Raw genomic sequence first — 72,089 nt, forward strand, 5'->3', positions numbered from 1 at the left:
TTTCCGACATTCTAGTTGTCCGACCGACACGATCCTTTGGAACAGTAGGATGTACTGAGTGGTTCTGGGAGGGTGTTACAACTCTTCCTCTAATTTAAATTGCGTCCTCGAAATTTACCTGATGCAAACAGTTGAGGGAACTGTTGCCTCATCATCTCTTCACTTTCCCAAGTTGCCTCCTCGGTGTTGTGGTGCCTCCAAAGCACTTTCACCAATGGAATTTGCTTGTTCCTCAATTCTTTTACTTCAGAGCAGGATCCTAGAGGTTCTTCTTCATATGTAAAATCCATTGTATTTCAATTTCTTCTCTGGAGATGACATGTGAAGGGTGCAGCGGTATCTTCGAGCATGGACACGTGGAACACATTGTGGATCTTGTCCATTTCGGTGGTAAAGCTCGCCTATAGGCCACTGGACCCACACGGTCAATGACTTCATATGGGCCAATGAACCTAGGGCTCAACTTACCTTTTCTTCCAAACCTCAACACTTTCTTCCATGGTGACACCTTAAGGAACACTTTGTCGCCAACCACATATTCTATTTCTTTTCTCTTCAGGTCGGCATAAGATTTACATGCATGCGAGGCAACCTTCAAGTTGGCTTTGATTATTTTCACTTTTTCCTCGGCTGTTTCACAGTGCAGCCCTACCGATTTGTCTTCTCCCAATTCAGTCCAAAGACTGCTGAGTTCTACATTTTCTCCCATACAGTGCTTCATATGGGGCCATTTGGATACTAGCTTGGTAGCTATTGTTGTATGCAAATTCTGCCAGTGGGAGGTATCTGTCCCAACTTCCCTCAAATTCAATGACACAACTCCTCAGCATATCCTCAAGGACCTGACAAGTATTTCACGTTATTGTTATCATTTCAATTCAATATTTATATCAATTTCATGGGTTTCAATTGTTTACCTGGATTACTCTTTCTGATTGCCCATCCGTCTGAGGATGGAAAGCTGTGCTGAAATGGAGTTGTGTACCCAAGGATTCATGCAACTTTTTCCAAAATCTCGATGTAAACCTTGGGTCTCGGTCAGATATGATGGAAAGTGGAATTCCATGCAGTCTAACTATCTCACTGATATACAGTACGCTAACTTCTCCGGTGAGTAGTCGGTCCTAATCGGCGAAAAGTGTCTTGACTTTGTCAATCTATCAACTATCACCCATCTTTGCATCATGTTTCTTCCGGGTGAGAGGTAGACCACTTACAAAATCCATGGTGACCCGATCCCATTTCCATTCGGTATGCGTATAGGTCAGAGCAAACCTGATGGAACTTGATGTTCTGCCTTGACTTGCTGACATGTCAAGCATTTAGTCACATAGTCAGCTATGTCTTTCTTCATACCATGCCACCAATACTGAAGCTTCAAGTCATGATACATCTTTGTACTTCCTGGGTGCATAGCATATACACTGGTGTGTGCCTCTTTTAGAATACTGGCCTTCAATTCCCCATCATCTGGTACACACAGTCTTCCTTTGTAATACAGACACCCATCTGCTTTCACCCCATAGTCAGTTGCTTTTCCCTCTGGGATCTTGCTCATAATAGCCATTAACTTTTCATCTGCCTTTTGCCCATCTAAAATCTGCTGTAGCAGGTTTGGCCTCACTTGCAACTCAGCCAAAATAGCTCCATCTCGAACCAAGGATAGACGGGCATTCAATGATCTCAAAGCTGTCATGGATTTTCTGCTCAAAGCATCAGCAACTACATTTGCCTTCCCAGGATGGTAATCAATTACACAGTCATAATCCTTCAGGAACTCAATCCATCGCCTCTGTCTAAGGTTGAGCTCCTTCTGGGTTGGCAAATATTTCAGGCTTTTGTGGTCTGTGTAAATGTAGCACTTTTCCCCATACAAGTAGTGCCTCCATATCTTCAGTGCAAAGATAATTGCTGCAAGCTCTAGATCATGGGTAGGGTAGTTCTGTTCATGTGGCCTTAACTGCCTGGAAGCATAGGCGACCACCTTCCCCTCTTGCATCAATACACACCCCAGCCCATTATGTGAGGCATCACTGTAGACCACAAAGTCCTTCCCTGACACTGGCTGTGTTAACACTGGTGCCTCTGTTAACATAGCCTTCAACTTCTCAAAACTGGTCTGACATTTATCATTCCAGTCAAATCTGACATTCTTGTGTAACAACTTGGTCATTGGAGCAGCTATTAGGGAAAATCCCTTCACAAATCTCCTGTAATACCCAGCTAGCCCCAAGAAGCTTCTGACCTCAGTTGTGTTTAGGAGGCTTCCATTCCATCATCGCTTCTATTTTCTTGGGATCCACCTAATCCCATCAGTGACACTATGTGTCCAAGGAATGCAATCTCATCCACCAAAAGTCACACTTGGACAACTTAGCATCTGACTTCTTTTCTTTCAGGGTTTGCAGAACAATCCTCAAATGCTCATCATGTTCTTCCCTAGTCTTGGAATACACCAAAATGTCATCAATAAAAACCACTACGAACCGATCTAGGTATGGATGGAAGATACGATTCATAAGGTCCATGAACGCCGCTGGTGCATTTGTTAGGCCAAAGGGCATCACCAGAAACTCATAATGCCCATACCGGGTCCTGAATGCAGTTTTGGGCACATCTACATCTTTCACCCTCAGCTGATGATACCCTGATCTGAGATCAATCTTAGAAAATACTCCTGCTCCCTTCAGCTGATCAAACAGGTCATCAATTCTAGGTAACGGATACTTGTTCTTCACAGTCACTTTATTCAACTGCCGGTAATCAATGCATAGCCTCAAAGTCCCATCCTTCTTTTTCACAAACAACCGAGCTCCCCATGGTGACACATCAGGCGTATAAACCCTTATCCAGAACTCTTGCAATTGAGTTTTCAACTCCTCAATTCAAGGTGCCATCCTATAAGGAGCAATAGAAATGGGTGTCAGATCTGCAGTTGTCTCAATAGCAAACTCGACTTCCCTTTTGGTGGCAAACTGTGCAACTCTTCAGAAATACTTAGGAAGTCTCTCTCTGTGGGTATGTCTCTCAAGTTTGGCTTAGCCTGACTAGTATCCACCTCATGTGCTAGGTAGGCTTTACAAAGATTTTCTCATCATTCTTCTTGCAACATGATGGTCGAGATGACATTGGACAGAAATCATCCTTTCCCCTACAACTATGATCTCATTACCCTCAGGGGTTTTCAAAGAAATTCTCTTCAATTTGCAATCAACTATTGCCTGATGACGTGACAACCAGTCCATTCCCAAAATCACGTCAAACTCATGGAAGGGTAACTCAATCAAGTCTGCCAAGAATTCATACCCTGAATCCTTAAAGGGCAACCCTTGTATACCTTGTTCACTACCACACTATGACCCAATGGATTAGTGACCAGAATGTCTTGGTCACTCTCCCTACCAAGATCCCCTTTCTACGGGTAGATTGATGCAGATGTATGAATGAGTGGATCCTAGATCCACCAATGCATGCACAGGTGTAGTGTAGAGGGAGAACGTACCCCTGATGACGTCCGGGGCATCTTGCTCCTCCTGAGCTCTCAGGGCATAATTTCTGGCAGGTGGTCTGTTATCTGGCCTCTCTGCTGGCTCAGATGTAGGCCTCTGAGATGGTCCCACAGCTTCGGATTTACCCGACCTTCTACCCCTTGGTGGTGCAGGAGCAGGTCTGTCTACTTGTGTCGGAGCAGCTGTAGTAGTTCTGCTCGGGCGCCTTAAGTTGATGTTCGTCGACCCACATCTCAAGCAAGCACCAGTCACTCTCCAACATTCCCCCTTGTGCCATTTCTGACAGTGTGGACACGCAGAAGATGCTGGGGCTGGTCCCCTGAACCCCATCCCTGGAGAGCTGCCCACTGATGGTGTGGACTGACCTCTCCTAGGGGTGAACTGTGGCCTGGGCCCCTGAGACTGACCCTGACCCTGTGGCTGACCCGAACTCTGTGCAGGAGGACCCTTAAACTTCTTCCCAAATCCAGGCGTAACTAGACCGACTGGTCCCCTCTTCTCGCTCTCCCTTCTGGTCTGCTCATTGATTCTCACTTTTTCAACCCTTATTGCAGCTTCCACTAGCTTGCTAAATTCTGTGATTCCCAAGGCAGTGAGCTGTATCTTGATATTGTCATTCAGTCCCTCTTCAAATCTCTTGCACCTTTCAGCTTCGTTAGGGACTATTTCCCTTCCATAGCGGCTTAACCGAACAAACTCCTTCTCATACTCGGCTACTGACAACTGTCTCTGCCTCAGGTTAATGAATTCCCTTCTTCTCTCTTCCAGGTATACAGTACCCACATATTTCTTCTTGAACTCAGAGAGGAAGAAGTCCCAAGTTGACTTCTGGGCTGCACTTCATCGACACAGTGTCCCACCATCCGTAGGCATCGCCTTGTAACAAGGATATAGCAGCTTCTAAGTTCTCGCCTGGGTGCAGTGGAGTTGTTTTAAGACTCTGCCTGCCTGTTCAACCAATTCTCGGCTGCAACAGAGTCATCTTCTCTCTTGCCATAGAAATCCACTGCCCCAAATTTTCTTAGTCTCTCCAAGTGTGATTTCTGCTGTGGAGCTGGTGGTGGTGGTGGTGCTGGTGCTGGCATTACCCCAGCCATCTGTCTAAAGAAGTCGGCCATTTGTTGAAACATGGCCTGTGGAGGCTGAGCAGGCTCTGCTTGAGCTGGCGGAGCAGATTCTCTCATGCCCCGCCTCACCGCCGCAGTGGAGCATGACTCTCCACTTCCTCCTCAACGGCTCTCTGAGATGAAGGGTCCATATCCTATTCAAAATAAGAAAGATAGACAGATCTGCGTTAGTGTCACCTCGACTCTTACAAATGCAATGCATGGTATGGACTCAATCTAGGCCCAAAAACGCCTAAACCGTGCTCTGATACCACTAATTGTGACACCCTTACCCGTACAAGATACCCGAGTAAGTAATGCCACCGTGTACCGCACACTCTAATATTCCTCAATTAATTTAGACAATGCTTTTGCATATAATTTATGAAATACATTTTATTTAAACCATTTATAAAAATTTTTATTAATTTTAGTTTCCGAAAGTTTTAAAGAAAATCCTTATGATTTCCGTCTTAAAATGGAGAAATCCTTTCTTCTGAACCTGTTTAAACACTTCCAATATTCAATTTCATTCATTCTCAACTCCAATATCATCACAAAACTCAATATCAAGATATCAATAATTTTTCGCTTGTGTTTCAACACCCTTTTCATTTCTCAACATCCATTTCTCATATACAAGCAATAGATACATGCTCAAATCTTGCATTCATAGTCATAACTTTCATTATTTACATAAATATCAAAATATATTACATGAGTTCAAATACATATGAGAAAATACAAATCGCTACAAAATATCAAAATGACGAAATGACACCTAGTGCCCTACCGATGCAATCGCAGTAGTGAGGTGACACGGACATCGAGCGTAAACCGCCGATAGACTCACCCACTGCGTGGTCTACCGGGCTCACGATCGGGATCTCAGTACCTACGCTGCGTGGCAAGCAACGCGCTAAGCAATAATGCTTAGTGGTGCAATAATATAATAGAAGAAAATAGCAAGAAAATAAATGTATAGTGAATGTGTATGATTCATTTGTTTCGTATGGTTATATATACATTAATTCAGTAACTTGGTTCATTTCATTCATTTGGTTGCCCAAGTAACCTACACTAGACGCATCGGATCGATAACGGTAAACCGCACTGGGTACCTAGTACTCGCCGCCACACCATCGGTCACATATGTATCTCCGGTAGGCAAATGTAACAACAAGTCAGAATAATATCGTGCACAAGGCCAAGTCTCAATACAAAGTCGAATGGCTAAAAGCCATGAAATCACAAAATGGCATTTTTGCCATGTGCAGTACTGCTAACTGAACCCTATTGGCATGCCAAACTATCCAAACCAATCTTGTTAGGTATACTAGGGCATTTGAAACTTTTAAATTCTTCAATTTGTGAATTTCAATTTTTTGGTGTCACTATTCCTCATTGGTCAACAAAATGTTGACTTTTAGCACAAAAATGTGTACATCAACTTTGGCACTCCCAACATACCACATTTGGTGTTTAAAACTTGTTGGCATTAAGTGTTAAAACCATTCCAAAGTGAAACTCAAAACCAGCAGAATTTTCAGTTTTGGGAAGTCAAGTTCACTGTTCCATTTGACACTGTTAATGTTGGAATTTGAAGAAATGTAAAACATGAAAGTTGTTCCTTATTTTGTCTAGTTGAATTTCCTTTTTTGAATCACTCCATTTGGAGTTTTGTAGCTCAGATATGGCTCAAAACCCAGGCTGTCCGGATATGCAGTCTGCAGAAATTTACCATATCTACAGTGCATGAACAGTGACTTGAGTCACTTTGTTGAATGGGTTCTGGCCATAATTTGGGGTAGGTTCCTTCATGAAAGTTGTTTGTCTATGTCTTAACTTGTTGCTGTAAAAATTTCAGACCAATTGACCAAATCTACAGTGACTTATGGCCAAATGAACAGTTACTGTTCATTTGGTCAAATTCTGCAGAGGCAGTTTCAGGGTTCCGGATTGTGGCTGAGTTTTGACCCTTTGGCTTTGGTCTTTTGGGCATGGTTTCTTCAGCAAAAATGTGCCATTATAAGCCTAGTTTCATGTCCAATTGGCCAAACATCAATTGGACAAGCACAGACCAAGTTATGGCAGTGCAAAGGGACTGAAATTTCAGTCCCTATGCTGCTGTCCATAGGGCAGTTTATACTTCCACTTTACCATTTCATTTTTCAGTTCTAATTAGGTTCAACCTACCTAAAATGGTCACTAATTGACCATTAAAAAGTTCCCTAACCATTTCCTAAGCTAAGTCACAATTTCACCTACACAACCCTAATGTCCAAACTCATTACTCATACACTTTGATTAACATACTTACTTAAGTCTCCATGCATATTAATACTTTAACCATGATTTCCAACCATTCTAAGCTTATCAAACAATCAACCTCAATCTCCCATAGGGCTGCCTAAATTCTTTGGTAGAGATACACATGGATTTGTTTCATTATTTCACAATTTTTCATTCATTACAAGCATAGATCATGGAACTAATGAGTTTTAAACTTCATATATGCACTAACCTTGTTTGGGCAGAATTTCCAAAGCCCTAAACACCAATTTCTTCCTTCTTCTAGGCTGCCAAGAGACCATGCAAGGTACTAGAACAAACTTTAGTGAAGCTAGGTTATGATTTTAGGGTGAAACAAGGTAGGAATTTGAGCTTGCTTATTTGAACTTCAATGGAGGTTTCTAGGTGTGTTTCGGCTGGGTAGGGAATGAGGAGGGGCTGCTGCAAATTTTGGTAAATTTAGTATTCATTTAGTCTTTTATTTAGTTAGTCTAAGGGTGGTTAAATGGTGATTGGTCCAAATAACCTTAATGACATCACCATGATGCCATAATTAAGCTTTTTTCCTCATTTTCTTTCCTTTTCTCCACTACTCATTTTCAATTTGATTTCTAGTAATGTTTATTCATATTTTATGTTATATTAATTATTTACTCAACTGGGCAAGTCGGCCAAAAATCACCTCGGAAGGCGAAATGACCAAAATGCCCTCCGTTTGGCTTAACGGGTCAAAATTGTCTGTACCGATTGAAAAATTTTTCTAGGTATTTTCTTGGCATTCTAATGCCATGGGAACCTCAATTACCCTTCTTTGGAGTCCCAAAAATTATTTTATAATTTTTCCTGTCTAGGGCTCCTCGTTCAGAACCGCAACTTCCCTCCGGTTACCCATCGCTAGGGCACCGGCTCGTTTAACTTGATTGTATTTTATTTCTAAAATTTTTACTAAATTTTTCTTGTTAATATTTGAGTTAATTATGGTTCCTGACTTTAGTTTGAATATTTTTCCGGACATTCTAGCTGTCCGGATCGACACCGATCACTGGAACAGTAGGATGTACGGAGTGGTTACCGGGAGGGTGTTACACTTTAATTAATTAATTAAATCATATTTAAATAGGTGATAACTTGTGCATGTGTGTGACTTACTAGGCTCATCACTAATTGGCAATGAGACATGATATCAACTCTTAATATCATCAGAACTCGTTCTTACCATAAATGATTTCTCTAAATCATTTTATGAACCTCATAGACCATGGTTAACACCTAGCATAGCATGCCATGGCCACCTAATTAGTAATAAGGTTTACCTTAAATGAACCTATAATCATATGTTACCATGCACTAGAATCTCTCTGTTACAAAATCCCAGCTCAAGCTGGAGTCATGGTTTATGTCAAACTCCATTTGCTATGAATATTATGTTTTCTTTTAATTCCAGTTCTTGATTAAAAAGATTTTCTAATCAGGAACTCTTTTCTGAATAAATCTATCTGTCCTGGCTAGGAACTTGAAACATCAAGAACAATAAAATGAACATAGGATTTTATCTCTATTTACTTAGAGGAACAGATTCCATCTTGATCTACACCTACCTCCATATATAACTAGTAGGAGCCAACACATGCCCATATGCCCATATATAGTACAAGTATGAAAGCAGTATCAAACTCAAACCACCTATATACAAGATCACTGTGCTATCTGAGGTCTAAAGATTATATGCACTGATATGATTTATGACAAAACATTAACAAGAGTAAACTCTATGTGCTTATCATAAGTGTCACTTGTTCGGCCTACTTATCATGTATAAGTGCCTATCATGTTTGTTATATGGCATGAGACTCACCATTCCATCTTATTTATATCTCATATAAATAACTTGGGAACAAACATGAATACAATCTTTCTGGATAAGTCATGTCCTTATTATGAAGTGTCCTCGATTGTGAACCTATTTATGATACTTTGTCCTAGAAATACTATCACTCATATTCTTAACAACTTAAGAATAATATTTCTAACAAAATATCAATGGACCTTTTCTATTATACATAAATATCTTATGTAAACGAAAAAGTGGAAATGCCTTTTATTAATAAAACATGTACAAGATACACACTAAATGATATGCTCTAGGACATACTACTAACAATCTCCCACTAGCACTAGGACATACTTCTCAAGATGTCGGTCTAACTGAGTCTGTGACACAGGCTTGGTGAATGGATCAGCTGGATTTTCAGCTAATGCTTTTTTCTGCATGGCTACATCGCCTAGCCCAACTATTTCTCTGATAATGTGGTAGCGCCTTTCTATGTGTTTGGATTTCTGGTGAGACCTTGGTTCCTTAGCCTGTATGACTGCTCCATTATTGTCACAGTGTAGTGGAACTGCTAACTCAATGGAAGGAACTACTGTAAGTTCTGTCACGAACTTCTTTATCCAAATAGCTTCCTTTGCAGCATCTGATGCAGCAATATACTTAACCTTTGTAATGGAATCTGCAGTCGTGTTCTGTTTGGAACTCTTCCAACTGACTGCACCTCCATTACAAAAGAACACATATCCAGAGGTAGACTTTCTATCATCGATATCTGAATGGAAATCAGAATTAGTATAACCTGTAACACCCCTATATTCGGTAGTGCGTACTACTGTTCTGGTGACCAGTGTTGTCCGGAAAGCTAGGATGCCTAGAACTACACTTCGATATGAGTGAGGAGACATAAAATAATGAAATACAAGAAAAGAAAATACAAGAAAAACAAAGAAAAAATAATAGTAAAGAAATGCAACCAAGTTAAGCGAGCCGAGAACCCTAGCGATGGGTGACCGCACCGGGAAGTCACGGCGTGGACCGTTGACTAGCCCTGGACTGCGGAGAACCCTGGAAAATATTTTTAGGACTTAAATAGACCCCTATTGAAGTATAAATATCATTAGAAATATCAAAAAAAAATTAAATAATTAGTACAAAGAAAAGTGAGAAATCGAAAAATGGACAAAACCCGGTGTTACCGAAAAATCGGGAATGCAACCCGAACAGGGGCATTGTGGTCATTTGACATCCCGAATTGTCTTTTGACCTAAATGTCCATTAAAAATAAATAATATTACACTTGAAAAATATAATGAAAAATTAATTTAGGGGTACCTAATATAAATAGCAAAAGTGGGGTTCAATTTAGGTAATTAACACATTTAAAACATAAAATATAATTGATTTTGTGTAAGTGGACCACTAAGGATTATAATATACCTTAAGTGGGCAGATTACTCCACTAAAACATCATCTTCAACTTTAGAAATCACCATTGCCGTAGATGAAGAGCTCCCAAAACCTCCATTGCCGCATGTAATTCAAGCTTTATCCTCTCCTTCATTTCACCTCCAAACATCTAGGTTTCTTCATCAAAGTTTATCTCCACTTCACAAGGAAGAAGTAGATACCAATATTAAGAAGTTTTAGTGAAGATTTAGCAAGTCCCAACAATAGGTAAGTTTGAGTTTTTGATTATTGCTTTGTTAAAGTTTGTAAGGATATTATGGGTGTTTGATTTATGGATAAATTTTTGAATTTTGATGTTGAATGGGAATGTGCACTTTTGGAAGCCATGGAAGCACCTTGAAGGCAGTTTAATTGTGCTTGTAAATGGTGAATTAAATGATTGATTAAATGTATATTGTGTAGGAAATTGTTTGGGTAATGTATGCTTAGTATATGTAAGTGTAAAATGAGATTTAAAGCTTGGAAAGTAATGGAATGTAAGTGTACGATTGTGGTAGTTTGCTAACTCTTGAGGAATGCTGGAATTCATGCTTGGTTTATGGAATAATGATGTTAAAATGTGTTGGTTGTTATGGCAGTTTGAGTGCATGTATGATGGTGTGAAGTTGGATATGTAAATGAGCATGAATTGGTGATTGAATTGTTGTAAATTGAGTTGGACAAATTCTGCACTTATTGGTGCACATTGAATGTAATTGTAAGCTGCCAAAATGACCTATAAAATGTTCTAAATTATGTTTAGGTTGTGATACAACCAGAATTGGTTTGAATGTTGAGTTTGGTAAGTGTTAAAAGTGATCCTTGATGTGTATGCAAGAAATACAATAAGGCAGTTTGAGTTTTAGGCCTATAACTTAAGTGTGTGGCTCCAATTGCTATGAGACCAATTGGAGGTGAAACTAGGCACAAAATGTGCCAACTTTCATGAAGGAGGCATAACAAAATTGTGCTTGCAAGGTAGCTTGAAAAATGACCAAATCCGGATTAAGTGCAAATAAAACCTGAAAATTGACCATTTGGGCAGCAGTTAATGTTTAGGCCATAACTCACTCAAAACAGGTCCAATTGACCTGAAATTTTAACCATGAATATTTAAGACCCATATCTATAAGTCTTATGAAGACACCAAAGCCCAGAAATGACCATAATCAAGTCAAACAGCTTGCACAAGTTCGGGTCTAAAAACTGGCCGAACCTAAATTGACCTAAAATGACCTAAAGTGACCAATTTTGGTGCAATTTGACCAGCAATAGTAAAATGACCATAACTTGGTCTACATAACTCAGAATGACCTGAAATTTTGCCCCGCGTTCTGTAAGACATAGATCTACAAGTTTGTAGTTTTGACTAAAACCCGAAAACTGAGGCAACTAGGTCTTCCGGCTAGGTCAAACTAGTATCCCGGAATCCAGCAAATTGCAAGAAAATGCAGTATATACGGAAATGAACTTGGTAACATGTACCAACCCTAAAAGACTATCCAATGTGACATGTTAGTAACATTAAAACCTAATTTACCTAGAATGCATCGAGGGTCGATATATTAGGTTGATTAAGCAAATAATAGCATTCAGTGAATTATTTATCAAACATTATCGTTAGGGACAGTTTAATTTAGTACTGAAACACTTCAAATTATGTTTCTCAGTTAGCAAAGACTCAGGAAAAGGGAAGGAAACACTGGGTCAAGACCAGGAGATAGTTATCAGAGGTTTGTACACAACAACTATTTCTTTTGAATTTTTCAATTGAAATGAATTATGACTATTTGTACATTATTGTTTAAAATTGTGGAAATGTGTTTGAATGGATACTTATCGCTTGAAAAGCATTGTAAATGGTTTGAAACTATGAAAAATTGTTTGAATGATATTGATGGATACTTATTGATTGAAAAGCATTGGAAATGATTTGAAACCACAACTATCATGTATATTGATTGTATTCCTCACTAGCTTGTCTAGTGGGACGAATTGAATTCCCTCTCTGGCTGAAGTGTTGAGGTGTGTGCCTGTTGAGGACGAATTGAATGAGGACTCATATTTTTGCTAGCTAGCTATGTTATTCCTCATTAGTCATTGACTTTTGGGACGAATTGAACTTTGGAACATGATTAAGCTGTGTGATTTATTGATTTGTATTATGAGATTGTGAAATGGAGTTAAATCCTTATTGACATTCACTGTCTTTTGAAGTTAACTATGTTTTGATCTCTGAGATTTATTGTGATATTGTGTTAAATTCCTTCTGACATTCATTGTTTTGAATTTAACTATGATTTTACGTATCCATCATTTAAATGATTTATGAATTGTGATTTAAGTTGTATTTGGTTAATGTTGTGCACCACTGAGACATTGTCTCAGCGATAGCTTTTTATTGCTGTCGTAGGTAGACAGACGGACAGGGCAGCAGACTAGGCTGCTAGTATATCCAGCGAGAGATTATCTGGTATATTGAGTATACCACATTTTGCATTTTGTACTGTAATGCATGTACACTGTATGTATATTTTGTTCTTGGTTTGAGCAGTTGTAAATTCAAATTGTACATTGAAGTTGTAAAAAAATTCTGAGTATTTTGACTTGTAATAATTGTATTATCTTTCTTTTATCTCAGTCTTTGAAAAATTATTGTGGATTTGAGTTGAAAAAGAAATTGTGTTGTTTAACTGTTGAAGTGGAGATTGAGAATTATATTGAAGTGCTTTTATAGGTTTTTTGAAGAACTGTTTTATCCAAAATACAGATGGCACTCTGCCAAAATTTTTACAGAAATTACTAATAGTCTAAATGTGTTAACTGTTTCAAGTCAGTTCACAAAAAGTTTTTAACACCATTAAATAGTGCTCACCACTGTAAAATGAAGTAAGAAAAGTTTTAAAATCCCTTGTAGTGTATTTAATGGGTTATCAGTATACGAAGTTGGTAATTCATTAGGTATACTACGGGATCATGTTATGCCTTACAGAGGGGTAGGGTGTGACATGTTTTAGTGGTATCAGAGCTAGTTTTTAAATTCCGTTTTCACCTATTACTTGAATATTCTTTCTTCATAGTACAACTGCTCAATATCATTGTTTGATACATATAGTACATTACAATATAAATATGCACTAACGGGAGGAAATCTCCTTGTGTTATTTGTTCAGGAGATCTAAATCCTCGCATTGACTATGGAAGAGGGTGATCGTTCAGTCGATCAATCTATTAAGGCTGAGGTGCAAGGGGATGCCCCAGCCCTACACTATGTCAGTGGTTCAGCAGCACCAGCCCCTACAGTACCACAGTTTCCTACTCAGTTCACTCAGCAGATGGCTGCAATGTTCCAACAAATGGCTGGTAATGTGCCTACTCAACTCTCAATACAGACACCAGTGGTACAACCACAGTCTCCTACTAGGCAGTATGACAAATTGATGAAGTATGGGGCTACAGAGTCCAAGGGAACAGTAGATCCTCTAGAAGCTGAACAGTGGCTAGAGAGGATGGATAGGGTATTCAAGAAATTGCATTGCACGGAGGAGCTCAGATTTGAATACTCAGTATCTTTGCTACAGGGGGATGCTTATGACTGGTGGAAAACCATTCCCCACACCGTAGAACTCAGAGTGCTAACATGGAATGACTTTCTCAGGGAATTCAGACAGAAATATGTCCCCGATGCTTATGTAGACCAGAAGCTACAAGAGTTCCTAAGTCTGAAACAGGGGAGCAAATCAGTGGCTGAGTATGAAAGAGAATTTTCCCGCCTGAGCCATTATGCAGTAAGTTTACTTACTACCAGCAGGGAGAGATGCAAGAGGTTTGAAACTGGCTTGAAGCCTAGTATCAGATTACAAGTGGTCGAATTCAAACACACTAACTTCTCTGAACTTGTTTCTCAAGCCCTAGAGTTGGAAAGAATTGAGTCTGAAGCTGCTCCTGAGAAAAAGAAATCAGAGAAGACAGAGAAAGAGGGAAAATCAGTAGAACAGAGTTCCAGTGGTCCTACTGGAAAGAGGAAGAACTATGGGGGACACAGCAGAGGTGGCAAGAAGTCTGGTAGGGGAAGATATTCAGGACAGAAACCTCCCCTATCTGGTCAGTAGAGTACCAGAGGGTCCTACCCTCCCCGCTAATGTGAAACTTGTGGAAGAAATCATGGTGGGATATGCTACAAGGCTATTGGAGCCTATTATAACTGTGGAGGCACAGGACACTTTGCCAAGGACTGCACCAGTAGTCACAGAGTTGGACCACCTCCTACTACTGCAGAAGGGTCAGTTCAGAGCCCTGTCACCAGAAGTTCACAACCACCCAACAGAGGTAGATGCCGGGGTAGAGGTAGCCCAGCAGGCAGCCAAGGCACAGTGAAACATTCAGAGCAAGACAGTGCTCTGATCAGAGTCTATGCAATGAGACAGAGGGAAGAGGCCGAGACATCTGATGTTGTGGCTGGTACCTTCTTAACTTTTAATCAAGATGTGTTTGTGTTATTTGATCCGGGTTCTACCCATTCTTATGTGAGTGCTAGCATCATTGATTGCATTGCTGTTCCATGTACAAAAATGGACTTTGAGGTGCTAGTAACAAGTCCACTAGGACAGGAGGTCAGGGTTAATAGAATGTATAGGAATTGTCCTTTGGTGATCCAAGGACACACTTTTCTATCTGATTTCATTGAAATGCCCTTCAGAGATTATGATATCATCTTGGGCATGGATTGGTTAGCTAGGCATCATGCCATGATTGGATCAGAGGTCAAGATACCACTTTTGGTCTCCCTCAGTACAATGATGTGGTAATACATGGGGAGAGGCAGTTATTGCCATCAAACATCATTTCGGCTACACTAGCCAGAAAAATGATCAGAAAGGGGTGTGAAGCATACCTGGCACATGTGGTAGACACCCAAGTGGGGAGTCCAGCATTGAAAGACATCCCTACAGTATGTGACTTTCCAGATGTATTTCCTAATGAATTGCCAGGATTACCTTCGGAAAGAGAAGTGCAGTTTGAAATTAATGTTATGCCTGGTGTGCATCCAATCTCCATAACACCATACAGAATGGCACCAGCAGAGTTGAAGGAGTTGAAGATACAGTTGCAAGAATTACTTGAAAAGGGCTTCATCCGCCCTAGTGTGTCACCTTGGGGAGCACCAGTGTTGTTTATTAAGAAGAAGGATGGTACTCTCTGCTTATGTATAGATTACAGGCAATTGAATAAGGTGACAATAAAGAACAGATATCCATTGCCTCGCATTGATGATATGTTTGATCAGTTGAAAGGTGCAGCTGTATTCTCCAAAATTGATTTGCTATCTGGTTATTATCAGTTGAAGGTGCAAGAGCAGAGTATTCCAAAAACTACTTTCAGAACTCGGTATGGCTACTATGAGTTTCTAGTAATGCCATTCGGGTTAACAAATGCTCCAGCTGCCTTTATGGATCTGATGAACACTATCTTAAGACCATATCTCGACCAATTTGTGGTGGTGTTTATTGATGACATTTTGATATACTCGAGGAATGCAGAGGAGCATGATAGACATCTGCGGATTTTACTATAGACTTTAAGGGAGAAATAGCTATACGCCAAATTGTAGAAGTGTGAATTTTGGCTAAAAGAAATCTCCTTTTTGGGACATGTTGTGTCAGCTGAAGGGATCAAGGTAAATTCCAGCAAGGTAAAAGCTATCCTTAATTGGTTCGCCGCCCAGGAACATCACAGAAATTCGCAGTTTTCTGGGTTTAGCTGGATATTACCATCGGTTTGTGAAGGGGTTTTCTATGTTATCTTCTCCACTGACCAAACTGCTTTGGAAAGATGTAAAATTTCAGTGGACTGATAAATGCCAGCAGAGTTTTGATGAGTTGAAGAGGTGTTTGACTGAAGCTCCAGTCCTCACTTTACCTATTCCGGGTAAAGAATACACAGTTTATAGTGATGCTTCTCACAATGGGTTAGGCTGTGTACTGATGAAAGATCGGAATGTCATTGCTTATGCATCACGTCAGCTGAAACCGCATGAGAGGAACTACCCAACACATGATCTGGAGCTAGCAGCTATTGTTTTTGCTCTGAAGATCTGGAGACACTATTTGTATGGGGAGAAATGCTACATTTACACAGATCACAAGAGCTTGAAGTATTTGGGCACCCAGAAGGAATTGAATTTGAGGCAGAGGAGATGGTTAGAACTCATTAAAGATTATGATTGCTTAATAGACTATCAGCCAGGGAAAGCAAATGTGGTGGCTGACGCCTTAAGTCGCAAGATTATGGCAAGTCTCAGAGTTCTCCTTTGTCCATGGTATATGAGTTGAAAGCATAGCATGCCAGTTTAGAGATTGAGGATGAGGGACAGACAGTAGTTGCATGGCATGTATAGCCAGTGTTGATTGATCATATCAGAATGGCTGCTCAGAGTGATGATAAACATCAGAAGCTACAGAAATAAGTCCAGCAAGGCAAGAAACCTAAATTCTCTATGAGAGATAATGGTTTATTACTACATCAGGGTAGAATGTGCGTTCCTAGTGATGTGGAATTGAGACAGATCATTATGAAGGAAGCACATGAGTCTCCTTTTGCTATGCACCCTGGTGGAACTAAAATGTTCAGAGGGCTGAAAGAGCATTACTGGTGGACAGGTATGAAGAGAGATATAGCTGAATATGTTTCCAAATGCCTAACTTGTCAGCAAGTGAAGGCAGAACATCATGTTCCAGCTGGTTTGTTACATCCTTTGTCAGTACCAGAGTGGAAATGGGAACGAATAACTATGGATTTTGTTACAGGATTTCCAAGGACACAGAGCAGTCATGATGCAGTATGGGTTATAGTTGACAGATTGACCAAGTCTGCTCACTTTTTGCCAGCGCAGATGGACTATAGCCTGGAAAGATTGGCCAGATTGTATATATATGAGATTGTAAAACTCCATGGAGTGCCAGTATCAATTGTGTCTGACAGAGATCCTAGGTTCACTTCTAGATTCTGGGGTAGTCTTCAGAGAGCCCTAGGAACTAGATTGAACATCAGCACAACATTCCACCCACAGACAGATGGCCAGTCTGAGAGGGTTATTCAGATATTGATATGCTACGGGCTTGTGTGATTGAATTGAAGGTAGTTGGGATACACACTTGCCTTTGATTGAGTTTGCTTATAACAACAACTACCAATCAAGCATAGGGATGCCTCCATATGAAGCTTTGTATGGCAGAAAGTGCAGAACTCCCTTATGTTGGGATGAAGTAGGTGAAAGGAAGATGATTGGGCCAGAAATTGTTCAGCAGACAGAGGAAAAGATCAGATTGATCAGAGATAGACTCAAGGCTGCATCAGACCGTTAGAAGTCTTATGTTGATCTGAAGAGAAGAGATATTGAATATGCAGTGGGTGATAAGGTATTCCTCAAAGTTTCTCCTTGGAAGAGGATTATGAGATGTGGCAGAAAGGGGAAACTGAGTCCTCGTTTCATCGGACCATATGAGGTTCTGGAAAGAGTGGGTCCTTTGGCATATCGGTTGGCATTACCTCCAGAGCTAGCAAGGATACACAGTGTCTTCCATGTGTCCATGTTAAGGAGGTACAGATCTAACCCATCTCATGTACTATCGGTTGAGGAGATTAAGGTAAATCTAGACCTCTCATATGAGGAAGAACCCATAAAAATTCTGGCATATGAGGTGAAGCAGCTGAAGAATAAACAGATACACCTGGTTAAAGTACTGTGGAACCATCATTCAGGCCAGGAAGCTACTTGGGAACGAGAAGAGGATATGAGGAGACAGAACCCACAACTATTCAGAGACCAATGCCAAGTAAAATTTCGAGATGAAATTATTTAAGGGGGGGAGAATTGTAACACCCCTATATTTGGTAGTGCGTACTACTGTTCCGGTGACCAGTGTTGTCCAGACAGCTAGGATGCCTAGAACTACACTTTGATATGAGTGAGGAAACATAAAATAATGAAATACAAGAAAAGAAAATACAAGATAAAAAAAGGAAAAATAATAGTAAAGAAATGCAACCAAGTTAAGCGAGCCGAGAACCCTAGCGATGGGTGACCGCACCGGGAAGTCACGGCATGGATCGTTGACTAGCCCTGGACTGCGGGGAACCCTGGAAATTATTTTTAGGACTTAAATAGACCCCTATTGAAGTATAAATATCATTATAAATATCAAAGAAAAATTAAATAATTAGTACAAAGAAAAGTGAGAAATCAAAAAACGGGCAAAACTCGATGTTACTTAAAAATCGGGAATGCAACCCGAACAGGGGCATTGTGGTCATTTGACATCCTGAATTGTCTTTTGACCTAAATGTCCATTAAAAATAAATAATATTACACTTGAAAAATATAATGAAAAATTAATTTAGGGGTACCTAATATAAATAGCAAAAGTGGTGTTCAATTTAGGTAATTAACACATTTAAAACATAAAATATAATTGATTTTGTGTAAGTGGACCACTAAGTATTATAATATACCTTAAGTGGGCAGATTACTCCACTAAAACATCATCTTTAACTTTATAAATCACCATTGCCATAGATGAAGAGCTCCCAAAACCTCCATTGCCGCATGTAATTCAAGCTTCACCCTCTCCTTCATTTCACCTCCAAACATCTAGGTTTCTTCATCAAAGTTTATCCCCACTTCACAAGGAAGAAGTAGATACCAATATTAAGAAGTTTTAGTGAAGATTTAGCAAGTCCCAACAATAGGTAAGTTTGAGTTTTTTATTATTGCTTTGTTAAAATTTGTAAGGATATTATGGGTGTTTGATTTATGGAGAAATTTTTGAATTTTGATGTTGAATGGGAATGTGCACTTTTGGCAGCCATGGAAGCACCTTGAAGGCAGTTTAATTATGCTTGTAAATGGTGAATTAAATGATTGATTAAATGTATATTGTGTAGGAAATTGTTTGGGTAATGTATGCTTAGTATATGTAAGTGTAAAATGAGATTTAAAGCTTGGAAAGTAATGGAATGTAAGTGTACCATTGTGGCAGTTTGCTAACTCTTGAGGAATACTGGAATTCATGCTTGGTTTATGGAATAGTGATGTTAAAATGTGTTGGTTATTATGGCAGTTTGAGTGCATGTATGATGGTGCGAAGTTGGATATGTAAATGAGCATGAATTGGTAATTGAATTATTGTAAATTGAGTTGGACAAATTCTCACTTATTGGTGTGCATTGAATGTAATTGTAAGCTACCAAAATGACCTATAAAATGTTGTAAATTATGTTTAGGTTGTGATACAACCAGAATTGGTTTGAATGTTGAGTTTGGTAAGTGTTAAAAGTGATCCTTGATGTGTATGCAAGAAATACAATAAGGCAGTTTGAGTTTTAGGCCTAGAACTTTAAGTGTGTTGCTCCAATTGGTATGAGACCAATTGGAGATGAAACTAGGCACCAAATGTGCCAACTTTCATGAAGGAAGCATACCAAAATTCTGCTTGCAAGGTAGCTTGAAAAATGACCAAATCCGGATTAAGTGCAAATAAGGCCTGAAAATTGACCACTTGGGTAGCAGTTAATATTTAGGCCATAACTCACTCAAAACAGGTCCAATTGACCTGAAATTTTAACCATGAATAGTTAAGACCCATATCTACAAGTCTTATGAAGACACCAAAGCCCGGAAATGACCATAAGCAAGTCGGAAAGCTTGCACAAGTTCGGGTCCAAAAACTGGCCGAACCTAAAATGACCTAAAATGACCTAAAGTGACCAATTTTGGTGCAATTTGACCAGCAATAGTAAAATGACCATAACTTGGTCTACATAACTCAGAATGACCTGAAATTTTGCCCCGCATTCCATAAGACATAGATCTACAAGTTTTTAGTTTTGACCAAAACCCGAAAACTGAGGGAACTAGGTCGTCTAGCTAGGTCAAACTAGTATCCTGGAATCCAGCAAATTGCAAGAAAATGCAGTATATACGGAAATGAACTTGGTAACATGTATCAACCCTAAAAGACTATCGAATGTGACATGTTAGTAACATTAAAACCTAATTTACCTAGAATGCATCGAGGGTCGATATATTAGGTTGATTAAGAAAATAATAGCATTCAGTGAATTATTTATCATACATTATCGTTAGAGACAGTTTAATTTAGTGCTAAAACACTTCAAATTGTGTTTCTCAGTTAGAAAGACTCAAGAAAAGGGAAGAAAACACTGAGTCAAGACCAGGAGACAGTTATCAGAGATTTGTGCACAACAACTATTTCTTTTGAATTTTTCAATTGAAATGAATTATGACTATTTGTACATTATTTTTTAAATTGTGGAAATGTGTTTGAATGGATATTTATCGCTTGAAAAGCATTGTAAATGGTTTGAAACTATGAAAAATTGTTTGAATGATATTAATGGATACTTATTGATTGAAAAGCATCGGAAATGATTTGAAACCACAGCTATTATGTATATTGATTGTATTCCTCACTAGCTTGTCTAGTGGGACGAATTGAATTCCCTCTCTGGTTGAAGTGTTGAGGTGTGTGCCTGTTGAGGACGAATTGAATGAGTACTCATATTTTTGCTAGCTAGCTATGTTATTCCTCATTAGTCATCGACTTTTGGGATGAATTCAACTTTGGAACATGATTAAGCTGTGTGTGATTTATTGATTTGTATTATGAGATTGTGAAATGGAGTTAAATCCTTATTGACATTCACTGTCTTTTGAAGTTAACTATGTTTTGATCTTTGAGATTTATTGTGATATTGTGTTAAATTCCTTCTGATATTCATTGTCTTGAATTTAACTATGATTTTATGTATCCATCATTTAAATGATTTATGAATTGTGATTTAAAGTTGTATTTGGTTAATGTTGTGCACCACTGAGACATTGTCTCAGCGATAGCTTTTTATTGCTGTCGCAGGTAGACAGACGGACAGGGCAGCAGACTAGGCTGCTAGTATATCCAGCGAGAGATTATCGGGTATATTGAGTATACCACATTTTGCATTTTGTACTGTAATGTATGTACACTGTATGTATATTTTGTACTTGATTTGAGCAGTTGTAAATTCATATTGTACATTGAAGTTGTAAAAAAATTATGAGTATTTTGACTTGTAAAAATTGTATTATCTTTCTTTTATCTCAGTCTTTGAAAAATTATTGTGGATTTGAGTTGAAAAAGAAATTGTGTTGTTTAACTGTTGAAGTGGAGATTGAGAATTATATTGAAGTGCTTTTACAGGTTTTTTGAAGAACTGTTTTATCCAAAATACAGATGGCACTTTGCCAAAATTTTTACAGAAATTACTAATAGTCTAAATGTGTTAACTGTTTCAAGTCAGTTCACAAAAAGTTTTTAACACCTGTAAATAGTGCTCACCACTATAAAATGAAGTAAGAAAAGTTTTAAAATCCCTTGTAGTGTATTTAATGGGCTATCAGTAGACGAAGTTGGTAATTCATTAGGTATACTATGGGATCATGTTATGCCTTACAGAGGGGTAGGGTGTGACATAACCATCCAATTGCAAGTCTGCACCTCCATAAATCAAGAATAAATCCTTAGTTCTTCTCAAGTACTTAAGGATATTCTTAACAGCTATCCAGTGTTCCAAACCTGGATTAGATTGATACCTGCTAGTCAAACTAACAGCATATGCGATATCCGGCCTAGTACACAACATTGCATACATTAAACTTCCAATAGTCGAAGCATATGGAATCCTGGCCATCTTATCTCTTTCTTCAGGTGTCTTTGGAGACATCTCTTTAGAAAGGTGGATACCATGTCTCACTGGTAACAATTCTCTCTTGGAATCAAGCATGTTAAACCTCTTTAACACCTTTTCCAAGTATAGGCTTTGGGATAAACCAATTATTCTTTTTGCTCTATCTCTATATATGCGAATCCCAAGAATATAGGTTGCCTCCCTTAAGTCTTTCATGGAGAATGTATTTGACAACCATACCTTTATAGTTGTCAACATACCTGTGTCATTACCCATCAATAGTATGTCATCCACATATAAGACAAGGAAAGTGATAGCACTGTTACTAACCTTCTTATATACATATGGCTCATCCTCATTTTTGATAAAAGCAAAGGATTTAATGGCTTCATCAAAACGGATGTTCCAACTCCTCGAAACTTGTTTCAACCCATAAATGGATCGCTTTAGCTTGCATACCTTGGAACCATCTTGGGATTCAAAACCCCTAGGTTGTTCCATGAAAATGTTTTCTTCAATGTATCCATTGAGAAAAGCTATTTTGATATCCATCTGCCAAATCTCATAATCATAGTATGCAGCTATTGCTAATAAAATCCTAATTGATTTAAGCCTGGCAACAGGCAAGAAAGTCTCCTCATAGTCGACTCCTTGCCTTTGGTGAAACCCTTTCGCTACTAGCCTTGCCTTATAGGTCTCTACCTTTCCATCAGAACCAATTTTCTTCTTGAAAACCCATTTGTTCCCTATAGGTACAATACCTTCAGGTGGGTCAACAAGATCCCAAACTTGATTCTTATGCATGGAATCAATCTCGGATTTCATAGCATCAATCCATTTTGAAGAGTCTATATCTGATATAGCTTCTTCATAGGTAATTGGATTATCTCCATGATCTACTTCTTCATGAGTAGACAACTCTTGTTCTTCTTCATGAAGGAAACCATATCTCACTGGTGGGTGAGATACCCTGGTTGTTCTATGAGGAACAACTGTAGATGTTTCATCAACGGGTATAGGTTGACTAGATGGATCTATATCCATATGATCTGTTGGTTGGTCAAAATTCTCCAATTCTAACTCTATTTGCCTTCCTTTGCCTCCTTCTTCTTGAACAAACTGTTGTTCAAGAAATGTGGCATCTCTACTTATCACAAACTTTTGTGAAGTAGGCAAATAAAAATAATATCCAAAACTATCTTTTGGATATCCAATAAATCGACCTTTTTCTGATCTAGTCTCCAATTTATCAGTGTTCAGTTTTTTGATATATGCTGGACAACCGCAAATCTTAACATGCTTAAGACTTGGTTTTCTTCCATGCCATATCTCATAAGGTGTGGAAGAAACTGATTTTGATGGAATCCTATTCAGAATAGACAAAGCTGATTCTAATGCAAATCCCTAAAAGAAGATTGGCATATCAGTATAGCTCATCATACTATGTACCATATCCAATAGGATACAATTTCTCCTTTCAGATACACCATTCAGCTGTGGCGTTCCTGGAGGAGTCAGCTGAGAAACAATGCCATGCTCTCTTAAGTATTCATCAAATTTAGTACTCAAATATTCACCTCTACGATCTGATCGAAGAGCTTTAATACTCTTTCCTATTTGATTTTCTACTTCAGATTTAAATTCTTTGAACTTTTCAAGGGATTCATGTTTGTATTTCATTAAAAACAAATACCCAAATCTTGATTTATCATCAGTAAAGGTAATAAAATAATGAAAACCGCCTCTAGCCATTTCCTTAAATGGACCACATACATCACTATGTATTAGCTCCAAAATATTTTCAGCTCTTAGCCCTTGTCCAACAAAGGGTGATCTAGTCATTTTGCCCTGAAGGCAAGATTCACAAGTTGGAGTAGGCTCAGAGCCCAATGAGGATAGAATCTCTATTTTCTCCAATTTTGTAATCCTATCTTCTGCAACATGACATAACCTTAAGTGCCAAATATATTTTGAACTTGAGTTGGTTTTCACCATGGCATTGCATTCATTTTGAATGCTATACTCTGGCCAGTGGAAACACTTTCTTACTGGCAATGGAAACACTTTCCTATTAGCTATGGAAACACTTTCCTGTTGGTAATGGAAACACTTTCCTTTGCCTTTGTCAGCTTTGGTCTTTCTTTTCTGTTTAGCTATTTTCTCGGAAGGACCAAGAATTTGAAGTTTCTTTTTCTTATTGCCCTTCTTCTTATTGGACTTTCCAGCAAAACAAGATGTTTCCAGCAAAACAAGCTACCTCTTTTTCTTTATTGCCCGGAATATTCTTTTGAGCAATAACCAACATGTTGAGTAAACCAGCTAAGGTGCATTCCTGTTGAGTCATATGGAAATTTGTCACAAAATTCCCAAAAGACTCAGGAAGGGACTGAAGGATCAAATCCGTCTGTAGTTGGAAATCCATGTTGAAGTCAAGATGTTCCAACTGCTCAATCAGTCGAATCATCTTGTGGACATGATCCCCAACATTCTGTCCCTCAGACATCCTCATGCGGAACAGCTGCCTAGATATCTCATACCTAGCATTCCTACTGTGCTCATCATACAACTCTTATAGGTGAAGGAGGATCTCACTTGCACTCTGCATGTTTTCATGCTACTTCTGTAACTCATTACTCATGGAAGCAAGCATTTAACACTTAGCTCTCATATCATGCTCCTTCCACTTGTCCAAAGTTTCATGTTCCTCTTGAGTGGCCTCTAGAGGTAAGGGACCAGGAACATTTGAATCTAGAACATATCCTATATGTTCAAGGTTCAGGACAAGTTTCAAATTTCTTAGCCAATCAGACATATTAGGTCCTGTCAACCTATTGCGATCAAGTATGCTTGCAAGGATATTGGATGGTGGTGGTTATTCTGTGCTCATTTTTATCAGAAAATTAACTGCAGAAAATAACCAGATTAATTAGTAAATGTATCATGTAATTAACTAAAATGATTATGGTCTTTTAATCAAATTGGTCCTCCCACTAAGTTAGCGAATCCTACACTTCCAAAGTAGAAAATGGAAATCCTAGTTGGATGGATTTCTAGTGGGTGATTGAATTCTTATAATTCTATTGATCATCCTTAGGTACATCCATTATTGGAATTACAATAAACTATAAGTGAGAAACTCCTTGCCATCACATCTCATGTGAGGTTCAATCCTTTACCTAGCCCCTAATGCTCAAAATCTCAAGTACATCCATTATTGATTTATCTTGCATTAGTTAAGTTGATCCCATTGAGCCAGTAATTATGCACATAATTTTAATGTCCTCAGGTACATCCAATATTGGCCACCGAACTATTTACATATTTACAACATCTTATGCTTAACAATTATTCTTAACAAAATATCTTAAATTAATTGCATCTTATGCAACTATTTAAAATTTCTTAAAATAATTGCCCCAATGGAGAGCCTATGTTATAATTACTTTAATTATAGCATTTCCAACTTAATCATTTGTTTGGAAGATTTTATGGTCATTCTAATTACTATTAAGGTCTCACTTTGCACATTATCCAATTAGCATGCATATATCATATAATAGCATGCATTCTCATACATCTCATGCATTCATGGATAAGCAATAAATATGGTATGATCATGGACTTTCTAAGGGATTCAGTTCTGAGCCACCAAGAATTGAATCAGGGCATTCCTAGGTGCATTTCATTCATTCATTTTACAAGAGTTGTTGAAGGAGTACATAATCAACACTTGATCTTGAATTCCTCTCACTGGTCCCACCAATGCTCTTGACCTCCTTGAACTTCTTGCAATCCAATATTACATAGTAATCCTTGGCATACCAAGGCGAATTTACAAGAACTTAAATAAATGAAATTACAACTCAAAAATTATTACAAACTTAATAATATATGCCCAAAATAAATTAAAATAAATTAATTAATTTACAATCCCAAAGAAACATAAAAGAAATAAATCCAATCACATTGGTCTTTTATAGTCCATGATCATCCATCATGCATATCACTATTTAACAATTAAATAAAACATACTTAAATTAAATTGAATATCTCATATTTAACTTAAAAATCCAGATTTGAATATGATTCAAATAAATTTAAAAATTCAGATTTGAATCTCATTTAAACAAATTTAAAAATTAAGATTTGAATCACATTCAAACATTTTTTAAAAAATTAGATTTGAATCACATTCAAACATTTTTTTAAAAATCAGATCTGAATTTTATTCAATCAATTTTAAAAAATCAGATTTAAATATGATTCAAACAACTTTAAAAATTCAGATTTGAATCACATTCAAACAACTTTTAAAATTCAGATTTGAATCACATTCAAACAATTTTTAAAATTTTGATTTGAATCATAATTTAATTGTGTGATAAAAATTCTAATTAAACAATTTAATTAGACATAAAATGGATCTTAGATCATACAACAATTGCACATTCACCATCCATTTACCTTTGCACAACATTGTGGTGCATCAACCATGAGCACCATGGTGTTCATCATTTGTGCCGCTACCTTGGCTTTGCAACTAGCAATGAACTTTTGATCTCATGATCAAACACACAATTAAATCATATAAACATCAATCTAAATGGCAAATGTAGTGGCTCTGATAGCAATTGAAGGAATAGAAGCGTGAAAAACATAAGTTTATACCATTGAATTCAAAAATTTTCACCTAAGGTTACATGCATCATGCAAGATTTATTTTTATCTATTTGATTTTAATGATAAACAAAATATTAAAACTCTTTTAAATGTTTTTGGATCTATATTTGTCATTTAAGATTTTTAAATTAATCAGATTAATTTTAGAACCCTAGATTAAATCAAGAACGATTATACTAACCTCTTGATGCACTGCAGCATTTCTGTGCCTTTGAGATTCGTCTTCAGGACACCAGATGTTGTCCCTCTAGCTTGTCCATACCAACAACACCTATGGCAGCCCTTGAATAGCTTCTAAAGTTTTTTCTATTAATTAGAAATTCAAGTTCTGCCTTTCAAGAGATTAAAGATGTAAACAGGATACTAGAAACAATTTCTAGTGTTCTTAATTCAAGAGATTGATGGCTAATCTCTTTGAATTGGTGAGAGATGAAGAAGAATAGATGGAGAACCTCAAAATGGCATGACAAAGGAGAGGAGTGGCTCCTGGTTGTTTTTCTTTTTTATAACAACACTTATATAGCTAGGTTAATACATTAAACCCTTGCCACATGTCACCTTTTGATTAGCTCTAGGTTTAAGTAACCCAATCACATTGTGCCAAGTGTTAAACCTATATTTAATCTTAATATTAATCATCTTACATGATTAAAAACATTTGGCAAGCTTATGTGTAATCCCAGGTATCACCATCTCATGGTGCCACGTGTCACACTGTGAAATAACCAAAATGCCCCTGTGTCTTAATTTTGAATTCTTAACCCAAAATAATTATTTTTCTTCTTCTAATCAATTTATATCAAATATAAATTAATTAATTAATCTCTATTAATTAATTTATCACTAATTAAATTCATATTTAAACACTTTAAATATAAATTTAACTTATACTATACATCCAATAATCTAGATTTGGTTTCAAGTCATGCTAGGGACTTTACAAATTAATTGCAAACCAAACCTATTTAATTAATCAATTAAACTCTTTAATTAATTAATTAAATCATATTTAAATAGGTGATAACTTGTGTATGTGTGTGACTTACTAGGCTCATCACTAATTGGCAATGAGACATGATATCAACTCTTAATATCATCAGAACTCTTTTTACCATAAATGATTTCTCTAAATCATTTTATGAACCTCATAGACCATGGTTAACACCTAGCATAGCATGCCATGGCCACCCAATTAGTAATAAGGTTTACCTTAAATGAACCTATAATCATATGTTACCATGCACTAGAATCTTTCTGTTACAAAATCCCAACTCAAGCTGGAGTCATGGTTTATGTCAAACTCCATTTGCTATGAATATTATGTTCTCTTTTAATTCTAGTTCTTGATTAAAAAGATTCTCTCATCAGAAACTCTTTTCTGAATAAATCTATCTGTCCTGGCTAGGAACTTGAAACATCAAGAACAATAAAATGAACATAGGATTTTATCTCTATTTACTTAGAGGAACAGATTCCATCTTGATCTACACCCACCTCCATATATAACTAGTAGGAGCCAACACATGCCCATATTCCCATACATAGTACAAGTATGAAAGTAGTATAAACTCAAACCACCTATATATAAGATAACTGTGCTATCTCAGGTCTAAAGATTATATGCACTGATATGATTTATGACAAAACATTGACAATAGTAAACTCCATGTGCTTGTCATAAGTGTCACTAGTTCGGCCTACTTATCATGTATAAGTGCCTATCATGTTTGTTATATGGCATGAGACTCACCATTCCATCTTATTTATATCTCATATAAATAACTTGGGAACAAACATGAATACAATCTTTCTGGATAAGTCATGTCCTTATTATGAAGTATCCTCGATTGTGAACCTATTTATGATACTTTGTCCTAGAAATACTATCACTCATATTCTTAAGTAATAATATTTCTAACAAAATATCAATGGACCTTTTCTATTACACATAAATATCTTATGTAAACGGAAAAGTGGAAATGCCTTTTATTAATAAAACATGTACAAGATACATACTAAATGATATGCTCTAGGGCATACTACTAACACTAGTACAATATATACATACAGTGAACATACATTACAACAACAACTAAACAATACGTTATACTCGATATACCCGACGAAATCTCAAAATGTGGTACAAGTAGCCTACTCTGCTGCTCTGTCCGTCTGTCTGCCTGTGACAGCAATGAAAATGCTATCGCTGAGTAAAATTTACTCAGTGGTGCATAATAATAATTTAAAATGCAGTATCTAAAACTTTTGTTGACAATTTACAATCCAAACAATTCACAATTTTTCAAAGCTCATATAACACAAATTTTATCAAGCAATTGACTAACACAGTGTTGCCAATCGATAACACAATTTAGGCCATGACACAAATTTTTCCAAACATGCCGTGTGTACATCACGACAAAGCACTCTCACCCCACTAATCAAAATCAATGAGGGAGGAAGCTAGCTAGATAATGAGTACTCATCCACACTCACCTCAGACTGGCAAGTCAAAGAGGGAGGAATATAATCAAATATCAAACTCAACCCCACAAGTGGAGGAGGAACAGAGTAAGGGACTACCATGCCAAGTGTGAATCAAAACAATTGCAAATCACAATTTTTAAATATTTCATACAAACCACAAATCACATTTTATCTCAAAATTTCCATTTGCAAAGTAGGCAACACAATAATTTCCAAATAAAGCCAAAATAATAAAAAATTATTCATACCTCATTTCTCCAAATAAATTTTCTAGTAAAATTAGTGAATATAAAAAAAAAAATATTATGCACAGACCTCTGATATATGCCTCTTGGCCCTGACTCAGTGTTCCTTATGCTTCTCGATATCCTTTTCAACTGAAACACACAATTTAAAGTATTTCAGTACTCAATGAATTTGTTTCTAACAATAAAATCCAATATTTAAATTTTCTTGGTACTATTCCCTTCAATTCATTTCATTAGTCAACCTATAATGTTGACCCTTGATGCACTCTAAGTGAGTCAATTCTAATGTTACCAATATGTCACATTTTATAGCCCTTTAGTGTTAGTATATGTTACCAATTTCATTTCCAAGTGTATTGCATTTTATTGCAATTTATCGGATTTTGGTGTACTATTTTGACCTATCCGGGCGACCTAGTTCCCTTAGTTTTCGGGTTTCGGTCCAAACTACACACTTGTAGGTCTATGTCTTATTGCACGCGGGGCAAAATTTCAGGTCATTTTGAGTTGTGTAGACCAAGATATGGTCAATTTACCAATGCTGGACAGAAAGCACTAAAATGATAGGCTTAGGTCATTTTTAGGTCACTTTTGGTTCTGCCAGTTTTGGTACCTGAACTTGTGCAAGCTATTTGGCTTGGTTCTGGCCATTTCTGGGCTTTGGTGTCTTCATAAGAATTGTGTATATATGTCTAAACTATTCATGGTAAAAATTTGAGGTCATTTGGACCTGTTTTAAGTAAGTTATGGTCAAAACACTAACTGTTACTCAAATGGTCAATTTTCAGGCTTTCAAGTCACTAACCCGGATTTGGTCATTTTTCAAGTCACCTTCTAGGCAGAATTTAGGTAACATTTCTACATGAAAGTTGGCTTATTTGGTGTCTAGTATCACCCTCCATTGGCCTCATACCAATTGGGCTCACAGTTTGGCACTTATGACCTAATTTAGGTACTGCCATCAATACACAACCTGCACAAAACACTTACACTTCCAATTTGATATTCCTTCTCCTTCTCATTACTTCAATATTCAATCAATGGCACTTCCATATATATATTGTAAACAATTCCAGCAAGCACATTGGGTAGAAAACTCAAGTGCTCAATGCACAAAATTCACCATTCAAGCTCAAAATTCACTTCCACCAAAATTCAATATATCTCAATGTCAATATTACACAGACACTTCAATATACTCATACTTCAATATCACTTACACATGCTGCCCACAATTTAACACTATCATATTTTATTAATAAACTTCATATTCTCACACAAATTCATGATATTATTGGCTGCCAAACATGCCAGTTTGCCAAAGCATCAAGGTCCCATTTCAAATCCTTAATTCAAGCACTAACATGCACATACTTGGACATTAACCTACTACAACTTTTATTTGAGTTAATCAACCTTAATTCCCATCCAATACATATAAGAATAAGTCACTAACCCTGCATTTCCATGGCTGCAAAAATTAAGGTTCACCAATACTCATTATTTCCTCAATTTTTCTTAGCAATTCAACTTACCCAAAGCTCAACACAAGGATTATTGAAGGAAAATGGAAAGATTAAGCACTAACCTCAACTTGAGCTTGAAAAATCCTTGAAATTTCCTCTCATTTTTGCTGCCTATAGGTTGCCCATGGTATAAGGATCATTTTTAATGAAGGAAGCTTGAAGAAATAATGGCTTGATCATGGAGAACTTGAGCTCATGCATGAAATGGCCATGGTGAATTTGGGAGGATTTCATTTTGGCCATGGATGAAAGCTTGAAGAAAATGAGATGGTTTAGTGGAACAATCTATCCCAATTACTTATATAGTTGGCTCAAGATGAGAGTTAGTGGAGCACTTAGGAATAATTTAATAGTTATTTATTTAAAGTTTCCAATTTTTGTAATTTGGCCACCGCACTTTCACTATTTACATAATGTATCTCCTTTTAATTTTTCATGACATTTTCAAAGTGTAATATCATTTATTTTTAATGGGAATTTAGGTGAAAAGGCAACTCGGGATGTCAAATGACCATAATGCCCCTATTCGGGTTGCATTCCCGATTTTTCGATAATACCGAGTTTTGTCGTTTTCTCTATTTCTCATTTTTCTTTGTACTAATTAATTAATTTTTTTTTGATATTTCTAATGACATTTATACTTCAATAGATGTTCATTTAAGTCTTAAAAATATTTTCCAGGGTTCCCTACAGTCCAGGGCTAGTCAACGGTCCACGCCACAACTTCCCGATGCGGTCACCCATCGCTATGATTTTCTGCTCATTTAACTTGATTTCATTTCATTGCTATTACTTTTCATTTGTTTTTCTTGTATTTTACTTTCTTGTATCTCATTATTTTATGTCTCCTCACTAACATTTAAATGTAGTTCTGGGCATCCTAGCTGTCCAGACAGACACTAGTCACCGGAACAGCAGAACACACTACCGAACATAGGGGTGTTACACTTGATCTAGACCCAAAAATGCCTAAACTATGCTCTGATACCACTAAATGTGACACTCCTTACCCGTCTACAGTGTAGCCGAGCAAAATATGCCACACAGTGTGCCGGAACACCATATTTTCTCTCAGTTATTTTTATCCTTCCTTTATTTATTTCTTGATGGTTATGAAGTACAATTTGTGAAATTTAACTCATTTAAGTCATTTATTGAAATTTTAAATTCATTTGAGGTTTCAAAAATTTTATAGAAAATTCGGCAGAGTACCGGCTAAAAATGGAGAAAAAATTTTTCGGAACCTGTGAAAAACACTTTCAATAGTCATTCTATTCCATAACTCCTAATTATCACATCAATTTTCAACAATTTCCCAATAATTCTTCTATTTGCCATTCATTCATTTAGCATCATAATCATATACATTTCATTTATAAACACAAATTTACAAATACTGACATTCATACTAAATTATATTACATAAGTTTTAATTTATACATGAGAAAATAAAAGTTTGATTACAAACAGTACAAACAGTATAAAATACCAAAATGGGACCTAGTGTCCTACCAATGCACTGTAGCCTGTGAGGTAACATGGACACTATGCAAAACTGTGAATGGCCTCACCCAGTCTGTGGTCTACTGGGCTCTCTGTCCCTAAAGCACTCCCACCCAATCATATTGTGACACATGTTTTTAAACTACTTAAAGAGAGTTAAATGGGCAGAAAATTTACAAAGAAATTATGTCATCTTCCTCTCTAAACCTAGCCGACAACCCTCTTTTTCCCCATGTTCACCATTGTTAACCTTCACACCACCTTGCCAACTTGAATTTTACACCATAAAACCTCATCCTCCCTTCATTAAAATTAACCCTTACCACTAGATCAAGCTTTAGGCAGCCATTAGAAGGAAAAATATTAAAGAATTACAAGCTCAAGTTGGGACTCAAGTAAGGTTAGTGACCAATTCTTCTCTCTCTCTCTTAATTTATAGTTAGGCACATAAATTGAGTAGGAAATTGTAAAAAAATTACATGTGAAGCCCTTGTATGCGTCCCCCTAAATTTTGGTAGCCATGGTTATCTTAAGGTTGTGATGATTTTCTTTGATTTAAATGAGTGTATAGGCTGCGCTTGATTTGAATGTATCACTTACAACATTAATTTATGAGTTTGGTGCAAGAAATTGGAACTTAGTAAAATTTAGGGCTAGGGTTTGGGGCACAAAATTTGGATTTGCTCATTTGTTAGTGAATGAAAGTTCTAATGGTCAATTAGTGACCATTTAGCTGTGTATGATGAGGAATTGAAGTGAATTGTAGCTTTGGATTTGAGGTTGGGTGTGCTGCCTTGAGTACCCTGTAGGTCTAGATGTGAGTCCAGCATGTTTGGGCAGCTATAACTTGAGTTGTGTGGATTCAATTGGTGCAAAGCCAATTGGACATGAAATTACACACATAATGGCACAACTTTGATGAAGGAAACCTGTCTAGAAAACAAGCTTAGGATGCCCTAAAAATTGACCAAATCCGGGTAGCACTAATTCTGCATAGGCAAAATGACCAAATAAACAATGTTCATTCATTTGGTCATAACTCAGTGTAAAAAGGTCCAATTGACCTGAAATTTATATCAATAGATAGCTGAGACAATTTAGAAAAACTTTCATGTAGAACACAAACTCAAATTCTAGACTTAACTAAATGAAATTGCTAGCCAAATTTGGACTACCAAATCTGGCAGAACCAAAAATTACCTAGAAATTCTGGGTAAAGGCAATCCGATCAGTTATGGTTAAATAGCCATAACTTGAGCTAGAAAACTCCAAATGGGGTGATTCAAAAAGTGAAATGTAACTAGACACAATAAGTAGCAACTTTCATGAAGAACATTTAGCCAAATTCTCACTGTACAATGGCCTAATGGAACAGTGAACTCTAGTACCCAAAAACTGAAATTTTGATTTATTCTCCATTGGTTAAAAGTATGGATTGGCAACTAATGCCAACACTTTTGGGAAATAATGAAGGAACGGAAGCGTGAAAAACACATGTTTATACCATTGAATTCAAAAATTTTCACCTAGGGTCACATGCATCATGCAAGATTTATTTTTTATCTATTTGATTTCAATGATAAACAACATATTAAAACTCTTTTAATATGTTTTTGGATCTGTATTTGCCATTTAAGATTTTAAAATTAATCAGATTAATTTTAGAACCCTAGATTAAATCAAGAACGATTACACTAACCTCTTGATGCACTGCAGCGTGTCTGCGCCTTTGAGATTCGTCTTCAGGACACCAGATGTTGTCCCTCTAGCTTGTCCACACCAAGAACACCTATGGCAGCCCTTGAACAGCTTCTAAAGCCTTTTCTATTAATTAGAAATTCAAGTTTTGCCTTTTAAGAGATTAGAGATGTAAACAGGACACTAGAAACAATTTCTAATGTTCTTAATTCAAGAGATTGATGGCTAATCTCTTTGAATTGATGAGAGATGAAGAGGAATAGCTGGAGAGGCTCAAAGTGGCGTGACAAATGAGAGGAGAGGTTGCTGGTTATTTTTTCTTTTCATAACCAGACTTAAATAGCTAGGTTAACACATTAAACCCTTGCCACATGTCACCCTTTGATTAGCTCTAGGTTTAAGTGACCCAATCACATTGTGCCAAGTGTCAAACCTATAATTAATCTTGATTTTAATCATCTTACATGATTAAAAAAAAACATTTGGCAAACTTATGTGTAATCCCATGTGTCACCATCTCATGGTGCCACGTGTCACACTGTGAAATGACCAAAATGCCCCTGTGTCTTAATTTTGAGTTCTTAACCCAAAATAATTATTTTCTTCTTCTAATTAATTTATATCAAATATAAATTAATTAATTAATCTCTATTAATTAATTTCTCATTAATTAAATTCATATTTAAACACTTTAAATATAAATTTAATTTATACTACACATCTAATAATCTAGATTTGGTTCCAAGTCATGCTAGGGACTTTGCAATTTAATTGCAAACCAAACCTATTTAATTAATCAATTTAAACTCTTTAATTAATTAATTAAATCATATTTAATTAGGTGATAACTTGTGTATATGTGTGACTTACTAGGCTCATTACTAATTGGCAATGAGACATGATATCAACTCTTAATATCATCAGAACTCTTTCTTACCATAAATGATTTCTCTAAATCATTTTCTGAACCTCATAGACCATGGTTAACACCTAGCATAGCATGCCATAGCCACCCAATTAGTAATAAGGTTTACCTTAAATGAACCTATAATCATATGTTACCATGCACTAGAATCTCTTTGTTACAAAATCCCAACTCAAGCTGGAGTCATGGTTTATGTCAAACTCCATTTGCTATGAATATTATGTTCTCTTTTAATTCCAGTTCTTGATTAAAAAGATTTTCTCATCAGAAACTCTATTCTGAATAAATCTATCTGTCCTGGCAAGGAACTTGAAACATCAAGAACAATTAAATGAACATATGATTTTATCTCTATTTACTTAGAGGAACAGATTCCATCTTGATCAACACCTACCTCCATATAAAACTAGTAGGAGCCAACACATGCCCATATACCCATACACAGTACAAGTATGAAAGCAGTATCAAACTCAAACTACCTATATACAAGATAACTGTGCTATCTCAGGTCTAAAGATTATATGCACTGATATGATTTATGACAAAACATTGACAACAATAAACTCCATGTGCTTGTCATAAGTGTCACTGGTTCGGCCTACTTATCATTTATAAGTACCTATCATGTTTGTTATATGGCATGAGACTCACCATTCCATCTTATTTATATCTCATATAAATAACTTGGGAACAAACATGAATACAATCTTTCTGGATAAGTCATGTCCTTATTATGAAGTATCCTCGATTGTGAACCTATTTATGATACTTCGTGCTAGAAATATTGTCACTCATATTCTTAACAACTTAAGAATAATATTTCTAACAAAATATCAATGGACCTTTTCTATTACACATAAATATATTATGTAAACGGAAAAGTAGAAATGCCTTTTATTAATAAAATTATGTACAAGATACATACTAAATGATATGCTCTAGGGCATACTACTAACAATTTCCCACTAGCACTAGAGCCATTCATTATAATATTTTAGACCCATCTTCTCAAGATGTCAGTCTAACTGAGCTTATGACAAAGGCTTAGTGAATGGATCAGCTGGTTTTTAGCTGATGTTATATTTTCTGCATGGCTATATCGCCTTGCCCAACTATATCCCTGATAATATGGTAGTGCCTTTCTATGTGTTTGGATTTTGGTGAGACCTTAGTTCCTTAGTCTGTATGACTGCTCCATTATTGTCACAGTGTAGTGGAACTGCTGACTTAATGGAAGGAACTACTGTAAGTTCTGTCACGAACTTCTTTATCCAAACAACTTCCTTTGCAGCATCTGATGCAGCAATATACTCAGCCTCAGTAGTGGAATCTGCAGTCGTGCTCTGTTTGGAACTCTTTCATGGAGAATGTATTTGACAACCATACCTTTATAGTCGTCAACATACCTATGTCATTACCTATCAACAGTATGTCATCTACATATAAGACAAGGAAAGTGATAGCACTGTCACTAATCTTCTTATATACACATGGCTCATCCTCATTTTTGATAAAACCAAAGGATTTAATGGCTTCATCAAAACGAATGTTCCAACTCCTCGAAGCTTGTTTCAACCCATAAATGGATCGCTTTAGCTTGCATACCTTGGAACCATCTTGGGATTCAAATCCCTTAGGTTGTTCCATGAAAATGTTTTCTTCAATGTATCCATTGAGAAAAGCTGTTTTGACATCCATCTGCCAAATCTCATAATCATAGTACGTAGCTATTGCTAATAAAATCCTAATTGATTTAAGCATGGCAACAGGCGAGAAAGTCTCCTCATAGTCGATTCCTTGCCTTTGGCGAAACCCTTTCGCTACTAGCCTTGCCTTATAAGTCTCTACCTTTCCATCATAACCAATTTTCTTCTTGAAAACCCATTTGTTCCCTATAGGTATAATACCTTCAGGTGGGTCAACAAGATCCCAAACTTGATTCTTATACATGGAATCAATCTCGGATTTCATAGCATCAATCCATTTTGAAGAGTCTATATCTGATATAGCTTCTTCATAGGTAAGTGGATCATCTCCATGATCTACTTCTTCATGAGTAGACAACTCTTGTTCTTCTTCATGAAGAAAACTATATCTCACTGGTGGGTGAGATACCCTGGTTGTTCTACGAGTAACATCTGTAGATGTTTCATCAACGGGTATTGGTTGACTAGATGGATCTATATCCATCTGATCTGTTGGTTGGTCAGAATTCTCTAATTCTAACTCTATTTGCCTTCCTTTGCCTCCTTCTTGAACAAACTGTTGTTCAAGAAATGTGGCATCTCTACTTATCACAACCTTTTGTGAAGTAGGCAAATAAAAATAATATCCAAAACTATCTTTTGGATATCCAACAAATCGACCTTTTTCTGATCTGGTCTCCAATTTATCAGTGTTCAGCTTTTTGATATAAGCTGGACAACCCCAAATCTTAACATGCTTAAGATTTGGTTTTCTTCCATGCCATATCTCATAAGGTGTGGAAGAAACTGATTTTGATGGAATCCTATTCAGAATATACAAAGCTGATTCTAATGTAAATCCCCAAAAGGAGATTGGCATATCAGTATAGCTCATCATACTACGTACCATATCCAATAGGGTATGATTTCTCCTTTCAGATACACCATTCAGTTGTGGCGTTCCTGGAGGAGTCAGCTGAGAAACAATGCCATGCTCTTTCAAGTATTCATCAAATACAAATACCCAAACCTTGATTTATCATCAGTAAAGGTAATAAAATAATGAAAACCCCCTCTAGCCATTTCTTTAAATGGACCACATACATCACTATGTATTAGCTCCAAAATATTTTCAGCTCTTAGCCCCTGTCCAACAAAGGGTGATCTAGTCATTTTGCCCTGAAGGCAAGATTCACAAGTTGGAGTAGGCTCAGAGCCCAATGAGGATAGAATCCCCATTTTCTCCAGTTTTGCAATCCTATCTTCTGCAACATGACATAACCTTAAGTGCCAAATATATTTTGAACTTGAGTTGGTTTTCACCATGGCATTGCATTCTTTTAGATCACTTGCATTCAATTTGTGTTTGTCATTATTATCCAAATAATAAAGACCATCATTCATATAACCCGAACCAACATATTTATTTCCAAAATAAATATTGCAAACATCATCGATGAATCAAATTCATAGCCATTTCAAGTCAAACTAGATATATAAATGATCTTCATAAAAGAAACTGAACATATAAAAAATTATCCAAACAAAAAACATGTCCAAACATGTAAAAGATTTAGATCCTATGGCTAAAGCTTCAGCTTGAGCCATTGCCAATCCGACTCTAATATCTTGAGAACACAAGTCGCCATCTTGTTGCTAGTTCCTACATATCATTAGAAATGTGAGAACTGGCACCAGTATCTAAAACCCAAGCTGTAGATGAACTATGAGTATCATCAGAATCTAAATAACAAGATATGGACATACCTTCTGAAGGTGTATCCTTCTTGTCCTTCAGATAAGCAAGATACTGTGGGCAGTTCCTTTTCCAGAGCCCATCCTTTTGGCAGTGGAAACATTTTCCTTTGCCTCCATCAGCTTTAGTCTTCCTTTTCTGTTTAGCTATTTTCTTGGAAGGACCAGGAATCTGAGGTTTCTTTTTCCTATTGCCCTTCTTCTTGTTGGACTTTCCAGCAGAAGAAGATGCAACCAAAGCTACCTCTTTTCCTTTATTGCCTGGCATATTCTTTTGGGCAATAACCAGCATGTTGAGTAAACCAGCTAAGGTGCATTCCTGTTTAGTCATATGGAAATTTGTCACAAAATTCCCAAAAGACTCAGGAAGGGACTGAAGGATCAAATCCATTTGTAGTTGGAAATCCATGTTGAAGTCAAGATGTTCCAACTGCTCAATTAGCCGAATCATCTTGTGGACATGATCCCCAACATTCTGTCCCTCAGACATCCTCATACGGAATAGTTGTCTAGATATCTCATACCTAGCATTCCTGCTGTGCTCACCATACAACTCTTGTAGGTGAAGGAGGATCTCACTCGCACTCTGCATGTTCTCATGTTGCTTCTGTAACTCATTACTCATGGAAGCAAGCATGTAACACTTAGCTCTCATATCATGCTCCTTCCACTTGTCCAAAGTTTCATGTTCCTCTTGTGTGGCCTCTGGAGGTAAGGGGCCAAGAACATTTGAATCTAGAACATATCCTATATGTTCAAGGTTCAGGACAAGTTTCAAATATCTTAGCCAATCAGATAGATTAGGTCCTGTCAACCTATTGTGATCAAGTATGCTTGCAAGGATATTGGATGGTGGTGGTTGTTTTGTGCTCATTTTTATCAAAAAATTAACTGCAGAAAATAATCAGATTAATTAGTAAATGTATCATGTAATTAACCAAAATGATTATGGTCTTTTAATCAAATTGGTCCTCCCACTAACTTAGCGAATCCTACACTTCCAAAGTAGAAAACGGAAATCCTAGTTGGATGGATTTCTAGTGGGTGATTGAATTCTTATAATTCTATTGATCATTCTCAGGTACATCCATTATTGGAATTACAATAAACTATAAGTGAGCAACTCTTTGCCCATCACATCTCATGTGAGGTTCAATCCTTTACCTAGCTCCTAATGCTCAAAATCTCAGGTACATCCATTATTGACTTATCTTGCATTAGTTAAGTTGATCCCATTGAGCCAGTAATTATGCAAATAATTTTAATGTCCTCAGGTACATCCAATATTGGCCACTAAACCATTTACATATTTACAACATCTCATGCTTAACAATTATTCTTAAGAAAATCTCTTAAATAAATTGCATCTTATGCAACTATTTAAAATTTCTTAAAATAATTGCCCCAATGGAGGGCCTATGTTATAATTACTTTAATTATAGCATTTCCAACTTAATCATTTGTTTGGAAGATTTTATGGTCATTCTATTTACTATTAAGGTCTCACTTTGCACATTATCCATTTAGCATGCATATATCATATAATTGCATACATTCCCATACATCTCATGCATTCATGGATAAGCGATAAATATGGTATGATCATGGACTTTCTAAGGATTCAATCGAGCCACCAAGAATTGAATCGGGGCATTCCTAGGTGCATTTCATTCATTCATTTTACAAGAGTTGCTGAAGGAGAACATAATCAACACTTGATCTTGAATTCTCCCACCGTCCCACCAATGCTCTTGACCTCCTTGAACTTCTTGCAATCCAATATTACATAGTAATCCTTGGCATACCAAGGCGAATTTACAAGAACTTAAATAAATGAAATTACAACCCAAAATTATTACAAACTTAATAATACATGCCCAAAATAAATTAAAATAAATTAATTAATTTACAATCCCAAAGAAACATAAAAGAAATAAATCCAATCACATTGGTCTTTTATAGTCCATGATCATCCATCATGCATATCACTATTTAACAATTAAATAAAACATACATACTTAAATTAAATTGAATATCTCATATTCAACTTAAAAATCCAGATTTGAATATGAGTCAAATAAATTTAAAAATTCAGATTTGAATCTCATTCAAACAAATTTAAAAATTCAGATTTGAATCACATTCAAACAACTTCAAAAATTCATATTTGAATCACATTCAAACATTTTTTAAAAAATCAGATTTGAATCACATTCAACCAATTTTTAAAAAAATCAGATCTGAATTTTATTCAATCAATTTTAAAAAATCAGATTTAAATATGATTCAAACAACTTTAAAAATTCAGATTTGAATCACATTCAAACAACTTTTAAAATTCAGATTTGAATCACATTCAAACAATTTTAAAAATTCTGATTTGAATAATAATTTAATTGTGTGATAAAAACTACTAATTAAACACTTTAATTAGTCAAAGAATAGGCCTTAGATCATACAACAATTGCAGAATTAAAAGCCAAACCTTAAACCACCCATGGAAGCCAAACCATGCGCACCATTGATGGTGTTTTTTCAAGTATGCCGCCAACTTGCTTTGCAACCAGCAATGAACTTTTGATCTCATGATCAAACACACAATTAAATCATATAATCAATAATCTAAATGGCAAATATAGTGGCTCTGATACTAATTGAAGGAACGGAAGCGTGAAAAACACAAGTTTATACCATTGAATTCAAAAATTTTCACCTAGGGTCATATGCATCGTGCAAGATTTATTTTTTATCTATTTGATTTCAATGATAAACAACATATTAAAACTCTTTTAATATGTTTTTGGATCTGTATTTTCCATTTAAGATTTTAAAATTAATCAGATTAATTTTAGAACCCTAGATTAAATCAAGAATGATTACACTAACCTCTTGATATACTGCAGCGTGTCTGCGCCTTTGAGATTCGTCTTCAGGACACCAGATGTTGTCCCTCTAGCTTTTCCACACCAAGAACACCTATGGCAGCCCTTGAACAGCTTCTAAAGCCTTTTCTATTAATTAGAAATTCAAGTTTTGCCTTTTAAGATATTAGAGATGTAAACAAGACACTAGAAACAATTTCTAGTGTTCTTAATTCAAGAGATTGATGGCTAATCTCTTTGAATTGATGAGAGATGAAGAGGAATAGCTATAGAGGCTCAAAGTGGCGTGACAAATGAGAGGAGAGGCTGCTGGTTATTTTTTCTTTTCATAACCACACTTAAATAGCTAGGTTAACACATTAAACCCTTGCCACATGTCACCCTTTGATTAGCTCTAGGTTTAAGTGACCCAATCACATTGTGCCAAGTGTCAAACCTATATTTAATCTTGATTTTAATCATCTTACATGATTAAAAAAACATTTGGCAAGCTTATGTGTAATCCCATGTGTCACCATCTCATGGTGCCACGTGTCACACTGTGAAATGACCAAAATGCCCCTGTGTCTTAATTTTGAGTTCTTAACCCAAAATAATTATTTTCTTCTTCTAATTAATTTATATCAAATATAAATTAATTAATTAATCTCTATTAATTAATTTCTCATTAATTAAATTCATATTTAAACACTTTAAATATAAATTTAATTTATACTACACATCCAATAATCTAGATTTGGTTTCAAGTCATGCTAGGGACTTTGCAATTTAATTGCAAACCAAACCTATTTAATTAATCAATTTAAACTCTTTAATTAATTAATTAAATCATATTTAATTAGGTGATAACTTGTGTATGTGTGTGACTTACTAGGCTCATCACTAATTGGCAATGAGACATGATATCAACTCTTAATATCATCATAACTCTTTCTTACCATAAATGATTTCTCTAAATCATTTTATGAACCTCATAGACCATGGTTAACACCTAGCATAGCATGCCATAGCCACCCAATTAGTAATAAGGTTTACCTTAAATGAACCTATAATCATATGTTACCATGCACTAGAATCTCTCTGTTACAAAATCCCAACTCAAGCTGGAGTCATGGTTTATGTCAAACTCCATTTGCTATGAATATTATGTTCTCTTTTAATTCCAGTTCTTGATTAAAAGATTTTCTCATCGTAAACTCTATTCGAATAAATCTATCTGTCTGGCCAGAACTTGAAACATCAAGAACAATTAAATGAACATAGGATTTTATCTCTATTTACTTAGAGGAACAGATTCCATCTTGATCAACACCTACCTCCATATATAACTAGTAGGAGCCAACACATGCCCATATACCCATACACAATACAAGTATGAAAGCAGTATCAAACTCAAACTACCTATATACAAGATAACTGTGCTATCTCAGGTCTAAAGATTATATGCACTGATATGATTTATGACAAAACATTGACAAGAATAAACTCCATGTGCTTGTCATAAGTGTCACTGGTTCGGCCTACTTATCATTTATAAGTACCTATCATGTTTGTTATATGGCATGAGACTCACCATTCCATCTTATTTATATCTCATATAAATAACTTGGGAACAAACATGAATACAATTTTTCTGGATAAGTCATGTCCTTATTATGAAGTATCCTCGATTGTGAACCTATTTATGATACTTCGTGCTAGAAATATTGTCACTCATATTCTTAACAACTTAAGAATAATATTTCTAACAAAATATCAATGGACCTTTTCTATTACACATAAATATATTATGTAAACGGAAAAGTGGAAATGCCTTTTATTAATAAAATTATGTACAAGATACATACTAAATGATATGCTCTAGGGCATACTACTAACAAACAAAATATGGGAAATTTATGTGATTAAGACTCATGTAACTATTATGCATTGGAAAGTCAATAATTTGACATAAATGAGATAAAATATGGTGTTCTGGTACATTATGTGGCATATCTTGCTCGGCTACACTGTAGACCGGTAAGGGGTGTCACAACTCTTGTCAATGCATTGTCATAAATCATATCAGTGCATATAATCTTTAGACCTGAGATAGCACAGTTATCTTGTATATAGGTGGTTTGAGTTTGATACTACTTTCATACTTGTACTGTATATGGGCATGTGTTGGTTCCTACTAGTTTATATATGGAGGTAGGTGTTAATCAAGATGGAATCTGTTACCCTAAGTAAATAGGGATAAAATCCTATATTCATTTAATTATTCTTGATGTTTCAAGTTCTTGGCCAGGACAGATAGATTTAATCAAAAAAGAGTTTCTAATGAGAAAATCATTGTAATCAAGAAATGAAATTAAAAGAGAACATAATATTCATAGCAAATGGAGTTTGACATAAACCATGACTCCAGCTCGAATTGGGATTTTGTAATAGAGAGATTCTAGCTCATGGTAACATATGATTAAAGGTTCATTTAAGGTATTCCTTATTACTAATTGGGTGGCCATGGTATGCTATGCTAGGTGTTAACCATGGTTTATGAGGTGCATAAAATGATTTAGAGAAATCATTTATGGTACAAAAGAGTTCTGATGATATTAAGAGTTAATATCATATCTCATTGCCAATTAGTGATGAGCCTAGTGAGTCACACACATACATAAGTAATCACCAAGTTAAATGTGATTTAATTAATTAATTAAAGAGTTTAATTGATTAGTTAAATAGGTTTGATTTGCAATTAGATTACAAAGTCCCTGGCATGGCTTGAAACCAAATCTAGGTTATTGGATGTATAGTGCAAGTTAAATTTATATTTAAAGTGTTTAAATATGAATTTAATTATGAGAAATTAATTAATAGAGATTAATTAATTAATTTATATTTGATATAAATTGATTAGAAGAAGAGAAATAATTATTTTGGGTTGAGAACTCAAAATTAAGAAATAAGGGTAATTTGGTCATTTCACATTGTGACATGTGGCACCATGAGATGGTGACACATGGCACTACACATAAGCTTGCCATTTGTCTTCCAATCATGTAAGATGATCAAAGTCAAGATTAATTCTAGTTTTGACACTTGGCATAATATGATTGGGTTAATTAAAATTCTGAGCCAATCAGAAGATGACATGTGGCAAGGGTTTTAAGTGGTGACCTAACTATATAAGGGAAAGGATGAAAGAACAAAATAAGCAATCTGATTTTCTCAAAGAGGTGTCGCCACCCTTGTTATCTTCTTCCTCTCTTCTTCTTCATCTCTCATCAATTCAAAGAGAATTGCCAACATTCTCTTGAATTAAAATTGCTAGAAATCGTTTCTAGTGTCTAATATACAACTGTAACCTCTCTAAAAGGCAAAACCTCAATTTCTAATTGATTAGAAAGGCTTGAGAAGCTGTTCAAGGGGCTGCCATTAGTGATCTTGGTGTGGACAAGCTAGAGGGACAACATCTAGTGTCCTAGGTGCTTCCCAAAGGTACCAAACACATCAACAGTGCATCAAAATGTTAGTGCACATGTTCTTGTATTAATCTAGGGTTCTAATGAATTAATCTGTTAATTCTAAAATCTTAAATGGCAAATGTAGATCCAAAAATATATTAAAAGTGTTTTAATATGCTATTGAATATTGAAGTCAATTAGGTAAATAATGAATCTTGCATAATGAATGAGACCCTAGAAGAAAATTTTTGAATTCAATATTCTAAACTAATAATTTTCATGCTTCCGCTCCTTCAATAACATGATCCCATAGTATACCTAATGAATTACCAAACTTCGCCTACTGATCACCCATTAAATATAATACTATGAATTTTAAACCAATTTCCAATCATTTTAAAGTGGTGGGTAATGCGGATTAGTTACATAAAACCCTTAATCGAAGTTTAGGTTATAAATCAAAATTTTAAATTAATTTGAAATCTCCAAAAATTTTATAGAAAATTCAGCAGAGTGTCATTTATATTTTGGGAAAAACAGTTCTTCAAAAACCTGTTAAAAACACTCCCAATATATTTAATACCCACAACTCCAATATTCTCATCACAATTTAATGTCAACAACCACAATTTCGAGCAATTCATTATTTTTAAAAATAATGTAAACAAAATAAAAGAAGAACTTAAACTTTTCATTACTAACAAATAATAAGTTTGCAGTACAAATATTTACAATGGTCAAAATAAAATTTTAAAATTTATTATACAACTGCTCAAGTCTAATATACATACACACAGTTACAAAAAATTTGAGTCACTTCGAGTCCTAAGCAGCCCACTCTGCTGCTTTATCTACCTCTTTACCTGCGATAGCAATAAAGCGCTATCGTTGAGCTAAAGACTCAGTGGCGCACAATTTAAAGAAAATAATAATTTGCACAGCAAATAAATCATAATTTCCCCAAGTAAATCAATTCAAATATTAATACATATAAAATCATGCTTTATTTCTAAAGCCAGAAAATTTCTTAATAAAAACATATTTCATTTCATCAATCGTAAAACAAAATTCTAAAAAGACACAGTTTTGATCATGACACGATTTCCAATTCGTCCCAATAACCAAAGGCAAATGGGGAATACCAAGGCTAGCTACCAAAAATATATGAGTACTCATTCAATTTATCCTCAACTGGCACACACCTTAGCACTTCAACCAGAGAGGGAATACAAATCCAATTCATCCCATTAGGCAAGCTAGTGAGGAATTCAAACATACAGTCATGACACTGTGGTTTCATACCATTTCAACAATTTTCCAACCATTAAAATATCATTCAATTCACTCTCATATTTTATTCAAAATAATTACTAAAAAATTTAGTCTAGCAACACATAATTTTGTCAAGCAACATATTTAACACAAATGAGGCCATAAGTTAAATTCACAACTTATTCAATTCAAAATTAAAATTGAAAATCAAAAAGGGTTAGTTATTGTGCACAAACCTCAAATGAGTCGCCTCTTTGCCTTGACTCACTTTCTCCTTATCTTTCCTGGTCTCCTTTTCTACTGAAACACACAATTTAAAGTGTTTCAATACTCATTTAACTTATTTCTAAAAAATAATTCAACAATTACATTTTGTATACTTAATCTACCCCAATAAGATTTATAAAATTTGAGTCCTTTACATTTGGTGCATTTGTGGTTACTATTCATCTCACTATTCATTTCAAAATGTTGACTTTTTCATACTTAAGGGATATACTAGTTCAAATTGCACCGACATACCATATTTTGGGTTACAATTGTGTTGGCATTGATTGCCAATTGAAATTCAAAACTCCCTAAGAGAAATTCCAAATTTTCAGTTTTGGTCACTTGGGTTTACTATTCTATTGGACCTATCTACAGTGGAAATTTGGCCAACTCTTCTTCATCAAAGTTATTCCTTTATGTCTTAGCTTTAATTCTCTTTTTGAAACACTCCATTTGGAGTTTTTTAGCTTAAGTTATGCCATTTTTACTAAGACTGGTCGGATTGGTCAAAACCCAGAAATTCTGGGCACATTAGAGTTCTGGTAGATTTGGTGACCTAAGTTTGGTTGGCAATTTGACCAGGTTATGGTCAAAATTTGGGTTTGCATTCTTCATGAAAGTTGTTCTAATATGTCTAATCTTTCAAATGATATAAAACTAAGGTCATTTGGACCTTTCTATGCCAAGTTATGACAATTTGAACATGTACTGTTCATATAGTCAGTTTTATCCAGTGGCAGGGTACCTAATTCGGATTTAACCAAATTATACACCAACTTGTGGTCAGTTTTAGGGCAAGGTTTCTACATAAAAATTGTTGCTATATCATAATGTTAATTGGGCATCAATTCATCAAAATTCCCAATTTCCCCCAAACCCTAGCCATCAAGAACCCTAATTTTGCAATTGCCTAATTTATATCAAATTTATTACACCAATCACTTATACATACTTATTTAAGCTTAATTACACAGTTAATTCCATTCAATTCACCACAATCATACTTCCCTCATGGCTGGCTGAAATCCATAGAGTTCCTTTAACTTGTCATTTTTATTCCATTTTCAACAAATTCTAACTTAATTTAAGTGCCTACTCATGAATATAGAGAGAAAATTGAAAAAATCATTACTAACCTCTTTGGTGAATTTCCAATGCTTCCAACTCTTCAATTTTCCTTTTCTATTTTGCCCCTAAATGCTTTATCAAGGTCTAAGGATGAGGTTTTGTGTTGACATTTAGAAAATTTATGGAAAAATTTTGGGAAATTTCAAGCTTTCCAACCTTAACAATGGTGGAAAGAAAGTGAGAGAGAAATGGAGAGAGACAGTGGACGGCAAGGTTGAAGAAGAAGTGTTTTTATTTTCTTTTTTTTTTCTATTTGTCTTTTATGTTGTTAATTATCCCATAATTAAATAATTAGAAATTAAAATTTTTAATTGTGTCATGCTTACTTAAGCATGATGATGTCATAATTCATTTTTTTTATTTTATTTTCTTTTCTTCCACACACACCTCTTCATTTGCAATCGATTTTTCACAATTTTAATTTTCTATATTTTAATGGACATTTAGGCCAAGAGTCACCTCTAAGGGTGAATTGACCAAATTGCCCTTTACCAATCTAATCCGTTTTTCTAATAGCACTAGATTGCTTCCTGATATCTGATGCAATTATTTGAGCTTATTCTCAATTCTTTTCTATGGTTTTACATTTCCACTAACTTTGCAATTATCCCTAGGCCTAGGGTTCCATAGGGTCCCATTCGAAAATAAGGTAGTGACTGACCTCACAGTCACTTCCCGGTTCGGTCACCCATCGTGTGTCCTCAGTTCATTTAACCCATTATGCTTTGTTTTCTTGATTTCTATTTTACCTTCAGGTAATTATTATTAATTTTTGTTTGTGGCTTTTCTAGGTGACTTAAATATGGTTTTACACATCCTAACTGTTAGGATAGACACTGGTCACCGAAACAGTGGAATGTACGGAACTAATAAACATAGGGGTGTTACAATTCCCCCTCCCCCCCTTAAAATAAATTTTGTCTCAAAATTTTACATGGTGCTAGTCTATGAACAGCTATGGGTGTTGCTCCTCATGTCCTCCTCACATTCCCAAGTAGCCTCCTAGCCTGAATGATGGTTCCACAACACTTTAACCAGTGGTATCTGCTTGTTCCGTAGCTGCTTCACCTCATATGCCAGAATCTCTATGGGTTCTTCCTCATAAGTGAGGTCTAGATTTAGTTCAATCTCCTCTACTGGTAGAACATGCGAGGGGTCTAATCTGTACCTCCTCAACATAGACACATGGAAGACATTATGTATCTTTTCTAGCTCTGGAGGTAGTGCCAATTGGTATGCCAAAGGACCCACTCTTTCTAGCACCTCATACGACCCAATGAAATGAGGACTTAGCTTCCCCTTTCTTCCAAATCTCATAATCCTCTTCCAAAGGGAAACCTTGAAGAATACCTTGTTACCTATTGTATATTCAATATCCCTCCTTTTTAAATCAATATAGGATTTTTTCCTGTCTAATGCAACCTTGAGTCGATCTCTGATAAGCTTAATCTTCTCCTTTATCTGCTGACCAATTTCGAGACTAATTAGTTTCCTTTCACCCACTTCATCCCAACACAGAGGAGTTTTGCACTTTCTGCCATACAGAGCTTCATATGGAGGCATCCCTATGCTTGATTGGTAGCTGTTGTTATAGGCAAACTCAATCAAAGGCAAGTGTGTATCCCAACTACCTTCAAACTCAATCATATAAACCCGTAGAATATCCTCCAATATCTGAATCACCCTCTTAATCTGGTCATCTGTCCGTGGATGGAATGTGATACTGAAGTTCAATATATTTCTGAGGGCTCTTTGCAAACTACCCAGAATCTAGAAGTGAACCTTGGATATTTGTCTGACACAATCGATACTGGCACTCCATGAAGTCTCACTATCTCATCCAGGTACAGTTTAGCCAATCTATCTAAGCTATAATCCATTCTCATAGGCAGAAAGTGAGCAGATTTAGTCAATCTATCCATAATGACCCATACTGCATCATGATTATTATGTGTTCTTGGAAATCCCATCCCAAAATCCATCGTTATTCTTTTCAATTTTCACTCGAGAATTAGCAATAGATGTAGCAACCTAGCTGGCACTTGGTGCTCTGCCTTCACTTGCTGACAAATTAGGCATTTGGATACATACTTAGCTATATCTTTCTTCATACCCATCCACCAATAGTGTTCTTTAATAGTTCTATACATTTTAGTCCCATCAGGGTGCATAGCAAAAGGAGAGTCATGTGCTTCCTTCATAATGATTTGTCTCAATTCCATATCATTAGGAACGCACATTTTACCCTGGTGTAGTAGTAAGCCATCATTATTTACAGAAAAGTCTGGTTTCTTGCCTTCCTGAGCTTCCTCCACCAATTTTTGATATTTTTCATCATTCAGTGCAGCCAATTTTATTTGATCAAACAACATTGGTTGTACATGCTAGGTAGCTATCATCTGTCCCTCATTATCTATCTCCAAATTAGCATGTAGTGCCCTCAACTCCTATACCATGGTCAAAGGAGAAACCCTTAAGATAGCCATAGTCTTGTTGCTTAAGGCATAAGCTACTACATTAGCTTTTCCTGGCTGATAGTCTATTAAACAGTCATAATCTTTTATCAGTTCTAGCCATCTCCTCTGTCTCAAATTCAGTTCTTTCTGTGTGCCCAAATACTTCAAGCTCTTATGATGTGTGTAGATGTAACATATCTCCCCATACAAATAATGTCTCCAGATCTTCAGAGCAAATACAATAGCTGCAAGCTCCAAGTCATGTGTAGGGTAGTTTCTTTCATGGGGTTTCAGCTGACGAGATGCATAAGCAATGACATTTCAGTCTTGCATCAGTACACAGCCTAGCCTATTGTGAGAAGCATCACTATAAACAGTGTATTCTTTACCCGGAGTAGGTAAAGTCAGGACTGGAGCTTCAGTCAAACATCTCTTCAATTCATCAAAACTCTGTTGACATTTATCAGTCCACTGAAATTTTACATCTTTCCGAAGCAGCTTAGTCAGTGGAGACGCTAACATAGAAAATCCCTTAACAAAATGGAGGTAGTATCCAACTAAACCTAAAAAACTGTGAACTTCTGTAACATCCCTAGGTGGCTTCCAATTGAGGATAGCTTCCACCTTGCTGGGATCTACCTTAATAACCTTAGCTGACACAATATGCCCTAAGAAAGAGATTTCTTCCTGCCAAAATTCACACTTTGATAACTTGACATACAGTTGTTTCTCCCTTAAAGTCTGTAGCACAATCCGTAGATGTCTATCATGCTCCTCTGCACTCTTCGAATATACCAATATGTCATCAATAAAAACACGACAACAAATTGACATAAATATGGCTTAAAGGTAGTGTTCATCAGGTCCATAAAGGCAGTTGGAGCATTGGCTAACTCGAATGGCATTACTAGAAACTCATAATGGCCATATCACATTCTAAAAGCAGTTTTTTGAATACTCTGCTCTTGCACCCCCAACTGATAATGGCCATATCACACAGCTGCACCCTTCAACTGATTAAACAAATCATCTATGTGGGGCAATGGATATCTGTTCTTTATTATCACCTTATTCAACTGTCTGCAGTAGATACACAGTTGGAGAGTACCATCTTTTTTCTTAACAAACAACACTGGCGCATGAACCCCTTATCAAGCAACTCTTGCAACTACACCTTCAACTCTTTCAATTCAGCAGGTGCCATTCTATACATAGTAATAGAGATTGGGTCCACACCAGGCATAACCTTTATTTCGAACTGCACCTCTCTTTTCGGAGGTAATCCTGGAAATTCTTCAAGAAACACATTCGAAAAGTCACATACTGTAGGGACGTCCCTCAATGCTAGACTCCCTACTTGGGTGTCTATCACATGGGCCAAGTAAGCTTCACACCCTTTTCATATCTTTTTTTTTTTTGGCAAGTGTAGCAAAAATATGGTTTAATGGCAGTAACTGCCTCTCTCCATGAATAACCACATCACTATTTTGAGGTAGACCAAAAGTGACTGTCATCAGTCTATAATCAATAATTGTATGATGCCTGGCTAACCAATCCATGCCTAAGATGATACTATAATCTCTGAAGGGCATTTCAATCAAATCGGATAAGAAGGTGTGTTATTGGATCACCAAAGGATAATACTTATACATTTTGTTGACCCGAACCTTTTGTCCTAACAGACTAGTTACTAATAGCTCAAAATCCATTTTCATACAAGGAATAACAATATAACCAGTGATGCTGGCACTAACATAAGAATGTGTAGACCCCAGGTCAAACAGCACAAACACATCTTAGTTAAAGATAGAAAATGTACTAGCCACAATATCAGATGCTTTTACCTCTTTTCTTTACTGCATAGTGTATACTCTAGTTGGAGCACTACCCTGCTCTGACTGATTAGCAATGCCCTAACTGCCTGAGGTACTGCCCCTACCTCTACCTTTGCCTCTACTAGCTGGCTGTGAACCTCTGGTGGCAGAACTCTGAACAGATCCTTCTGCTATGGTAGTAGGTGGCTCAGATCTGCAGGCACTGGTGCAATCCTTCGCAAAATGTTCCATACCATCACAGTTATAACAAGCACCGATAGCCTTGTAGCATACCCCACCATGGTTCCTACCACAAGTCTCACAGGGATGGGGAGGAAAGGAACTTTTGATCGTCTGCTGACCAGATCTAGGTAGTCTCTGTCCTGAAAATCTCCCTCTACTAGATTTTTTACTACTCTATCCCCCGAAATTTTTCCTTTTTCCTGTATTACCACTGGAACTCTGATCCACTGGCTTCCCACTCTTCTCTTTTTCTGTCTTCTCTTTCTTAGGTGCCCCTTCTGCTTCTATCCTCTCTATCTCCAGGGCTTGAGATATCAGCTCAAAAAAATTATCATGTCGGAACCCAACCACTTGCATTCTCAAACTAGGCTTCAACTAGGCCTCAAACCTTTTACACTAGTCTTTGCTGGTGGTGAGTAAGCTCTCAGCATAGTGGCTCAGGAGGGAAAATTTCCTTTCATATTCTGCCACTGTTTTGTTCTCCTATTTCAGACTTAAGAATTCCTATAGTTTCATGTCCACATAGGCGTCTGGGACGTATTTCTGTCTGAACTCTCCGAGGAAGTCATTCCATGTCAATACCAGGGGTTTCACCAAGCTATGGGGGATGGTCTTCCACCAGTCATATGCATCCCCCTATAATAATGAGATTGAATATTCAAACTTCAACTCCTCTGTGCAATGTAGTTTGTTAAACACTCTTTCCATTCTCTCCAACCACTGCTCCACTTACAAAGGGTCCACTATACCCTTAAATTCAGTAGCACCATACTTAATCAACTTATTATACTGCCTGACTGGAGGCTATGGTTGCACTACTGGTGCTTGAATTAGGGCTTGAGTAGGCATGTTCTCAGCCATTTATTAGAACAAAGTAGCCATCTGCTGAGCCAATTGAGCAGGAAACTGTGACATGGGTGGAGCTGGTGCAGCTGACCCACTAGCATTCTGGAGAGCTGGTGTAACATCCTCCCTGTACGTGTTCTCTACGTTCTGTTGCTCCAGTGGCCAAATATCAGTCCAAGCAAGTCAGGATGTCTGGAACTACACTTCGGTGATAGTGAACAGACATACAATTATGAAATAAATAAAAAGAAAATACAAGAAAAATCAAAAAAAATGAAAGAGAGAAAATGAAGCTAAGTTAAACGAGCCGGCACTGCAACGATGGGTGATTGCATTGGGAAGGCCGTTGCCAACCCCAGGACTGCGGGGAACCCTCGGAATTTAATTTTGAGGCATAAATAAAGGTTTGTTGAAATGTAATTAACACTAGAAATATCAAAGAAAAATTAATAAATTAGTACAAAGAAAAACGAAAAATCGAGAAACAGACAAAAATCGATGTTACCGAAAAATCGGGAATAAAACCCGAAGTGGGGCATTTTGGTCATTTGACACCTAGAGTTGCCTTTTGACCTCAATATCCATTAAAAATAAATGATATTACACTTTAGAAATGTCATAAAAAATTAAATTGTGATACAATATGTAAATAGTGAAAGAATGGAGCTAAATGAGCAAATAAGGAAACTTTAACTAATTAAACATTAAAATGAACTTAGTGCTCCAGTAACTTGAATATTGGGACACTAAAATATGCTTTGGGATAGCAGATTTCACTCATTATCATCTTCATCTTCAACCTTTAAAGCTTTGGCCGAATTGAACCTCCATGGAAGTCCACCATGGCCAAACTCCCTCCATCACCATGCACCATTGACCAAGCCATCCTTTCCTCTTGATTCCTTCATTAAAGCTTGCCTACTTACCTTGGGAAAGATATTGGCAACAAGAAAAACAAGATTTGGTGAAGTTTTGATAAGCTTCAAAAGTGGTAAGTGTCCAAAACCTCTTCCTTGCTTTAGTAAACCTTGTGTTTAGGTTGAGTTGAGTATTTTAGTGAAGAGAAATGAAGAAAATCTTGAGAAATGAAATGGTCCATTTTCAACAGCCATGAATATATGTTACAGTTGAATTTTTCTTACCTCTAATGGATGGAAACTAAGGTTGAATAACTTAAATGGAGGAAGTAGTAAGTTAAAATCTAAGTATGTGCATGTAGTGCTTGAATTAAGGGTGTTTAATGGAACCTTAATGCTTTGGGCAAACTGCCATGTTTGGAAGCCTATTAAACCATGAATTTGTGTGTGAACATGTAGTTATTAATGAAATATGCTAATGTTAAATTGTGGGTAGTAAGTGTAAGTGATATTGAAGTATGATTATGTTGAAGTGTGTGTAATATTGACATTGAGATATGTTGAATTTTGGTGGAAGTGAATATTGAACTTAATGGTGAATTGTGTGCATTAAGTACTTGAATATTCTGCCCAAAATTGTTGCTGGAATTGTTTACCATATATATATATATATATATATATATATATATATATATATATATATATATATATATATATATGGAAGTGTTACTGATTGAATATTGAAGTAATGAGGAGGAGAAGGAATATCAAATTGGAAGTGTATGTGCTTTGTGCAGGTTTTGTATTAAAGGCAGTACCTAAATTAGGTCATAAGTACCAAACTATGAACCCAATTGGTATGAGGCCAATGGAGGGTGAAACTAGACACCAAATAGGCCAACTTTCATGCAGAAATGTTGCCAAAATTCTACCTAGAAACTGATCTTAAAAATGACCAAATCCGGAATAGTAACCTTGCAACCCAGATTTTTGATCATATGAACAGTAATCATTAGGATGACCACAACTCACTCAAAACAGGTCCAATTGACCTGAAATTTTTACCATGGTTAGTTTAGACATAGACCTACAATTCTTACGAAGACACCAAAGCCCAGAAAGGGCCAGAACCAAGTCAAATGGCTTGTACAAGTTCGGGTACAAAAATTGCCGAACCAAAAGTGACCTAAAATTGACCAAATTTTGCACTAAAGGTGCAATCTGTCCAGCTTTAGTAAATTGACCATATCTTGGTCTATACAACTCAGAATGACCTGAAATTTTGCCCCGTGTGCAATAAGACATAGTGCTACAATTTTTCTTCTTTGACCAGAAGCTAAAAACCAAGAGAAATAGGACTTTAAGCTAGACTAATCTAGCATACAAAAATTAAGAATTTGACATTTTACATACAATGATGCTTGAAGCATTTTGGCAATGAATGCCAACTTGTAAAAACAGTAAATTGCACTATATTGGCAGCATATTGAGATATAAATTGTGACATATTAATGCTAGAAACAACTTATCCATAATACCTAAAAAGGTCAACATATGCATTGACTTGTGAATTATATAATAGTTAGTAAACTCCAAAAATTGATGAATTAAACAATTAATTTATAATGTGCCCTAGTTTACCTAGTTAACTAGTATGGATAGGTTGGCATGCCAATAGGATTCTGATAGCTGTTCTGTAAATGGCTTCATGCCATACTGTGTTTTTACAGCTTATTATGCAGCATTGTGACTTTAATAGCCTACGGCTATACATATTGTGTATTTATTTTTGGCTTATCGCCAGATTGACTATATGGCTTTTTAGCCACGCTATTTGCACACCGGAAGACACTTTGTGACCAATGGTGTGATGGCCCGAGGTACTAGGTACCCAGTGCCAGTATATCCATTTATCCAGTCTGGTCAGTATATAGGCTACACGGGCAGCAATTCAAGTACTATTAAATTCAAATAACTAAATCCAGTTTGCTGACATACAGCACCACCAAAAATTCGTAAACACTTTATTTACTTTATTTTAGTGTATATTTCTTTATATTTGGCACCACTAAGCAAAATTACTTAGCGCGTTGCTTTTGTAACGCGTAGGTATTGGAGACACAACTAGGGAGCCCAGTAGACCTACGGCCGGGTGAGACATCAGGTCTGCACAGGAGTCCAGAGTCATCTGCACTGCATTGCATACATGGTAGGACTTAGGATATCTTGTATTTTGTACTTTTGTTGTATTTTTGAATTCGGCCTTGTATTTTGTAATATTATGAAAGCCCTAAAGTTTATAATATCTTGTACATATTAAATAACATGGAGATTTTCTGGATATATTTAAATTATTATGGACTGTATTATGGAACTGTTTAATGACTGTAAAAGTCTATTAACTTTACTGAGAAATAGAGACTGTGAAATATTTGAGATTTTGATTCTATCATATTGAACTGCTTTCAACAGGTTTGGAAAGACAGTTTGTCCGAAATACAGACGGCACCTTGCCAAATTTTTATTACCAATCTTGAAACACTGATTTTATCAAAGTGTGAAAATAGTATCAGCATGATATGAATATTACATAAAAGACTTCTTAAAATCAAATTGAGTTCAGGAAATGAAATAATCACAGACTAGGTGTTCCGGCACGGCGTGTAGCATGCCTTACTGGGCTATTCTGTAGACGGGTGAGGGGTGTTACAGCTGGGGCTTCCCCCTGTGCCTCAGCTTCAACTGATAGCTCAACTAACCGATCTCCTTCCTCCATATTCAATTCAAGGATATTTTATCTCCTGAACAAACAACATAAGGAGATTTCCCTCCATCAGTTCATATTCATAATGTAATGCACCGTATGTATTAAACAATGATATTGAGCAGTTGTACTTATCAAGAAAAATACTCAAATTCACAATTCAAGATATGCTTTGAAAACTAGCTCTGATACCACTAAAACATGTCACACCTTACCCCTCTGTATGGCATAACATGATCCCGTAATATACCTGATGAATTATCGAACTTCGCCTACTGATAACCCACTAAATATACTACTAGAGATTTTAAACCAATTTCCAATCATTTTAAAGTGGTGGGTAATGCTGATTAGTTATATAAAACCTTTAATCGATGTTTAGGTTATAAATTAAATTTTAAATTAATTTGAAATCTCAAAAAATTCTATAAAAAATTCGGCAGAGTGCCGTTTATATTTTGAGAAAATAATTCTTCAAAAACTTGTTAAAAATACTCCCAATAAATTTAATACCCACAACTCCAATATTCTCATCACAATTTAATCTCAACAACCATAATTTTGAGTAATTCATTATTTTTAAAAATAATGTAAACAAAAAAAAAAAGAATGTAAACTTTTCATTACTAACAAATAATAAGTTTGCAGTACAAATATTTACAATGGTCAAAATAAAATTTCAAAATTTATTGTACAACTGCTCAAGTCTAATATACATACACACAGTTACATATACATTAGGATAAAAAAAATTTTACAAAGGTACAATTGATATACCCGGTAATGATCCCAAAAATTCTAGTCATTTCGAGTGCCAAGCAGTCTACTCTACTGCTTTATCTACCTCTTTACCTGTGACAATAATAAAATGCTATCACTGAGCCAAAGACTAAGTGGTGCACAATTTAAAGAAAATAATAATCTACACAGCAAATAAATCATAATTTCCCCAAGTAAATCAATTCAAATATTAATACATATAAAATTATGCTTTATTTCTAAAGCCAGAAAATTTCTTAATAAAAACATATTTCATTTCATCAATCATAAAACAAAATTCTAAAAAGACACAGTTTTGATCATGACACGATTTCCAATTCGTCCCAATAACCAAAGGCTAATGGGGAATACCAAGGCTAGCTAGCACAAATATATGAGTACTCATTCAATTCGTCCTCAACTGGCACACACCTCAATACTTGAACTAGAGAGGGAATACAAATCTAATTCATCCCACTAGGCAAGCTAGTAAGGAATTCAAACATATAGTCATGACATTATGGTTTCAAATCATTTCAACAATTTTCCAACCATTAAAATATCATTCAATTCACTTTCATATTTTATTCAAAATAATTGCCTAAAAATTTGGGCTAGCAACACATAATTTTGTCAAGCAACATATTCAGCACAAATGAGGCCATAAGTTAATTTCACAACTTATTCACTTTAAAATTAAAATTGAAAATAAAAAAGGGTTAGTTATTGTGCACAAACCTCTAACGAGTCGCCTCTCTACCCTAACTCACTTTTTCCTTATCTTTCCTGATCTCCTTTTCTACTGAAACACACAATTTAAAGTGTACTCATTTCTAATAAATAATTTAATAATTGAATTTTGTATACTTAATCTATCCTAATAAGATTTATAAAATTTGAGTCCTTTGCATTTGGTGCATTTGTGGTTACTATTCATCTCACAATTCATTTCAAAATGTTGACTTTTTCATACTTAAGGGATATACTAGTTCTAATTGCAACCACATATAACATTTCGGGTTACAATTGTATTGTCATCAATTGCCAATTGAAATTTAAAACTCACAAAGAGAAATTCCAACCAAGGTCAAGCTGTCAAGAATTGGACATTACCACATTCACACTTCAATTCCATTCCATGCATTCAACCACACTCATAAACACACCAATTGACCAATTTAAGAATCAATAATATCAATTGGGTATCAATTCATCAAAATTCCCAATTTCCCCCAAACCCTAACCATCAAGAACCCTAATTTTGCAATTGAATAATTTAGGTCAAATTCATTACACCAATCACTTCTACATACTTATTTAAGCTTAATTACACGCTTAATTCCATTGAATTCACCTCAATCATACTTCCCTCATGGCTGGCTGAAATCCATAGAGTTCCCTTAACTTGTCATTTTTATTTCATTTTCAACAAATTCTAACTTAATTTAAGTGCCTACTCGTGAATATAGAGAGAAAATTAGAAAAATCATTACTAACCTCTTTGATGAATTTCCAAAGCTTCCAACTCTTCAATTTTCCTCTTCTATTTTGCTCCCAAATGCTTTATCAAGGTCTAAGGATGAGATTTTATGTTGAGATTTAGAAAATTTATGGAAAAATTTTGGTAAATTTCAAGCTTTCCAACCTTAACAATGGTGGAAAGAAAGTGAAAGAGAAATGGAGAGAGACAGTGGACGGCAAGGTTGAAGAAGAAGTGTTTTTATTTTCTTTTTTTTTTTCTATTTGTCTTTTATGTTGTTAATTATCCCATAATTAAATAATTATAAATTAAAGTTGTTAATTGTGTCATGCTTATGATGATGTCATAATTCATTTTTTTTATTTTCTTTTCTTTTCTTCCACACACACCTATTCATTTGCAATCGATTCCACAATTTTAATTTCCTACATTTTAATAGACATTTAGGCCAAGAGTCACCTCTAAGGGTGAATTGACCAAATTGCCCCTTATTGATCTAATCCGTTTCTCCAATAGCACTAGATTGCTTCCTGAGCTCTGATGCAGTTATTTGAGCTTATTCTCAATTCTTTTCTATGGTTTTTACATTTTCACTAACTTCACAATTATTGCTAGGCCTGGGGTGCCATAGGGTCCCATTCAAAAATAGGGCAGCGACTGATGAAGTTATTTGAGCTTATTCTCAATTCTTTTCTATGGTTTTTACATTTTCACTAACTTCACAATTATCGCTAGGCCTGGGGTGCCATAAGGTCCCATTCAAAAATAGGGCAGCGACTGACCTTACAGTTACTTTCCGGTTCGTTCACCCATCGCTGTGGCCTAAGCTCATTTAACCCATTATGCCTTATTTCCTTGATTTCTATTTTACCTTCAGGTAATTATTATTAATTTTTGTTTGTAGCTTTTCTAGGTGACTTAAATATGGTTTTAAACATCCAAACTATCTAGGCAGATACTGGTCACCGGAATAGTAAAATGTATGGAACTAATAAACATAGGGGTTTTACACGTTGAGGAAGAGGTGGAGAGTCATGTTGCACCCATGGCTGAAGCTAAAAGTAGGGAAGAATCTACTGCACCAGTGCAAGAGGCACCTATACAGCCTCAGCAGGTCCTATTCCAATAGATGGTAGAATTCTTCAGGCAAATGGCTGGGGCTATTCCACAACCTCAGCAGCTACCACTGAAGTCCCTTTTGCAGAAACTTAGAAAGTATGGGGCTGTGGATTTTCTAGGTGAGAAAGAAGATGACCATTCAATAGCTGAGCGTTGGTTAGAAGAACAGAAAGGATACTTAGACAACTCCACTGCACCCTAAAGTAGAACTTCGAGGGTGTTGTGTCCCTACTTCAGGATGATGCCTATCAATGGTGAGACACAGTATCCAGGGAGGTGCAACCAGATTAGATAGCTTGGGATTTCTTCCTCATGGAGTTCAGGAAGAAATTTATTAGTAATGTGTACCTGGAAGAGAGAAGAAGAGAATTCATCGGTCTAAGGCAGAGGCAGTTGTCAATAGTAGAGTATGAAAGAGAATTTTTCAGATTGAGTAAATATGGAAGAGAAATAGTACCCACAGAGGCTGACAGATGTAAAAGATTTGAAGAGGGTTTGAATGACAACATTAAGTTACACATCACAACCTTGAGGATTATAGATTTTGCCCAGTTGGTTGAAGCTGTCACACCCTACCCCTCTGTAAGGCATAACATGATCCCGTAGTATACCTAATGAATTACCAACTCCGTCTACTGATAATCCATTAAATACACTACAAGGGATTTTAAAAACTTTTCTTACTTCTTTTACAGTGGTGAGCACTATTTACAGGTGTTAAAAACCTTTTTGAACTGAAGTGATAGAACTAACACATTTGACTTATTTGGAATTTCTGTAAAAATTTTGGCAGAGTGCCATCTGTATTTTGGATAAAACAGTTCTTCAGAAAACCTGTAAAAAAAAAAAAAAAAACTTTAATAGATTTCCAAATCTCAACTCCAACATTTTTCTCAACACAACACATTTCTCAACTCAAATCCACAGTGATTTTTTCAAAGACTGAGATAACAGAAATATAATACAATTTGTACAAGCCAAAATAACTCACAATTATTTTACAGCTTCAATGTACAATTTTTATTTACAACTGCTCAAAACCAACAACAATATGTACATACAGTGAACATACATTACATTACAAAATACAAAATACTGGTATACTCATTATACCCGGTAGTCTCTCACTGGAGGTACTAGCAGCCTAGTCTGCTGCCCTGTCTGTTTGTCTACCTGCGACAGCAATAAAAAGCTATCGCTGAGACAATGTCTCAGTGGTGCACAACATTAACCAAATACAATTTAAATCACAATTCATAAATCATATAAATAGTGGATACTTAAAACCATAGTTAATTTCAAGACAATAATTGTCAACCAGAATTTAAACTCCATTTCTCAATATCACAATAAATTTGATGAAGTCGGATCATGGTTGAATTCAAAAGACAGTATATGTCCATAAGAGTTTAAATTCATTTCACAATCTCACAATAAATCTCAATAATCAGAACACAGTTAAATTCGAAAGACAGTAAATGTCAATAAGAATTTAACTTCATTTCACAAATTATCAAATCGCATAACAACACAATTTAGTCGAATAAGTTAAGAATACAGTGTTGCCAATTCATTCACAACTTAAGTCATGACACAAATTTTCGATCAATGCCGCGTTGTACACCACGACAAAGCATTCACAACCCCACTAATCGAAATCAATGAGAAAGGGAGCTAGCTATATAATGAGTACTCATCCGATCACCTCAACTGGTAAACCAGAGAGGGAGAAAAATAAACGATCACGACTCCATAACTGGAGAAGGAAAATAAACGATCACAACCCCATAAATGGAGAAGGAATGATATGATACTGTCATGCTAAGTGTGAACATAAAATCAATTCCAAACATTTTATTCAAATGATTCGTGAGAATCCAATAAATTTCCAAAGTTATAATTTCATTCACAAAATGGCAACACAATTCATAATTATCTTTAATTTCCACAAAAACCATTTACAATGCTTTTCAATCAATAGTATCCATAAAATCATTTACAATGCTTTTCAAGCAATAAATATCCATTCAAACACATTTCCACAATTTAAAACAATAATGTACAAATAGTCATAATTCATTTCAATTGAAAAATTCAAAAGAAATACTATTGTGCACAAACACAATTTAAATCAATAACATACAATTAATCATATGAAATCTTATTCAGAGTAAAATCAGTTGAAAACTAGTTGTGCACAAACCTCTGATAATTGTCTCCTGGTCTGGACTCAGTGTTTCCTTCCCTTTTTCCGAGTCTTTGTTAACTGAGAAACACAATTTGAAGTGTTTCAGTACTAAATTAAACTGTCTCTAACGATAATGTTAGATAAATAATTCACTAAAGGCTATTATTTGCTCAATTACCTAATATACCGACCCTCGATGCATTTCAGGTAAATTAGGTTTTAGTGTCCTTAATATGTCACATTCGATAATGTTTTAGGATTGGTACGTGTTACCAAACTCAATTCTATGTATTTTGCGTTTTCTTGCATTTCATTGCAAATTGCTGGATTTCGGGATACTAGTTTGACCTAGCTGGACGACCTAGTTTCCTCAGTTTTCGAGTTTCGGTCAAAACTACAAACTTGTAGATCTATGTCTTATTGCACGCGGGGCAAAATTTCAGGTCAATCCGAGTTATGTAGACCAAGTTATGGTCATTATACTATTGCTGGTCAAATGGCATCAAATTAGGTTAAATTTTAGGTCAATTTGGTCAACTTTGGTTCGGCCAGTTTTTGGACCCGAACTTGTGCAAGCTTTTTGACTCACTTCTGGTCATTTCTGGGTTTTGGTTTCTTCATAAGACTTGTAGGTATGGGCCTTAACTATTCATGGTTAAAATTTCAGGTCAATTGGACCTGTTTTGAGTGAGTTATGGCCTAAACACTAACTGCTGCCCAATTGGTCAGTTTTTAGGTCTCAATTGCACTTAATCCGAATTGGTCATTTTTCATATCACCTTGTAAGCAGAATTTTGGTATGCTTTCTCAATGAAAGTTGGCACATTTTGTGCCTAGTTTCACCTCCAATTGGTCTAATACCAATTGAGGTTACACATCTAAAGTTATTGACTAAAATGCATACTGCCCTTAACTACCATGCTTAAACACACATCAATTACACATGTACCTTACTATATGTTCACTTCCCTTACCATTTCTGTTTTGGTTCATTACCAAAACCATATCCCACTTTACATTAACATCACTTTGGGCAAATTACAAACATCCTTAATACACCAATTAAAGCTCACATTTACAAAGTCTAAATACAATCATATACACACCTAAACATCACTAATTCTTACATACACTTTACACAATAAATCTTTACACATATCCATCAATTCTCAAGGTCAATATTCTGTCAATACCTTCATGAACATATACATTTATCCAAGAATCTCAAGGCTGCCAAAAATTTCCTCAACACCAAAGTATCCCACAATTCATCAATTTCCATCCAAGTGCAAAAATCACTATATACATATGAAGTAATTTATTAGGATATTAAATCATCATAACCAACAACATTTCTCATCAAATATATGCACAATTATTTCATCAATTAAATGACTCCATGGCTGTCCAAAATGAACATCTCAATAACTCTTCAAACTTTAAAATTTTCTACACAAATTCAACACCCATAACATGCACACAAAGTTTAACAAAGCTATCTTCAAAAATGCTAACTTACCTTATAGTTGGAACTTGTTAAACCTTGATTAAACTTCTCAAATTTGGTATCAAACTCTTCCTTGTGATGTGTAGACAATTTTTCATGAAGGAACCTAAGTGAATGGAGTTGAAATGGAGGAGTTAGGAGAGCTTGATGAAAACGGCCATGGAGGTTTTCTCCTTTCTTCAATTCGGCTGGTTTGGTGTTTTGGAGAAGATGAACTTTTCTGATGGTGTAATGGAAGTACACCTGCCCCATTATGTGTCTATTATATTCCTTTAGTGGCCCACTCACTCAAATTTAACTATATAATAAGCTTACATGTGTTATTTACACATTTTTCACTCCATTTTGGCTATTTGTATTAGGTACCCTCAATTTAATTTTTCATTTTATTTTCTAAGTGTAATATTATTTATTTTTAGTAGACATTTAGGTCAAAAGACAATTCGGGATGTCAAATGACCATAATGCCCCTGTTCGGGTTGCATTCCCGATTTTTCGGTAACACCGGTTTTTGTCTGTTTTTCGATTTCTCACTTTTCTTTGTACTAATTATTTAATTTTTCTTTGATCTTTCTAATGATATTTATTCTTCAATAAGGGTCTATTTAAGTCCTAAAAATATTTTCCAGGGTTTCCATGATCCGAGGAGCTAGTCAACGGTCCACGCCGTGACTTCCCAGTGCGGTCACCAATCGTTAGGTTTCCCGGCTCGCTTAACTTGATCACATTTCTTTGCTATTATTTTTCCTTTGTTTTTCTTGTATTTTCTTTTCTTGTATTTCATTATTTTATGTCTTCTCACTCATATCGAAGTGTAGTTATAGGCATCCTAGCTGTCCGGACAACACTGGTCACTGGAACAATGAGCGCACTACCGAACTTAGGGGTGTTGCAATTCTCCCCCCCTTAAATAAATTTCGTCCACGAAATTTTACCCAATAGTCATCTTACAATAGTCATACGTTTATTTTCTCCTTTCTATATGATCGTAAGACTTTTAACAATCTAATACAATGTTTAATTTGTTTGGATAACACCAATCTCCTCTTACTATTATGCTGTCTAATATTTTGGTTTTCGTTGCTTCTTGAATGACGCTTGAGGTCATGTTAGAATCATTCATCAGTCATTGGTCCTCTGACCATTCTGGTCCATAGCCTTGCTCACATTAGTAATATTTCTTTGTTATATATGAATCAACTATTCAAATCTCTACTTCCATAACTCTTTTTATCTGTCAATATTTTATAACTTACTTTCTTTTGTACCGAACTATAACCTTTCGATATTCTAACTTGTGAGTTTTAGATCCCTAAGTAGGATTTTCAAACTTATTTCTAACAATTAAATTATGTCCTGGCATAACTATACAAAAACAGATGCCGTTGGCAACTATCCTCATCTAGGTGTACTATCAGATAGTATGTAGCTCTACACAATAATCTCAAGTTAGTACTGTAATCCGCAGTTTACAGTATAAACAATCAAGAACATTGCATAGTTACTACAATACATCCCAATAGATCAAACTTTCCTATCCTTTGTCCTTTTCGAATTCACTGATATCCGAACTTATTCTGATTACAATATCCATTATCAATTACTAACAGTAACATCTCTGCCTTCATCTAGAGCAATTCTATTATGTAACTTACTTTTACGTCCTCTTGCTTTACATTAATTAGGCTCGCCAATTAGCTTTATAATTTATGGTGTGTCAGGAAATACTTTTCGCCGATAAACTCTTCCAAAACTAATTTCACTTATTATCACAATCCCTATCCTAAAGGACTAATCACTAATGTATCAAAATTTATTTCCCTGACCTCCTGTCCTAGCGGCCTTGTTACTAGCACCTCAAGGTCCATTTTTGTACATGGAACAAAGAATGCAATCAATGATGCTAGCACTCACATAAGAATGGGTAGAACCCGATCAAATAACACAAACACATTCCGATTAAAAGTTGAGAAGGTACCACCACAATATCGATGTCTCGTCTCTTCCTCTGTCTCATTGCATAGACTCGACCGAGCACCGCCTTGCTCTGAATGTTTTACCGTGCCTTGGCTGTCACTGGGCTACCTCTACCCCTACCTCTACCTCTGCTAGGTGGTTGTGAGCTTCTGGTGACAGGGCTCTGAACTGACCCTTCTGCAGTAATAGGAGGTGGTTTAACTCTGCGACTACTGGTGCAGTTCTTGGCAAAGTGTCCTGTGCCTCCAAAGTTATAACAAGCTCCAATAGCCTTATAGCATATCCCACCATGATTTCTTCCACAATTTTCACATTGGCGGGAATGGTAGGAACCTTCTGTACTCACGACTGGATAGAGGAGGTTTCGTCCCGAATGTCTTCCTCTACTGCACTTCTTGCCACCTCTGCTGTGTCCTCATAATTCTTTCTCTTCCGGGGGACCACCGAACTCGTTCTACTGATTTTCCTCTTTCTCTGTCTTCTCCGATTTCTTTCTCTCAGAGCAGCTTGCACTCGATTCTTTCTAACTCTAGGGCTTGAGAAATAAGTTCAGAGAAGTTAGTGTGTTTGAAGCCGACTACTTGTAGTCTGATACTGGGCTTCAAGCCGGTTTCAAACTTCTTGCATCTCTCCCTGCTGGGAGAGAGTAGACTCACTGCATAATGGCTAAGGCGGGAAAATTCTCTTTCATACTCAGCCACTGATCTGCTCCCCTGTTTCAAACTTAGGAATTCTTGTAACTTCTGGTCTACATAAGCATCAGGGACATATTTCTATCTGAATTCCCTGAGAAAGTCATTCCATGTTAATACTGCTGGTTCTACTAGACTGTGGGGAATGGTTTTCCTCCAGTCATAAGCATCCTCAGAATAAAGACACCGAGTATTCAAATCGAGCTCTTCCGCAATGCAATTTCTTGAATACCCTATCCATCCTCTCTAACCACTGTTCACCTCTAGAGGATCTATCGTCCCTTAAACTCAGAGCCCCATACTTCATCAATTTATCATATCGCCTAGTAGGAGACGTGGTTGTACCATCGTGTCTGTAATGGGACTTGAGTAGGTACATTACCAGCCATTTATTGAAACATTGCAGACCATCTGCGAGCGAATCGAGCAGAAATCTGCGATCGCAGGGTCGGTGCAATGAACCACTAACATTATGTAGGCCTGGGCATCCCTTGCACCTCAGCCTCAATAGATTGATCGATTGAACGATCACCCTCTTCCATAGTCAATGCGAGGAATTTAGATCTCCTGAACCAATAACACAAGGAGATTTCCTCCCGTTAGTGCATATTTATAATGTAATGTACTGTATGTATCGAGCAATGATATTGAGCAGTTGTACTATGAAGAAAGAATATTCAAATAACAGTGAAAGCAATTTAAAAACTTTGCTCGATACCACTAAAACATGTCACACCCTACCCTCTGTAAGGCATAACATGATCCCGTAGTATACCTAATGAATTACCAACTCCGCTTCATCGATAATCCATTAAATACACTACAAGGGATTTTAAAAACTTTTCTTACTTCTTTTACAGTGGTGAGCACTATTTACAGGTGTTAAAAACCTTTTTGAACTGAAGTGATAGAACTAACACATTTGACTTATTTGGAATTTCTGTAAAAATTTTGGCAGAGTGCCATCTGTATTTTGGATAAAACAGTTCTTCAGAAAACCTGTAAAAAAAAAACACTTTAATAGATTTCCAAATCTCAACTCCAACATTTTTCTCAACACAACACATTTCTCAACTCAAATCCACAGTGATTTTTCAAAGACTGAGATAAAAGAAATATAATACAATTTGTACAAGCCAAAATAACTCACAATTATTTTACAGCTTCAATGTACAATTTTTATTTACAACTGCTCAAAACCAACAACAATATTTACATACAGTGAACATACATTACATTACAAAATACAAAATACTGTTATACTCATTATACCCGGTAGTCTCTCACTAGAGGTACTAGCAGCCTAGTCTGCTGCCCTGTCTGTTTGTCTACCTGCGACAGCAATAAAATGCTATCGCTGAGACAATGTCTCAGTGGTGCACAACATTAACCAAATACAATTTAAATCACAATTCATAAATCATATAAATAGTGGATACTTAAAACCATAGTTAGTTTCAAGACAATAATTGTCAACCAAAATTTAAACTCCATTTCTCAATATCACAATAAATTTCAGTAAGTCAAATCATGGTTGAATTCAAAAGACAGTATATGTCCATAAGAGTTTAAATTCATTTCACAATCTCACAATAAATCTCAATAATCAGAACACAGTTAAATTCAAAAGACAGTAAATGTCAATAAGAATTTAACTTCATTTCACAAATTATCAAATCGCGTAACAACACAATTTAGTCGAATAAGTTAAGAATACAGTGTTGCCAATTCATTCACAACTTAAGCCATGACACAAATTTCCGATCAATGCCGCGTTGTACACCACGACAAAGCAATCACAACCCCACTAATCGAAATCAATGAGGAAGGGAGCTAGCTATATAATGAGTACTCATCCGTCACCTCAACTGGTAAACCAGAGAGGGAGAAAAATAAATGATCACGACTCCATAACTGGAGAAGGAAAATAAACGATCACAACCCCATAAATGGAGAAGGAATGATATGATACTATCATGCTAAGTGTGAACATAAAATCAATTCCAAACATTTTATTCAAATGATTCGTGAGAATCCAATAAATTTCCAAAGTTATAATTTCATTCACAAAATGGCAACATAATTCATAATTATCTTTAATTTCCACAAAAACCATTTACAGTGCTTTTTAATCAATAGTATCCATAAAATCATTTACAATGCTTTTCAAGCAATAAATATCCATTCAAACACATTTCCATAATTTAAAACAATAATGTACAAATAGTCATAATTCATTTCAATTGAAAAATTCAAAAGAAATACTATTGTGCACAAACACAATTTAAATCAATAACATACAATTAATCATATGAAATCTTATTCAGAGTAAAATCAGTTGAAAACTAGTTGTGCACAAACCTCTGATAATTGTCTCCTGGTCTGGACTCAGTGTTTCCTTCCCTTTTTCCGAGTCTTTGGTAACTGAGAAACACAATTTGAAGTGTTTCAGTACTAAATTAAACTGTCTCTAACGATAATGTTCGATAAATAATTCACTAAAGGCTATTATTTGCTCAATTACCTAATATACCGACCCTCGATGCGTTTTAGGTAAATTAGGTTTTAGTGTCCTTAATATGTCACATTCGATAATGTTTTAGGATTGGTACGTGTTACCAAACTCAATTCTATGTATTTTATGCTTTCTTGCATTTCATTGCAAATTGCTGGATTTCGGGATACTAGTTTGACCTAGCCGGACGACCTAGTTTCCTCGGTTTTTGGGTTTCGGTCAAAACTACAAACTTGTAGATCTATGTCTTATTGCATGCGGGGAAAAATTTCAGGTCAATCCGAGTTTTGTAGACCAAGTTATGGTCATTATACTATTGCTGGTCAAATGGCATCAAATTAGGTCAAATTTTAGGTCAATTTGGTCAACTTTGGTTCGGCCAGTTTTTGGACCCGAACTTGTGCAAGCTTTTTGACTTACTTCTGGTCATTTCTGGGTTTTGGTGTCTTCATAAGACTTAACTATTCATGGATAAAATTTCAGGTCAATTGGACCTGTTTTGAGTGAGTTATGGCCTAAACACTAACTGCTGCCCAATTGGTCAGTTTTTAGGTCTCAATTGCACTTAATCTGAATTGGTCATTTTTCATATCACCTTGTAAGCAGAATTTTGGTATGCTTTCTCAATGAAAGTTGGCACATTTGTGCCTAGTTTCACCTCCAATTGGTCTCATACCAATTGAGGTTACACATCTAAAGTTATTGACTAAAATGCATACTGCCCTTAACTACCATGCTTAAACACACATCAATTACACATGTACCTTACTATATGTTCACTTCCCTTACCATTTCTGTTTTGGTTCATTACCAAAACCATATCCCACTTTACATTAACATCACTTTGGGCAGATTACAAACATCCTTAATACACCAATTAAAGCTCACATTTACAAAGTCTAAATACAATCATATACACACCTAAACATCACTAATTCTTACATACACTTTACACAATAAATCTTTACACATATCCATCAATTCTCAAGGTCAATATTCTGCCAATACCTTCATGAACATATACATTTATCCAAGAATCTCAAGGCTGCCAAAAATTTCCTCAACACCAAAGTATCCCACAATTCATCAATTTCCATCCAAGTGCAAAAATCACTATATACATATGAAGTAATTTATTAGGATATTAAATCATCATAACCAACAACATTTCTCATCAAATATATGCACAATTATTTCATCAATTACATGACTCCATGGCTGTCCAAAATGAACATCTCAATAACTCTTCAAACTTTAAAATTTTCTACACAAATTCAACACCCATAACATGCACACAAAGTTTAACAAAGCTATCTTCAAAAATGCTAACTTACCTTATAGTTGGAACTTGTTAAACCTTGATTAAACTTCTCAAATTTGGTATCAAACTCTTCCTTGTGATGTGTAGACAATTTTTCATGAAGGAACCTAAGTGAATGGAGTTGAAATGGAGGAGTTAGGAGAGCTTGATGAAAACGGCCATGGAGGTTTTCTCCTTTCTTCAATTCGGTTGGTTTGGTGTTTTGGAGAAGATGAACTTTTCTGATGGTGTAATGGAAGTACACCTGCCCCATTATGTGTCTATTATATTCCTTTAGTGGCCCACTCACTCAAATTTAACTATATAATAAGCTTACATGTGTTATTTACACATTTTTCACTCCATTTTGGCTATTTGTATTAGGTACCCTCAATTTAATTTTTCATTTTATTTTCTAAGTGTAATATTATTTATTTTTAGTAGACATTTAGGTCAAAAGACAATTCGGGATGTCAAATGACCATAATGCCCCTGTTCGGGTTGCATTCCCGATTTTTCGGTAATACCGGGTTTTGTCTGTTTTTCGATTTCTCACTTTTCTTTGTACTAATTATTTAATTTTTCTTTGATCTTTCTAATGATATTTATTCTTCAATAAGGGTCTATTTAAGTCTTAAAAATATTTTCCGTGGTTTCCGCAAATGATCCTAGTCAACGGTCCACGCCGTGACTTCCCAGTGCGGTCACCAATCGTTAGGTTTCCCGGCTCGCTTAACTTGATCACATTTCTTTGCTATTATTTTTCCTTTGTTTTTCTTGTATTTTCTTTTCTTGTATTTCATTATTTTATGTCTTCTCACTCATATCGAAGTGTAGTTATAGGCATCCTAGCTGTCCGGACAACACTGGTCACTGGAACAGCAGAACGCACTACCGAACTTAGGGGTGTTGCAATTCTCCCCCCCTTAAATAAATTTCGTCCACGAAATTTTACCCAATAGTCATCTTACAATAGTCATACGTTTATTTTCTCCTTTCTATATGATCGTAAGACTTTTAACAATCTAATACAATGTTTAATTTGTTTGGATAACACCAATCTCCTCTTACTATTATGCTGTCTAATATTTTGGTTTTCGTTGCTTCTTGAATGACGCTTGAGGTCATGTTAGAATCATTCATCAGTCATTGGTCCTCTGACCATTCTGGTCCATAGCCTTCCTCACATTAGTAATATTTCTTTGTTATATATGAATCAACTATTCAAATCTCTACTTCCATAACTCTTTTTATCTGTCAATATTTTATAACTTACTTTCTTTTGTACCGAACTATAACCTTTCGATATTCTAACTTGTGAGTTTTAGATCCCTAAGTAGGATTTTCAAACTTATTTCTAACAATTAAATTATGTCCCGCATAACTATATTAAAAAAAATGTATGCCGTTGGCAACTATCCTCATCTAGGTGTACTATCAGATAGTATGTAGCTCTACACAATAATCTCAAGTTAGTACTGTAATCCGCAGTTTACAGTATAAACAATCAAGAACATTGCATAGTTACTACAATACATCCCAATAGATCAAACTTTCCTATCCTTTGTCCTTTTCGAATTCACTGATATCCGAACTTATTCTGATTACAATATCCATTATCAATTACTAACAGTAACATCTCTGCCTTCATCTAGAGCAATTCTATTATGTAACTTACTTTTACGTCCTCTTGCTTTACATTAATTAGGCTCGCCAATTAGCTTTATAATTTATGGTGTGTCAGGAAATACTTTTCGCCGATAAACTCTTCCAAAACTAATTTCACTTATTATCACAATCCCTATCCTAAAGGACTAATCACTAATGTATCAAAATTTATTTCCCTGACCTCCTGTCCTAGCGGCCTTGTTACTAGCACCTCAAGGTCCATTTTTGTACATGGAACAGCAATGCAATCAATGATGCTAGCACTCACATAAGAATGGGTAGAACCCGGATCAAATAACACAAACACATTCTGATTAAAAGTTGAGAAGGTACCAGCCACAATATCAGATGTCTCGGTCTCTTCCCTCTGTCTCATTGCATAGACTCTGACCGGAGCACTGCCTTGCTCTGAATGTTTTACCGTGCCTTGGCTGCCTGCTGGGCTACCTCTACCCCTACCTCTACCT

This window comes from Hevea brasiliensis, chromosome 10 (genome assembly GCF_030052815.1).
Source record: "Hevea brasiliensis isolate MT/VB/25A 57/8 chromosome 10, ASM3005281v1, whole genome shotgun sequence".
Lineage (NCBI taxonomy): Eukaryota > Viridiplantae > Streptophyta > Magnoliopsida > Malpighiales > Euphorbiaceae > Hevea > Hevea brasiliensis.